At 41.6% G+C, this 72,089-nt stretch overlaps 1 pseudogene; it reads left to right on the forward strand.

Annotated features, from left to right (window-relative positions):
• The first annotated feature begins 29,396 nt into the window (after positions 1-29,396).
• Positions 29,397-31,173, forward strand: LOC139023899 (putative nuclease HARBI1; annotated as a pseudogene).
• The last annotated feature ends 40,916 nt before the right edge of the window (positions 31,174-72,089 follow it).

Raw genomic sequence — 72,089 nt, forward strand, 5'->3', positions numbered from 1 at the left:
GCAATGACGAACGACGAAAAGAGAGCTCACTTCGTGTCCTTGGCCTTTTATAAGTCTTGAGAACTACGTAGACACTCCATTCACTTCTCATTGGTTACTGACATCCAGGGAAGGCGGGTGCAGTTCATGTCGACCCATAGGATACATACAGAGCTTTAAACTGATCTGAGAACAGAGCCTCGTTTTCAGACCTTCGCAGTTCCTGTCATGGATTTCGCTGCAGAAAGAGTTCTGGTTCACCCACAGACATAATTCAAACGGTTTTAGAAACTAGAGATTGTTTTCTATCCAATAGTAATAATAATATGCATATTGTACGAGCAAGAATTGAGTACGAGGCAGTTTAATTTGGGAACGATAAATGTCCAAGTTGAAACAGCACCCCCTGTAGTGTCAAGTTAACCAAATTAAACGAAAAACAATCATTCTGTTTTTTAAATTGACAACAATATTTCTTAATAGGATCGGGTCAGAAGCATGAAATCATAAATTACATTTCTCATTCCATGAGCATAAGGCAGTGTGTGTGCACGCAGGGCTCAGCAGGAGGCATGGATGTTTGTCCTATCCATACACACATTGCAGTCACATTTCGAAAATGCCCTGCATGTTCGATCCATGGATATTTGGACATTGCCAAACGTTATAATATTAGTCAATCATCGCTGTTGATATGGCCTGTTAGTGACAAACGAACAGGCAGATAGCCTAGGCTACAGGTGGACACCAAGGACAGCGATCGGAATTCCCGCGATTTGACAGTTAGGTCTAACAGATGAAAGTGGAAGATGCACATTTTTTTTACAAAATGGTAAATGAAAAACAATAAGCAGTATATTGTAATAACAGACTTTCATTCAATGGGCATCACACATTGGGCTTATGAGTCCAAACTTTTCACAGAAGCTGCATGGACAAAGAAAGAAACTGTTGACTGTTTTGCTGCTCGTGATATTTTTATAAAAAACATTGGTTAAATGCTACTGATTAGGCTACCATGCGCCTCCCCTGGCAAAATCGATGCCATAAACAATTGCATTGGGACAGGACAGGACCGCCCCCACTCCTAAAAACCAATGAGGAGATGGGAGACTTGGTTCAAAGATTGCAGGACATGGTTCAAAGATTGAACCAAGTTCTGTTTTAGCGCCTGGCTACGCAGAAGCTCGCGAGCAGTGTGGATGAAATTATTGAATAGCGTGTAAATTTACGCGGGCAGTGTGGTCAGCATGTACTGTAACATGCTGACCACACTGCTCGTGTTGCAAAACAAATGTACACATACATGTTTTACATTCATTGCGTGCCACAGCGAGCATCTGCATGGCCAGGTGCTAAAATAGAAATAGGTTCTATTTGTGACGCTCAAGTCACAATTGGTTTTTAGGAGCATATACCCACGTGGGTGATTGAAAGATGAACTGACGTCCACACTCCAGTCGGTTGTAGTAATGCACCGTAAAGTTGGTTGCCAACCACCATATAAAGTCCAAAGAAGTAAAAAAGAAGCCTGAGGAAGGAGCAGAGATATCTGTGGACTAATTGTCGGAGTAGAGGACCTTGTGCATTTCAGGTAAAATAACAACCCAATGTGTATATCCCAGGACAAATTAGCTAGCAACAGCAAGCTAGCTAGCTAAATTGCCATACTTGTGTAATGCTTTTCGACCTGTCCCCAAATTAATATAATTGGTTCAGTTTGTTTTGATATTTCAACCTGCGTGTCCTGATCGTGTCTGGTGTTGGGGTACAAAATCAACATGCACGCGATGGCGCACACGCAGGCGCACGTATGGTTTGGTCAGCATGTTAGACAGGTATAGCAGAGCGCTGGCTTTTACAAGTTGAAATTGCCAAAGAGCGTGCTTTTGACACTAGTGCCGCCTTAACGCCAGCCAAAAATAAGACCTTATGTTTCAAAGTGCAGAGGATTTTGTCTGGACAGAGATGGAAGTGAGGCTGAGGTTTAGCTGGGCAACATGCCACATTGCCTTAAAAGCATTGTCATCAGAAGCGCCAGTGCCCTCCTAGAATCAATATTTGAAATGTAAGGTTATCCATTATTCAAGAAATGAAGGCTGGTCAATTTCAGGGATCCTTATGACTGTACTCAAAGAGAATACATTTTTCTAATTGAATAGTGTCTTTAAATTATAGCTTGAATTTCAAATATTGCATGTCTGGTTGAGAATTGGACAGGACCAAATGATCTTCAATACATAAATTGTGTGGAACATGGATTTCATACCTCACCTGTGTGCAGCATGGATATACAGTACCAGTTAAAGGTTGACACACCTACTCATTCAAGGCTTTTTCTTTATTTTTACTAGTTTCCACATTGTAGAATAATAGTGAAGACTTAAAAACTATGAAATAACACATATGGTATCACGTAGTAACCAAAAAATATATTTTATATTTGAGATTATTCAATGTAGCTACCCTTTGCCTTGATGACAGCTTTACACACTCTTGGCATTGGTTACTCCTCCACCAAACTTTACAGTTGGCTCTACTCATCGTTGGACTGCCAGATGGTGAAGCGTGATTCATCACTCCAGAGTATGCGTTTCCACTGTTCCAGAGTCCAATGTCGGCGGGCTTTACACCACTCCAGCCGACGCTTGGCATTGTGCATGGTGATCTTAGGGTTGTGTGCGGCTGCTCGGCCAAGGAAACACATTTCATGAAGATCCCGACGAACAGTTATTGTGCCGATGTTGCTTCCAGAGGCACTTTAGAACTCGGTGGTGAGTGTAACAACCGAGAACAGACAATTTTACACGCTACGTGCTTCAGCACTTGGCGGTCTCGTTATGTGAGCTTGTGTGGCCAACCATTTCGCGGATGACCCGTTGTTGCTCCTAGACGTTTCCACTTCACAGCACTTACAGTTGACCTGTGCAGCTCTAGCAGTGCAGAAATTTAAGGAACTGACTTGTTGCAAAGGTGGAATCCTATGACGGTGCCACGTTGAAAGTCACTGATCTCTTCAGTATGGCCATTCTATGTGCCAATGTTTGTCTATGGAGATTGCATGGCTGTGTGCTCGATTTTATACACCTGTCAATAACGGGTGTGGCTGAAATAGCCGATATCCACACATTTGAAGGGGTGTCCATATACTTTTGTATTCATAGTGTATGTACAGTATATTGTGCATATAAAGAATTAGATATTTCGCCATAATACAGTATTTAGCCATTTATTAAAAAGCCCGGCTCAAGACCACTTTGCTTAACATTTCCTTGTAGCGAGTCATCATAACATCCTATTTACAACTGGATAATTGTGCTTTGATGGATTCGGACTTCAACCGGTGATAAAATAATTGTCATAGAAAGTGGAATCTAGTTACATTTGTAAAACATGTATTGATTGATTTTGGAACGAGACCAAAGAAAAACAGCATTGTCATTTTATCACTACCGACAGTGGAGATGATATTGTATCCCTTAGTTTTAAATAAGAATTGTGCAGGAGATTGATTAGCATCAACCACATCCATATTAATAATAAACATGCACAAAATTCGGCTTTGACAGAGAAATTCCTCTCTTGCAAACCTCTAATCAATAATTGAAAATAGTTTGGAGTGGACCTTACATCACCAGCTACAATCTAGCTTATTGTGTCATTAGTTTTATAGAAAATGTCACATTATAGCTAAATTAAATTACTGCTGCTCCCACGAGAGCCTCTTGTGAACAGTAGACACACACTTTCAATATAAAGTTTGGTGATCAGGAGGTGGTCTAATCCAATCAAATGTTGGCAAACCAGCAGGGCTGATTGGTATTCCCCTTGTCATGTTCTTTAGGAAATTAGTATGATTGGGTAGTGAATGAAAGCAGGGGTAGTTGCTGATACTCTCACTAACTGATCCAGGAACAGCTGATTTATAACCCACCACCTGGGCCATGTTTAGCACGGTACAACCATAGAGATTAAATTAATATTGTAACCTGATCGGACTTTATATACAGTGCATTCCTTTTCCACATTTTGTTACCTTACAGCCTTATTCTAAAATTAATTAAATAGTTTTTCCCTCATCAATCTGCGCGAAATTCAAAGATATTTTTTAGAAATATGTAACTTTCACACATTCCCAAGTGCAATACACCAAATGAAAGATAAACTTCTTGTTAATCTACCCATCGTGTCCGATTTCAAAAAGGCTTTACAGCGAAAGCACAAAATATGATTGTTAGGTCAGAGCCTAGTCACAAACACACACACAGCCATTTTCCAGCCAAAGAGAGGAGTCACAAAAAGCAGAAATATAGATAAAATGATTTACTAACCTTTGATGATCTTCATCAGATGACACTCATAGTACTTCATGTTACACAATACATGTATGTTTTCTTCGATAAAGTGCATATTTATATCCCAAAATCTCAGTTTACATTGGCGCGTTACATTCAGTAATGTTTTTGCTTCAAAAAAATCCGGTGATTTTGCAGAGAGCCACATCAATTTACAGAAATAATCATAATAAACATTGATAAAAGATACAAGTGTTATTCACAGAATTAGAGATATACAGTACTTATCCTTAACTTCTTTGGGGTACCCCCCCTTCTTCTCAATTTCCGCCTAAAGACATACCCTAATCTAACTGCCCGTAGCTCAGGCCCAGAAGCAAGGATATGATATTGGTATCATTTCAATTTTGTGGAAATGTGAATTGAATGTAGGAAAATATAACACAATAGATCTGGTAGAAGAAAATACAAGGAAATAAACATACGTTTTCTGTTTTTTATTGTTGCTGCATCATCTTTCAAATGACCAAGAACAGCCAAACATACAGATAGGATGCTGTGGATGATTTGAATGAAGAACATAAAAGATGGCAACAATAGCTGAGCAAAGTTTTAGACAGATAACTTCAGAAATGAGCGAGCTACATGACATTGAGCATGAAGTTACCCAGGTGTCCCACACAAATGTACCCAAATGTACCCAAGTGGCCGAATTGGTACAGTGATACATTTTGAAGGAAAGAACTATATACAAAATACATACATGCTATTCCAACACACCCCCAAAAAATAAATAAATATATATATATGAAAAAAATATTAAAAAAATAATAATAATAAACAAACAAATAAAAAGGGTAACTATTTACACATGTTCTATTTACAGTATTGTGAAGACCCTCAGTCCTCTACACAATATTGTGCTGCTGGTGCCATGGCCCATAGCAGTCTCTTTCTGCTGTAAAGCAGAGGCTTACTGAACAGGTGGTGCAGGTGATGGGGCATTTCCTGTGACAAAGCACACAATGACACCTCCCTACTGTGCCCTTTTTGCCCTGAGGCACATTCATGCCTGCAGAGATGAATCTGGGKAGGTGAACACCACTGGTTGACGGAGCAGAAGGTGCTGCAGTGAACTTGCTGTAGCTAGCAAGCTCCTGGATGAGCAGCTCCCTGAAGGCTAGCTGTGAGATGGGGGGCTGTCTCTATCAATTTCCTCTATAATTTGGGTTAAATCTGTATACCTAGACTTTGTTTTAGCTTCTCCTGATTTATTCGCCATTATTTAAATATATAAACTTGTTGAAYATGCTATTGAATATGTACTGCTATGCGTAACACTCGTGGCTCCGTCAAGTAGGATTTGCAATGGCGAATGAACCTCTTTTACGCCAGAGTTTACGACAAAAGCTGGTCTTCAAACGTATAACCATTACATATTGCTGTTTACCTCAGATCATTGACTATCTTCCAAGCTAGATTTCAAGATGATCAGTGGTCATTGGGCGAAAATACAGTCAATCAACGATAGACTCGTCCTACCATTGGTGCGCAATGAGGTCATTGATTGGTGTCTTCAAATCGGTTTGTTTCGGTCAATACGTCCCGGGAAAAGTGCCATCATGTATGGTTGTGTTAGTAACAACCAGAGGATTGCAATGAAACCAACCATGACTGGATAAACGTTTGTTTAGTGTGTATAATTACCACGAACGCTTCGTCCAAAGTTGAATGAGACGGAAATCACGACGCAACCGGTTTACAAATGTTTCGTGTTAGGCTCTAAAAATGGATTTTATCAAACAAAACGAACATTCACTGTGTAGTTAGTAGGACACTTGGCATTGCCACCTTCAATGGTAAGCAATTTATTTTATTGTTATTTCTGACTTTCGTGATGCTAATGCTTGGTTGGAAAATGCTAGTAATACTTGTGTGTGTGGGGCGCCGTCCTCAGAAAATCCCATGTTTGCTTTTGCAGTAAACCTTTTTGAAATCTGACACAGCGGCTGGATTAATAAGACGTTCATCTTTTAAATGATGTAAGATACATGTATTGAATGTGTATAAATGTTTAATACAACGAATGGTGTATTTAAAATGTTAGCTCTCTGCAGTTTCACCGGATGTTGGCCTGGTGGGACGTTAACGTCTCACCTACCCTAGAGAAGTTAATGCAACCGCTGTGTCAGATTTAAAAAAAACTTCACGGAAAGAGCAAACCATGCAATAATCTGAGTACGGCGCTCAGACGACAAAAGCAAAGCCAAACACATTTCCGCCATGTTGGAGTCAACAGAAGTCAGAAATAGCATTATAAATATTCACTTACCTTTGATGATCTTCATCCGAATGCACTCCCAGGAATCCCAGTTCCACAATAAATGTTTCATTTGTTCGATAAAGTTCATAATTTATGTCCAAATAACTCCTTGTTGTTAGCGCGTTCAGCCCAGTAATCGAAATTCATGACGCACGAGCAGACGAAAAGTCAAAAAGTTCCGTTACAGGCCGTAGAAACATGTCAAACGAAGTATAGAATCAATCTTTAGGATGTTTTTAACATAAATCTTCAATAATGTTCCAACCGGAGAATTCCTTTTGTCTTCAGAAATGCAATGGAACTCATGCTAACTCTCACGTGAACGTGCATGGCCAGCGCATGGTCAGCTCATGGCAGACCTCACTCAATCCCCTCTCATTCGCCCCCACTTCACAGTAGAAGCATCAAACAAGGTTCTAAAGACTGTTGACACCTAGTGGAAGCCTTAGGAAGTGCAATTTGACCCCATAGACACTGTGTATTCGATAGGCCAAGAGTTGAAAAACTACAAACCTCAGATTTCCCACTTCCTGGTTGGATTTTTCTCAGGTTTTCGCCTGCCATATGAGTTCTGTTATACTCACAGACATCTTTCAAACAGTTTTAGAAACGTCAGAGTGTTTTCTATCCACATCTACTAATAATATGCATATATTAGTAACTGGGACTGAGTAGCAATCAGTTTACTCTGGGCACGCTTTTCATCCAAATGTGAAAATGCTGCCCCCTAGCCCAAACAGGTTCTAACAAGGAAAACAAACAATACTACAGTGTTAGATGACAATAAATGACAAGTAATCAAGGTAGTAATGAAGTCCAGGTGTGACTAATAATGGGGCGTACAGTAGGTGTGTGTAATAATGGTTGCCAGGTGTGAGTAGTGATGGGTTGCCAGGACATGTGGCCAGCCAAGGGGTGAGGAGCGGGCCAGTCCGGACGGCAAAGGTGGAAATCTCAGTATCTCAGTATTTATCAGAAAGGGATTGGATGGTGAATACCTTGGTGTCCAGCGGCGAGGGATGTGTGCCCAGGTCAACAGCCAATCTTTCACCTCTGTGGGGACGTAGATGCACCCTGGAGGGCAGGTGGCAGGAGCGGGTTCCCTCTACAGAGCCTGGTGCATGTCCACATCTACATCCCACAACACGGGGCCAACGATACAGGAGGACTGATTGACTGGCTGAAGGATACTCACAGGACCCTCCACCAACGTGGAACCATAGGGTGTGGGATAGCAGGTCCTCCGACATCCTGGTTCCCAGGCAGTGATTCTCATCTCAGACCAGGAGATGGTGGGGTTATGAAGTTGAAGCCACGGGAGGCCGAGGATGTCGGGAAGGCTTTCCTGGTGCTAAGGTCCTATGGTGAGGGTGAGTGGTGCTGTGAAATGCGCAATAGTGCCGGGTCCCAATGGTCGTTTATTCAGGGCTTGGACCGAACAAGGAGAGGAGAGCGGATACGCAGTGATGTTGAGGGAGGAGACAAGGGCCTGGTCGATGAAATTCCCCACGGCACCGGAGTCCACTTTGACCATCCACTAGAGGCTGCCACGGTCCGGAAGGTGAGGGCATACTCCGCAGCGGTCTGGGCACCCTGCTAATCGCTCACCTCCCTCTGGTGGATGGTCAAAGACTGTCCTGAACAGAGTCATGAACCCTTCGTAGAATGCCAAGAGTGTGCAAAGCTGTCAGAGGCAAAGGGTGGCTACTTTGAAGAATATAAAATATATTTTGATTTGTTTAACACTTTATTGGTAACTACATGATTCCATATGTGTTATTTCATAGTTTCAATATCTTCACTATTATTTTACAATGTAGAAAATAGTAAAAATAAAGAAAAACCCTTGAATGAGTAGGCGTGTCCAAACTTTTGACTGTTACTGTAAGTATTCACACCCTTGAGTCAATACTGTGTAAAAGCACCTTTGGCAGCGATTACAGCTGTGAGTCTCTAAGAGCTGTCCACACCTGGATTGTGCAACATTTTGCTCAGAATTCTTTTCAAAATTCTTCAAACTCTATGAAATTGTTGTTGATCATTGCTAGACAACCATTTTCAGGTCTTGCCTGAAATGTTTTGTAGATTTAAGTAAAAACTGTAACTCAGTAAAAAATTCACTGTCTTCTTGGTAAGCAACTCCAGTGTAGATTTTGCCTTGTGTTTTAGGTTACTGTCCTGCTGAAAGATGAATTCATCCACCAGTGTCTGGTGGAAAGCAGACTGAATCAGGTTTTCCTCTAGGATTTTGCCAGTGTTTAGCTCCATTCAGGTTCTTTTTTGTCATGAAAGTCTCCCCAGTCCTTAACGATTACAAGAATAACATGATGCAGCCACCGTTACGCTTGAAAATATGGAGAATGGTACTCAGTAATGTGTTCTATTAGATTTGCCCCAAACATAACACTTTGTATTCAGGACAAAAAGTGAATTGCTTTGCCACATCTTTTTCAGTTTTACTTTACTGCCTTATTGCGAACAGGTTACATGTAATGGAATATTTTTTATTATGTACAGTCTTCCTTCTTTTCACTCTGTCAATTAGGTTAGTATTGTGGAGTAACTACAATGTTGATGATCCATCCTCAGTTTTCTCCTATCACAGCCATTAAACGGTTTCCTTCCTCTCAGGCAACTGAATTAGGACGGACGGCTGTATTTTTGTAGTGACTGGGTGTATTGATACACCATCCAAAGTGTAAGTAATAACTTCACCATGCTGAAAGGGATATTAAATGTCTGCTTTTTACATTTTTACCCATCTACCAATAGGTACCCTTCTTTGCGAGGCATTTGAAAACCTCCCTGGTGTTTGTGGTTGAATCTTTGTTTGAAATTAACCGCTCGACTAAGGGACCGTACAGATAATTGTAACAGCAACAAAAAGGGTTTAATACTTATTGGCACAAGACATTTCAGGTTTGATTTTTTTTTTTACATTATGGGTCATTGTGTTAAGGCCAGTAATAATAATAAAAAAATCTCAATTTATTCCACAACAAAATGTGGAAGAAGTCAAGGGGTGTGAATACTTTCTGAATGTACTGCACATCAAATCGTTTTTACCCATCATCTATTAGATAAAATAATAATATATGTTTTATTATAAATGTCACTAGGTATGGTGAGCGATACATTTTTGACAACCTCTCTGTCCAACCTCTCTGCCTTTTCCAAACAGGACCCAAGGTGTGGGCAATAAATAATCCTCGTCCACCTGGCTGATGGCTCTCCACTAAGGCCATTGCCATGGTTCAGTCCCCCTCCTGCCAAGTGGCTGCCTTGTCAGCGTTCCTCAAGGGCCACCACTGTCACATGCTGACACATTGAGAAGCCATCTCCCTGATTAAGAGGCTTGCTATATGACATTTAAATGGGAACATTTATCCGACAACCTCTGACTGAGGAAATATCTCACTCTCTCCCGGACAGATTTACCAACTAGCATATACATTACTTATAGTATTGAAGGAATGTATTGGGCATGCATTCTAAGTGGTGTGCTAGTATGGATATTGGAACGTGGCCTTTGAGTCAATTGTTTTCTTCTTGCAGTTGATTGTTTGAGCATCGATGGATCATCCATAGGGGACTTGTCACGGCCATTAAAAGAAGAGGACCCAGGTGCAGCGTGGTAGGCATACATTTTCTCTTTGTTTGGAAAGAAAGACGCTGAACAAACACTACAAAAACAAACCGTGAAGCTAAAGGCTATGTGCCCTAAACAAAAGTCAACTTCCCACCAAGACAGGTGGAAAAAAGGGCTACCTAAGTATGGTTCTCAATCAGAGACAACGATAGACAGCTGCCTCTGATTGAGAACCACACCCGACCAAACACAAAGAATTAGAAGACATAGAAATAAAGAAACTAGAATGCCCACCCTAGTCACACCCTGGCCTAACCAAAATAGAGAATAAAAGCCTCTCTATGACCAGGGCGTGACAGGACTGTCCAAATATACTTTAAAGTTTTCTTCTGTATACTTTTACTTAGAGAGGTGCAACATTGGCAGCTGTGCAAAAGTTTAATAAATCTATGTCTAGGAATTGACATATTAATTACGATAAAGTATGTGACATGACATGTTGCAAATGAGCAGTCTTGCATACAATCATGTCACAGACAGATGTATCTGATTTTACATTTTAAATGCAGCTCTTGCAGAAAACTTAAGTCACGTTATTAAATGACCTCATATTGAGTAATCAATATACATTATTGCCGGAAAACTTTGACTGATTACAATCTATGCCTTAGGCATTGTTTTCCAGATTGTCAACTCAAATGATTTATGCTACTTAGACGTATATGAAATGCAATAAAATCATTAAGGGTTTATACTATCATGTTGGTCTCAATAGCAAAGGAAGAAACAATTATCTTTCCCACTACTCTCTTCAGGAGTGGAAGTTATCTGAAACATCCATTCAGGGAAACATTGAAGTTGGCTTGACAGCATTGGCTCCCTTGTCATGGAAACATTGTAGTGTCTTTCCTTTCTTTCTAATGTACCAGGTGGCAGTCTCAGTCAACTAGGTTGCTTCACAAATTACAAACTATTCTCTATATAGTGCACGCCAGGGCCCATAGGACTCTGGTCAACAGCACAAGTACAGTGAAATACTTAACTTGCAAGCTCTACCCAACAGTGCTGTAATCAATGTCAAAAATAATATTACTAATAATAAAAAAATATATAAAAAATAAAACAAGATATAAAAGAGGACGCTATAGTGCCAATACCACATTTACAATGAGCAGGGATACTGGAGTATTTTGGGTATATACTGTATGTACATACAATTAAGTTATATTTTAGCGCCTGGCTATGCAGACACTTATTGACACGTGCGTACTGTGGGTGCAATGATTGATTAACATGTACGTGTAAATGTATTTTGCGACGTGAGCGGTGTGGTCAGCATGTAAGCGTGATAGGCAGATATACACGTTAACAGGAGTAATACTGACCAGTATTTAGTTGTAGACACGATCTGGTTACCTGTAACTACAAACATAGTTGTGTTTTAGCATTTTTACATATTTATTAACTTATTTCCGGATATCTTCGGAACTACCCACAATGCACTATTTATCAACATAATATGGAAAACCAGTGCTACCTAGCTAGCTTCCAGGTGGCTAACGTTAACTACTAGCCATTCTAGCATGTAATTACATTCTAAACCACGTGTTGGCACTGGTGAGCTACTATGTACATCCACAAAGAAACCATATAAAGTAATGCGAAAAACGTAATCTTAACTGCTGTTTGTAACGGTATTCCTCTTCCTCGTCATCCGAAGAGGAGGAGCAGGGATTGAACCAAAACGCAGCGTTGCTAGTAGACATAATATTTATTAAACAAGACGAAAACGAACACGAAAAATATACTTGAATAATTACCAAACAACAAACGACGTAGACTGACCTGAACGTAAGAACTTACATGAAACACGAAGAACGCACGAACAGGAAAAATGACTACATAAAAACGAACGAACAAACAAACAAACAAAACCGAAACAGTCCCGTGTGGCGTAACATACACAGACACTGACACTGGAGACAACCACCCACAAACAAACAATGTGACACCACCTACCTTAATATGATTCTCAATCAGAGGAGATGAAAACCACCTGCCTCTAATTGAGAACCATATTAGGTACCCATTAAACCAACATAGAAACACAAAACATAGACTGCCCACCCACACTCACGTCCTGACCAACTAACACATACAAAAACTAACAGAAAACAGATCAGGAACGTGACACTGTTGCAGTAGTTTTCCATCATTCGTAGCTTGTGCAGTAATACCCACATAGTGGAGTAATATCCACAAGGAAGGGCATGGACTCATTTATGGCCCAAAAATGAGAAGCTAGCTTTGAAGTGGGACCAGTTTGTCCGGTTGAAGCGAGCGGATTTGGAGTATGGGAACTGTGCGCATGTCACCCTGGAGGATTTGATGGCTTAGTATAACCAGTGGAAGGCAGCATTTGGAATGAGACTCTGACTGAAACCAGGTGCTGTGCCTAGAGTGAATGTGAAGTCTGCAACCTCTATTTCCTACTGACCTACTGGTACATCGTGAGTGTCAGCTGTGATGGAGGTAAACCGTGTAAATTCAATGTGGGTTTACCTAACTATATCGCTATTGGAGCAGTTGACACTCCCTCTGAAAGCCTCTTTGGCACTTCTTTGACTTTGGTAACTATCGGTATGTCTCTGCTCTATGTACGTTATATCTGCTGGCTTTTTTGTTGTTGTTGTGTTCTGTGGGTTCCTGCCTGTGCTAGAGTAGTTGTTCTCTGGCTTACTACTAAGCTATGTCGACTGTGGTGGTTGGCTAGTTAGCTGGCTAGGTTAGCTAGCAGGCTAAAATAACTTTAGCTGGCTGGCTTTCTGGCTAAGATAACTACATATACCGGTTATTTGATAACTGGTTAGATGGCATTATGTATTTCCAAAACGTTGTTTTACTTTAATGTAGCTGTAAGCTAGGTGTTGATAGCAACTGACTGACTCATGCAGTGCTAACGTAACGTTAGAAGACTAGTAGGGATAACGTTTGCAGGCACGTCGGCTAGCAACCTTGCTGATTTGTAGCAATAAATTCATAAAGTATTTGCTTGTAAGTTGGCAGAAAATGTAATTGAAACCAGTAGTCATGAGTGCCAACAGTTTGGTTAAATTTGAAGTTATATATTTGAAGTTATTTCTGTTGGAGTTTACATTACAGGGAATAGGCTGGCTTGCCGGGTCAACCATATTACGTCACACCCCGCAAATGTTGGCATGACTTCGGTATTCTGATCAGTTTTATGTAATAATTAGAAAAATAGAAAAGTAAGGTGTAACTTTGCATTGGGACTTTTAATGTGTATTCTAACACAAATCCATATGTTGCATATTGTTACATTTATGCTACCTACCCTTTAACCACCTTCAACAATAACACACTCCTATGTTAGAAGTAGGTTATTTGAATTCCCTCAAATTCAAAATCATGATTGCGTGAGCACATTACTCGGATAATAGCTCCCGGGTATCTCCCGGGTGGCGCAGTGGTCTAGGGCACTGCATCGCAGTGCTAGCTGCGCCACCAGAGTCTCTGGGTTCGCGCCCAGGCTGGGCTGGGTTCGCGCCCAGGCTCTGTCGCAGCCGGCCGCAACCGGGAGATCTGTGGGGCGACGCACAATTGGCATAGCGTTGTCCGGGTTAGGGAGGGTTTGGCCAGTAGGGAGGGTTTGGCCGGTAGGGATATCCTTGTCTCAGTATGTAAAAAAAAAAAAATGTAATAAAATGTATGCACTCTACTGTAAGTCGCTCTGGATAAGAGCGTCTGCTCTTGGCCGGTAGGGATATCCTTGTCTCAGTATGTAAAAATGTAATAAAAAATGTATGCACTCTACTGTAAGTCGCTCTGGATAAGAGCGTCTGCTAAATGACTAAAATGTAAATGTAAATAATATGCATTTGTTTGGAATGACATTTAAATACACTATCGTGGATTTATTTGAAAGCAAGCTAATTTTCTCTCTAAATTTGTCCCTTTTCAGTGCAAATCATTTTGTCCTCTCCGAAGAATTCTATTCATCTGACTACAAAAGGAAAATGGGAATCGCTTTTGCTGATGTAGGAAGGCAAACTATGTTGATATGCACATTTTCACATTTTTTCTGAATCGTAGTTGGGGTTGTCCTTCAGCCGCAGTCAAAGTGAACAAATGCCAGGGAGGCAGTAATGATTAATATAGCATGAGAGCTGACTAATGGAGCAAAGCTCAGTTAGCGATTGTTTGCAATTGAGATGAGTTTTACGAGCTCCGTGGGCCCGCTATGACCCAATCTGATCAGGGAGTCGTGGACATGACTAGGGTTTTAAACATTAGAAAAGGATGACAGGCTACAAGGGTGCTTAATAATATAAGGCCTGTTCTGATTATGCCTTTTTATTTCAGCAGCATAACTGCATTGATTGACTAGTGTAGCTCAATACACTGTCACTAACTCAAAGATTATGTTGACAGTCTTCATGTTGGTTTGGCATAGGGATCGAATTGAAAGAGCAAATACAATTCAGAAACTATGTTTTTCAACACAAGAGAAAGAGGAAAAAGCTGATACTGGCTCATGATCCTCAAATTAAGTGCCGCCGCCTCCTCAGAAAAGTGATGAGTAAGGGCCTGGACAAGAGATGGAGCACGAACACAAAGCGTGCCTATCCCTGCTCCACCCTCCCGTGCTGACCTAGGGTAACCTGAACCTTCAATAGGTTCTTGGGGTGTAGAGTTCTCTCACTTCTATTTGTCCTTCCTCCCGAATAGCGGTGAATCAGGATTTCTGTTGGAACCTATAGACCAAAGTCAGAGCCTTTCTTTGCAGACAGTGCTTTGTCACGTTTGTCTTCACTGAGCAGGATTGAACGTTTTCAAGCAGAAGCACTACTCCCTGGTCAAGTAAATGTACCCAAAGGTTTCAGAAGGTCTTAGTACTATTTGGTCAGCTAATGAACAAGACCCCAGTTTGCTTTTGGCCTGGCAAAAAAACTAAACTGGAGAGGTTGGTAATTTATGCCATCCCACCCACTTTACTTCCTTTAGTGTGATGCACAGTCAACAGAGCTGAACGCATGGACGCACTTGTGATTTTTTTCACCATAAAGTCTGACACAAGAGGGTGTGGCTCTTCACTTGGGTGGATGAGGATTAGCAATGGAAGTCCAGCTCTCGTGTCGACATTACATTCGTACCGTATTTCCGGAGGGTAAAAACAGAAACAAGGGGCTATTAGCTACTTTGCTTTTATTACTTTTGTTTTTACTACTGTAGTTGCACAATTGAATTCAGGACGATTTTCGAGGAGTGGGACATTGGGAGGTACGAGCAGTTGACAACGCTTTGATAAGGTTGAGAATATTGAAAACGGCTGACACGAAATAAACAGCTGATGCAAGATTGCACAAAATGTGATCTCCATTTCAATATGTTCGTGCTCTCAAAAAAGATGAAGACGAAGAGTACAGATCTAGAGCAACAGTTCCCTGTGCCTCATAGCCATGTTGGTCCTCCTATTGACCTCTCAATTCTTTTTAAAGAACAACAAAAAAACGAAAGGTTAACCAATCTGAAAAAGGAGGTGAGGTGAGAGCAGCCGTCTGTAAAATGTAATGACACAGTGTTTCGCCAGACCGCTTGAAGTCCTTCACTCCCCAGTGAGTTTCTCAGTTCAGGTGAGCAGCGGCATTAAAAATGTAAGCTCCAAACTTCAGCTGTATCTCATAATTTTGTTTGTCACTTTCGACGGCTGTGTGAAGTGAATTGAGGATTTAACACCGTTGATTCCTTTCCCAATTTTTGGGGGGGAAAAACATCATGGTGTATTGAGCTGGGTCTATTTTCCAATAAAGAGTTATATCAACAGGAGGAGGTGCAGACCTAACCAATACCTAATTCAATTAAGATTTACACTGAAGTGGTGGAAGAAAACAAGTTAAACTGTAGTGGACACAGTCTTGTATGTGCGACTATCATTTTCACATGCAAATTCAGCCACTTGTTACAAATGTTCTTCAATAAAATGAATTCGTATGATTGTACTATATGTATACTATTGCAATACAAGGAATAGGTGTACAAATGCCACTTCAGTGTGGGAAAAGGGATCACACCATGCCTAAAGTTTCATTCATAATAAGGTCTTCACGAAATATTTGTCGTCCCATGTCATAACAGCATTATGAATATTCCAATGACTTAATGTCATGCTCCTTGACATAAGGGTGACTATGAATATAGTTATGTAATATGTTATGTAAAATCAAGACCTGCCACTTGACAAATGGACACTAAATGTGATAGAATAATTCTATAGAAAAACAGGTCAAGCGAAACAAAATGCAGCTAGTTTGTTGTCTTTCCAGCTAAAGTCTATGATCAGCTCCTTTGTTTTGTTGACCTTGAGTGACAGGTTATTACCCTGGCACCACTCTCCCAGGGTCCTCACCTCCTCCCTGTAGGACGTCTCGTCATTGTTGGTAATCAGGCCTACTGCTGTTGTGTCGTCTGCAGACTTGATGATTCAGTTGGAGGTGTGCGTGGTCACGCAGTCATGGGTGAACAGGGAGTACAGGAGGGGGCTGAGCACGCACCCTTGTGGGGCCTCTGTGTGGAGGTGTTGTTTCCTACCTTCACCACCTAGGGAACGGCCCATCATGTAGTCCAGGACCCAGTTGCACAGGCCTGGGTTCAGACCCAGGGCCCGAGCTTAATGATAAGCTTGGATGATGAGCTTGGATGGTACTATGGTGTTGAATGCTGATAAACAGCATTCTTACATAGGTATTCCTCTTGTCCAGATGGGATAGGGCAGTGTGCAGTGCAAATTTAAGTGGGTCTAGGGTGTCAGGTAATATGATCCTTAACTAGCCTCTCAAAGCACTTCATGATGACAGAAATGAGGGCTACGGGGCGATAGTCATTTAGTTCAGTTACCTTTGCTTTCTTGGGTACAGGAACAATGGTGGACATCTTGAAGCAAGTGGGGACAACAGACAGGGATAGGGAGAAATTGAATATGTCCGTAAAACACTCCAGCCAGCTGGTCTGCGCATGCTCTGAGGACGCGGCTAGGGATGCCGTCTAGGCCGGCAGCCTTGAGGGTTAACACGCTGAAATGTCTTACTCACGTCGGCCACAGAGAAGGAAAGCCCACAGTCCTTGGTAGCGGGCCGCGTCGGTGGCACTGTTTTATACTCAAAGAGGGCTAAGAATGTGTTTAGCTTGTCCGGAAGCAAGACGTCGGTGTCCGCGACATAGCTGGTTTTCCCTTTTGTATTCCATGATTTCTGTAGACCGTGCCACATACGTCTCGTATCTGAGCCGTTGAATTGTGACTCCACTCTGTCTCTGTACTGATGTGTTTACTGTTTGATTGCCTTATGGATGGAATAACTACACTGTTTGTAATATGCCATAATCCCAGTCAGTTTGCCATGGTTAAAATGCAGTGGTTCAAGCTTCCAGTTTTGCACGAATGCTGCAATCTATCCACAGTTTCTGGTTGGGTAGGTTTTAATAGTCACAGTGGGTACAACTTCTCTTATACACTTCCTGATGAACTCAGTCACTGTATCCGTGTATTCATCGATATTATTCTCAGAGGCTAACCGGAACAAATCCCAGTCAGCGTGATCAAAACAGTCTTGAAGCATTGATTTCCGATTGGTCAGATCAGCGTTGAATAGACCTTAGCATGGGTGCTTGCTTTTAAAGTTTCTGCCTATAAGTAGGGAGGAGCAAAATGGAGTCGTGATCAGATTTGCCGAAGGGAGGGCAGGGGAGGGCCTTGTAGGCATTTCGAAAAGTTGAGTAGCAGTGGTCCAATGTTTTTCAATGTGTTGGTAGAACTTCGGTACCGTTTTCCTCAAAATGTCTTTGTTAAAATCCCCAGCTACAGTGGTTCCTTTAAAAGTTGCGTCGTACTGCCGCAAAGTTTTTTAAGTGTCAGTTAGTTAGTGCTAGTAGTTAGTGCTAGTTTTCCTAACAGATGGTATCTTTGAGAAGCTAAGTTATTGAAATGACATGGAGCTGTAGGCCTAAGAGTCAAAGGGAGCCTTGAATAGAACAGACTATTTGGGATTGATTTTTAGAAATGTATCTTAATTAATTTGATGAATATTATGGTTTTTCTATTCCAAGAAATCAAAAATGCATGTTACTGTAGCTGTTTTAGCGTAACTTACTTAATGGCATAAAGGCCTACTTAAATATACAGTACATCAAGCAATCGCTCATTAATTTGTGCATGTAATCACACAGCATACACATCATCCATGTCTTTAAATACAGTCAAGCATTTTAGTTATAAAACTAAATAACAAAGGGAGCCTTGATTAATTTTACATTCACGGCTAAATCGATTTAATTAAGGGTTTCAGTTAGGAAAATATGGCGCTGTACAACGTGACCGTTCGGGAGTAGGCCTAGGCTACTAAGTGACTGTGAGTGAAGAGCAAAATAATGCTTACATTTCCACATAGAAATCTGATTGAATTATAAAGACCAGTCCCCATGCTCTGTCATTCAGTGATATTTATTCCAATAGTATTTCGTTATGGATCCATCCAGATGTGTTTAGATAACTGTGCATTTGGTGGGCTATGCAAAAGGTATGGGAGAAGTGACATGCCTAGCAAACATCCATTAATACTGTACATTTAAAGTCCCTAAACTTGGCAAGAGTCTATTGTTCTGCAGTCAGCCCATCAAGGGTGGATGGATTCTAGCCCATCAAGGACACAATGTTTTCCGAGTTCATAAACAGGAGGTGGAGTTCCAGAGCTCACGGGTGTGCCTGGCATGGATTGTGACTCCATCTCGTTCCTCGGCCTCTTCATCGCGTGACTCTCTGCCAATGCCGTCTGACTCTCCGCCAATAACGCCTGGCTCTCAGTCAATGCATCAGCTGTCGCCCGTATCTCTGCCCTCAGAGAATGTTTATATAAGGAATCAAGGTAAGACCCAGATGCAGACTGTCGAAGTAACAATGTTTATTGTGGCAACAGGGGCAGGCAAAGACAGGTCAAGGCAGGCAGGGGTCAGAAATCCAAGGTAAGGCAAATGTACAAGATGGCAGGTGGACTCAGGGTCAGGGACAGGCAGAGTTCAGGAATCCAGAGGTGGAGCAAAGGTACAGGATGTCAGGCAGGCTCAGGGTCAGGCAGAGAGGGCAGGCGGGCGGGTACAGGGTCAGGACAGGCAAAAACCAGGAGGACAAGGAAAGAGAGGCTGGGAAATGATAGGAGCCGACAGGAAAAACTCTGGTTAGCTTGAACGAACAAGACGAACTGGCAACAAACAGACAGAGAACACAGGTATAAATACACAGGGGATAATAGGGGAGATGGGTGACACCTGGAGGGGGGTGGAGACAAGCACAAGGACAGGTGAAACAGATCAGGGTGTGACAGTTTCTTTCTGTAGCTTAATCTTTAAACCTATGTAAAATATGTTTTGTTTTCTGAATATTTATAATGAGTATTTCTGTATTTGAATTTGGCGCCCAGCAGTTTCACTGGCTGTTGAAGAGGTGGGACGCTAACGTCTCACGTACCCAAGAGAGGTTAATTCATTTGATTAATATTATTGTGTTTCTATTCCATGAAAACTAAAATGCGTTTCTTACTGTATCCGATGTAGGCCTAAGTGTTTCCATTAGAAAAATGTGCCGACTGCGATTGAAAAGCAGAATAATCCTAACATTTCCAAATAAAAATCTGATTGATTTATCAAGACCAGTCCCCATGCTCTGTCATTCAGTGATGTGTATTCCCTATTGTCCTGCTGATAGTTGAAATAAACATCTGCATTTTGAAATAGTATTTTTATTATTATTTAATTAACGAAAGCATAAAGATGTTGATGAACAAATACTGTACAGTATATGCTTGAGCTGACATTTTGCCGTTGCATGAGGTTTGGAGTTAGAAATGTAACATTTTAAGAGTACTTAATACATTGCAAATTGGGGGGATTATTTTTCACACCTACAGTAGCCGAGCTATTAGACTATCCTTTTGTAAAGGTTAAAGAGTCTATTGTCCTAGCCCATCATAGAAACATTGTTTGCAGAATTCACAGCCTGCTACGCTTGTGAAAAACAAAATGCCTCCAGCTGTCCATCACTACTGGGAATAAAAACACAGCGTCTACAGTGCTACAAATATATTATTGAATTCTATAAAATGTCCCTGTAGATGTTGTTAAATTTAGAGGATTGGAGGATTCTAAATTAATAACTAAGGGGCATTTTGTGTTATGGAATAACTGGTCTGTGATATTGATTTAGAAATGTAAAACCTTACAGAGAATATCCAAGGAGCCTTTATATAATTACAATGCTCCCCCTGCCCTCCTTTCCTACCCTCCTTCTTGGCAAGAGTCTATTGTCCTACTAATAGCCCATCACGGGTGGATGGCTTTTTGTATTTCAATGTATTGAATGAATGTATACAGTCATTTACCATTCTCGGAGTGGAAATTTTGTTTGCAGAGTTCACAATCTCATTTTAAAGTTCTCTGGTGGTTACAATCCTAACCCTGGAACGGGTAGCACCATAGAAAGAAGCTGGCTTGATGTAAACAATGTCAATGTCCTTTTTTTTTTTTTTAGATAATACAGTTTCCATTCAAAAACGAACTGTTAAGGGTGGAGAGTGAGAGATGGGGTGAGTAGTACTGGAAAGGTGTGACTCCAGGTAACAATAGGCCATAAGTATACCATGACCAGGATCTCTATTCGTTTACGTGAGCAGATTAGGGTTTAGTGACGGAAAATTGCGTGTCCATTCATAAACCATGTGCCATGGAATGCAATCTATATGGTACAGCTGTATATTTTTTGTGGTCCTTAAATGAAACTGGTATATATTTTTATTTATCACAATTTTCTTTAACCAATTTTGGTCTTTAATGCAGGGCCGACAGACAAGTTCCTTACTTTTCCCCCCTTCCACTTGATAAAGGTTCCAAATGATAACGTTTTTTTAATCAAATAGTATATTTGAGTTTAACCACAATATTTGTTGTATTATTTGTTCTATCTTTTCTGGTGGATTAAACTGAAATTACAACCAACTTTCTCTGGCTTGTTAAAAAAAAGATATCTTCACATCAGCAAAGAAGGATTTACAGTGGTTTGCGAAAGTATTCACCCCTCTTTGGCATTTTTCCTATTTTGTTGCCTTACAACCTGGAATTAAAATAGATTTTTGGGGAGTTTGTATCATTTTGATATTCACAACATGCCTACCACTTTGAAGATGCAAAATATTCTTTTGTGAAACAAGCAAGAAATATGACAAAAAAACAGAACTTGAGCATGCATAACTATTCACCCCCCCAAGTCAATACTTTGAAGAGCCATCTTTTGCAGCAATTAGCAACGTCTCTTGGGGTATGTCTCTATAAGCTTGGCACATCTAGCCACTGGGATTTTTGCCCATTGTTCAAGGCAAAACTGCTCCAGCTCCTTCAAGTTGGATGAGTCCCGCTGGTGTACAGCAATCTTTAAGTCATACCACAGATTCTCAATTGGATTGAGGTCTGGGCTTTGACTAGGCCATTCCAAGAGATTTAAATGTTTCCCCTTAAACCACTTGAATGTTGCTTTAGCAGTATGCTTAGGATCATTGTCTCGTTGGAAGGTGAACCTCCGTCCCAGTCTCAAATCTCTGGAAGACTGAAACAGGTTTCCCTCAAGAATTTCCCTGTATTTAGCGCCATCCATCATTCCTTCCAATCTGACCAGTTTCCCAATTCTGACCAAAAACATGGTGTTCTCGGATGGTGTTCTCGGGTTGATGAGAGGTGTTGAAATTGCGCCAGACATAGCGTTTATCTTGATGGCCAAAAAGCTCAATTGTAGTCTCATCTGGCCAAAGTACCTTCTTCCATATGTTTGGGGAGTCTCCCACATGCGTTTTGGTGAACACTTTAAGCAATGGCTTTTTTTCTGGCCACTCTTCTGTAAAGCCCAGCTCTGTGGAGTGTACAGCTTAAAGTAGTCCTATGGACAGAAACTCCCATCTCCACTGGGTTATTCAGGGTTATTTTGGGTCTCTTTGTTTCCTCTCTGATTAATGCTCTCCTTGCCTGGTCTGTGAGTTTTGGTGGGCGGCCCTCTTTTGGCAAGCTTGTTGTGGTGCCATATTCTTTCAATTTTTTTATAATGGATTTAATGGTGCTCTGTGGGATGTTCAAAGTTTCTGATATTTTTTTAGAACCCAACACTGTGGTAAATAAAGCCAGTTTGTTATTTCGAATGATTCATATCTGTTTTTAGAGGGAGAGAAACCAAAAGTCCACATGCATATTTTTCGAAAATCATCAGTCCACATGTCAAGTGTAATTTTCCCATTGTATTTACCCAAGTTCTCTCTTAACTCCAGGACCACCAACATTTGTTTTTGTTGTTGCCTGATGCAGGACTCTAGTGCCAGAGAAGAGACTCTCAGACTGAAAACACCTCCATAAATTTAAGAAAATATAGTCAATTTGTGCCACAGTTTAGATTACCGATAGATCAGCGTTCTAACTCCCCCTTGTGATAGTGTGGTGCAATGACAGAATGCCACCATCTACCACTAACGGTCGCGGCATAAGCTCAAAACTTTTAAAGGAAGAACCACTGTACAATAAATGTGGCCTCAGGATATGTAGTTTCCAGTTTGCATAAAGTCCAGTGTAGTTATTTTTTGAGGGCCGTCGTGGTATCAGCGTGAGGGGGAATATACACGGCTGTGACTATAACTGAAGAGATTTCTCTTAGGAGGTAATACGGTCAGCATTTCTAGGTATTCTAGGTCGGGTGAACAAAAGGACTTGAGTTTCTGTATGTTATCACAATCACACCATGAGTAGTTAATCATGAAACATACACCCCCGCCTTTCTTCTTACCGGAGAGTTCTTTATTCCTGTCTGCGCGATGTACTGAGAACCCAGCTAGCTGTATGGACGGGGACAGTATATCCCGAGAGAGCCATGTTTCCGTGAAAGTTTCCGTGAAAGAGTAAGTTACCGTGAAAGAGTAAGTTACAGTCCCTGATGTCTCTCTGGAAGGAGATTCTCGCCCTGAGCTCATCTACTTTATTATCCAGAGACTGAACATTAGCGAGTAATATACTCGGAAGCGGTGGATGGTGTGCACGCCTCCTGAGTCGGACTAGAAGTCCACTCCGAATACCTCTTCTCCGCCGGCGTTGTTTTGGAGCAGCCTCTGGAATAAATTCAATTGTCCTCAGGGCTTTAACTCTACTGCCTCAGAAACCCGGATCCGGGAGCACCCCCCACCCCCCACACACTGATTAGCATAGCTAGCATAGCTTCACAAGTAGATTAGTAGCATCTAAATATCATTAAATCACAAGTCCAAAGACACCAGATGAAAGATACAGATCTTGTGAATAAGCACCATTTCAGATTTTTAAAATGTTTTACAGGGAAGACAAAATATGTAAATCTATTAGCTAAACACGTTAGCAAAATACACCACTATTCTAACTCCATCAGTTTTCTTACTCCTTCAGGTGCTATCACCAATTCGGCTCAACTAATATTGATAGCCACTAACCAGAAAAAACCTCTTCAGATGACAGTCTGATCAACATATTCATGGTATAAGGATAGTTTTTGTTTAGAAAAAAGTGCATATTTCAGGTAGAAATCACAGTTTACAATTGCACCGACCATCACAAAATCGACTAGAATTACTAGATAGAGCAACGTGTATGACCAATTTAACTCATCATAAAACATTTCATAAAAATAGACAAGCATAGCAATGGAAAGACCCAGTTCTTGTGATTTCAGACCATATTTCAGATTTTCTAAGCGTTTTTTCAGCGAATACACAATAAATCGATAGTTTGCATACCACAATGTGCAAACGTTACCAAGAGCATGATTCCAGCCAAAGAGCGCTATAACGTAATCACCGCCAAAATATATTAATTTTTTCACTAACCTTCTCAGAATTCTTCCGATGACACTCCTGTAACATCATTTTACACATACATATACAGTTTGTTCGAAAAGGTGCAATATTTAGGCCATAACAAAACCGTTGTTATACAATGGAAATAGTCACAACTCAAGCCTCAAAATGAGGAACGTCAGCTTCAAGAGTGATCTAGTTTAATCGAAAGCTAATCATATACTTGACTAAAAAATACAGGGTTGACAGGAATCGAAAGACAAATTAGTTCTTAATGCAACCGCTGATTTACATTTTTTTAATTATCCTTACTTTTCAATACAGGGTTCGCCAAGTGAAGCTATACCAAACAAAATGGCGAAATATGCGTTTAAAATATTTCGACAGAAAAACGATTTATCATATTAAATATTGCTTACTTTGAGCTGTTCTTCCATCAGATTCTTGGGCAATGTATCCTTTCTATGTTATAAACGTCTTTGGTCGATAGATGTCCTCTGTCCTTCGAAATATCCACTAACGATCGAACGGGACCCAAAAACGTGTCCAAAGTTTCAGAGTGCACGACAAAGAAATTCCTCAAAATCGCACTAAACGGATATAAATTGCTATAAAACGGTTCAAATTAACTACATTATGATGTTTTTAACAACTATACGACTGAAACATGACCGGAAGAAATATTGCTGGTTAGACAACGATTTGGAACGAGGAAGTCCGATGTCCTTCACGCTTCAGGCGCGCGACGAGAAAGGGAGTCCCTATACATTTTTGGTCTTTATAAATGGCTGTGATTGTCCAATCGATTCCATTCAAAACGTGATGACGTACAGACACCCAGAGGAAGACGTAGGCAGTGTCGGTTTCTTCATAGCATTCACTGTCGCCTTAAAAACGACTCCAGATCAGGGGTAAAAATTTCTGAAATCTGAACCCTGTCATGAAAAAGTGCTGTAGATATTGTTTCTGTACCAATCAGAGACAAAATTCAACTTCTATAGAAACTAGAAGGTGTTTTCTAATCCAATAATAACAATAATATGCATATTGTACGATCAAGAATTTAGCACGAGGCAGTTTAATTTGGAGACCCAAATATGCTAATGCAGAACAGCACCCCCTATAGTTCCAAGAAGTTAAGAAAAATGGATCCAATTCAGGAAATTCGTATTCCTGGTCGTAATTCTGGTGATATCCAAAAGTTATTTCCGTCTGTATGTAATAAAACACCTGAGCAGGCGCACACCCAGAAAAATGTTTTTGTGTGGAGGTGCTGACTCACGGCGAATAAACTATAAACTATCAAAATAAAGAAAGTCGCACACAGAGTTCACAAATGGAGAGTGGTTAATATGGCATACGAACACAGAGTTTACACTTAAACAGATTAGCCTACTGGCTAGTTTTATTTATTTACCATTTATAAACTCCCAGCAATTGAATGGTTGTGCGACTTCCTTTATTTTGACGGCTGTATGTAATAACACCCCAAAATATCTGGGCTAATAATATAAGAAATAATACACAAAAAACAAACACTGCAAAGTTGTTTAGGAGATAGAAGCAGAGCTGCCATATCTGTTGGCGACATCTGCTCTAAGGTGCAGGGTAGAGTACTTGGAGGTAGCCGGTTAGTAACAAATGAGTAAGTTCAGGGCAGGGTACGGAAGTGGCCGGCTTGGGGTGACTATTTAACAGTCTGATGGCCTGGAGATACAGTGTCTTCAGAAAGTATTCACACAACAAAATGTGGAATAAGTCAAGGGGTATGAATACTTTCTGAAGGCACTGTAGAAGCTGTTTTTCAGTCTCTCTGTCCCAGCTTTGATGCACCTGTACTGTTTACACCTTTTAGATGGTAGCGGGGTGAACAAGCCGTGGCTCAGGTGACTGAGGTCCCGGTGATGCGTTGGGCTGACCGCACCACTCTCTGGATAGCCCTGCGGTTGCAGACGGTTAAATTGCCATACCAGGCGCTGATACAAACCGACAGGATACTTTCAATGCTGCATCTGCCTCCTGATGTTGAAGAGGCACTGTTGTACTTTCTTCACCACACAGTTTGAGTGGATGGCTCATTTCAGGTTGTCAGTGATGTGCACACCGAAGAGCTTTTCACAGAGGAGACTCTGCGGCCCGTCAAGTCATGTGGGCGGATAGACCTCATCACCCATAAAATATCAGGAGCTTAAGTCTTAAATAAGACCAAAACAGTGCTTTGCCCATTTCTGTCCAACGAGATAATTGCGGTCCATTTAGGGGACCACTTTTGGCTCAAGAGCACCCTCCGAGGCATAGTCCTGTACAGCTTCGTTAATTGAGGACCAAAACGGTTGTCACTGTCCAATTGAATTGGCAAACAGATACCGATCACTGAGAGTCAGTCAGTTCATCTCAAGGACAACCTGGCACAAATACTACTGACTGATAAGTAGGAATTTGGTCTGTTTAAACTCATACTCTGTTATGACCAATGAATTCTGTCTATTGTCAAGGAATGTATCTACTGGACAATTGAGATTGGGGGTTGTTTTCAGAAAAACTGGGTGCTTTGTGGTTTTTAGCTGGGCAGTTAAATCTATAGAGTGGTTATAATAGGCTGGGGAATGTGTCAAGGTCCCTCTGTCATCTATCTGATAAAGTTGCTCTCTCCTGTGCATATTGATATGAGTCTTCACTCTGCTTCATTGCCTGCTGTCCTCCCAATAACCATCTCCTCCTCCTGTAATAAAAGCACACCCCGTGAAAAACTGAATCCATTTACACAAATGAAACTATCCAACCGGAAGAAGATGGAAAATGGTCCCTTGGACGCAAAGGGTCATCCTCCCTATTGGGACTCTATAATCACAAATGTTGTTATTCATCTCTTCAGATACAATCGCAATAGAGTTAGAGATGGATAATGCTGAAATAACAATACATTTACTCAGACTTGTCTTGTAGTGAGGAATTTCTTTGGGAATAGAAGACAGTTAGATCAGGCTACAATAGCTTCTGATTCCATTAATTCAAAGACTGCCGTAGTTCCCGTTCACTCCAGACCAAAAACGACCATTCTAGAAGACTTAATAAATAAACATGTGCATAAAACCCAGCTTTCATAAAACACTATTGTGCTATTGCTTTGACTAAATAACCACATCATGTCCAGACAGTCTTATTTATAGCAAATGCAAATGTATATCACTGCTTAAATCGCTTTGAGAAAAAACATTTGCAGACAAATATGCAAAGCAATGTGCTATTTGGACTGTCCATTTTAAGTATGGCGACTGCAATTTAGTAATACAATTAACCATTGGTTTGGTTAATTCCGGGATGTTTATAAGATAATAATTGAAAGGTATTCACCAGTCTGTGAATTTAGACCAGGGGCCTGTTGCACAAAAGTAGAATTAAGACATCCGGGATAAATGACTCAGCTGAGCTCAATGAAGCCAAAACATGTGCGTCCAGGCTTAATTGGTTGCACAAAGACCAAGCCAGGATGAGCAGACACGGATTCATTAAGCCAGGTGAAACCAATCCTGGATAGGTGCGCGCTCACGGCTCACTCAAATAGACCCCGCCACAGATCACAGATTAACTGATTTACCATGGCAACTAGAGCCGCGTACTTTTCCCCGTCGGAAGCACAAATCTCATGGAGGCATACGAGGAGGTAAAAGATATAATTAAGAAGAAAGGCAACACCGCCACAGTGATAAAGCAAGAGAAAAAGCGTGGCAAAGTATTGCAGACCGCCTGATGCGTAAGTAGTGCACAATTACACACTCACCGCTCCGCTGAAACATCACAATTACAATTCAAATATTTAATTCACATTCCAAAATGCAGTTGTACTGTAATTATGAAACGGTTAAATTTTTAATTGAAATGCACTGCAGATATGAGTGAAATTGTGTAAAGTAACTCCATCACACTGTATAAAGCTATGATAATTTTTTTGATATTTTTACTGAAAACAAGACAAAAATACCAAGTAATTTTTGCAGTGTGACTCCATTAAATGTGTGTGTGTGTGTGTGTGTGTGTGTGTAGATTAAACATGAACGGGCCAAAACGGACATGGCAGCAGGTCAAAATCAAATACAAGAACATTCTGCAGAATGGTATGGTCCCTGACTAATATTTAACAAAGCACAAGCATATATTGTACCCAGAAGGTGCCTGCTCACACATTGTCTGTACTGTTTTAGCAGTGAAAAAGAATACCCACAGACGGCACGGGTGGTGGGTCACCCCAGCAGAGGACATGGCCTTGAGAGCTAAATAAAGGCAGGCCCGTCTTAGAGGGGATCCCTGGGGGAAAGAGACGAGCATAGGTTCCTCCCAAGATGCCACCGCTTCATTCAAGGTATGTCCTTCCATCTCTCACTGGGATACAACCACATTCATATTGAATCAATTTGGACTGTCTGACTTTGGTTTACCTATTGCCTGGCAGTGTCTGGCAGCACTGTGTTCCTGTTAGAGCCACCAGCACAAGCACCAGACGATGCTGATCCAGTGAGTACTCCATCAAAGGCATACTGTAGGCCTGGCATGTCTTGTCTACTAGCTTCAATATGAATCCGATTAAATGTGATAGGGTGAAGGCCCCGAGTGCAGCAGCAACAGCCAATGATGGAGACGATGTGAGGAGGAGACCATCTCTCTGGATTCCGAAGGCATGAGGTATCATGTTAAGACTGTGAAAGTACTATTTACTTCTACAATGGTGAGGAGTCCTCATCAAAATCAAAAAATCAAATTTCTTTTACAGGACCCAGATGCTTATACAGTGGGAAAACCAGCCTGGCAACATAGTGCGTATTAATAAAAGGCCACCACATCCTGCCAAATTCCAGCTGCGCTAATTGTATTGTGTTCACAGAGCTCACAAGCTATCAGAAAGTTGTATGGCAACCACCTCCGGCGCCAAATGAACTGGCAGACATAGACATTCAGTAGCAAAGAAAAAGATGGAAAATCTTGCACTGGAGTCCGAAATAAAAAAGAGGACAATTAGGAAACTGGACCTTGAAATAAAAAAACTTGAGAGGGAGGTGAGATATGCCTTCAATGTACACTGTATGTACTGTAACCAAAATGTATTAATCATTATTTTTCTTTCCTCCCCCAGCTCCAAGAAGATGACACAGCTCAAAATAAAATTAGGTATATTCTCGTAAAGTCAAGTGAGCCATGACATATGAGCTCTTATTGTGAGCACACAGGACGGTGGCATCTTTCTAAGTTTTTTTTTATTTCCCAGCAATCAGTACAACCAAGTCATCGTTATAAGGCATCGCCCTCTTTTGCCCACCCCCCAGCACCAGGTGTGGCCACTAGCCTATATGAAGGCCCAAAATTGTGTGTTCCTTTCTGCTCTGACAATGGCATGCCCATTCGTGCGAGATGTGGTGGATGAAGAAGCACTTGTGCTGAGGAGAGCCTTCAGGCGAGAAAGGGTCTTCAGGGACGGGTTGGACCCACTGGCCTTCCCTGATGACCATCTATATGAAAGATACAGGTTTTCTGGAGATGGCATCAGGTATCTATGCAGACTACTGGGTCCCAGGATTAAGCACCGCACTGCACGGAGCCATGCACTGAGTGTGGAGCAAATGGTTTGTGTGGCCTTGCGCTTTTTTGCTAGTGGAGCCTTCCTGTACTCAGTGGGGGATGCAGAACAGCTGAACAAGGCCACAATTTGCCGCACAATAAGGAGTGTGTGTCTGGCTATCAAAGCATTAGCAGATGTCTTCATCTCCTTCCCTGGCCACAGAAGACTCTGTGACATCAAAGAGGAGTTCTATAGGATTGCAGGTAAGAGGATCTACAAATTACAGGACAACTGTTAACACATAGTAGGATACTCATTACTTTGTGTGACAGGTTTCCCCAATGTCATTGGTGCAGTGGACTGCACACACTAAGGATAAAAGCCCCCTCAGGTGCCCATGAGGCCGATTTTGTGAATAGGAAATCCTTTCACAGCATTAATGTTCAGGTGAACATAACTTTTTGATATTGTCCATTGACGACACACTCTGCATTGCCAGTGATGTGCATTGATTGGTGTAATATTCCTCATCTTATGATTTCAGATGGTCTGCAATGCTGACTGTGTGATCAGCAATGTTGTGGCAAAATGGCCTGGCTCAGTCCATGACTCCAGAATCTTTCGGGCCTCTGAAAGCTATCAGTGCCTATCACAAGGTAAGCCACACAACCCTATTTTAACCATCATGGCTGTGTCAAGAATATCACTGTGTTTATGAGGTAGTAATGATGAGATTTTGTGTTGACAGGTGAATTCTCTGGTGTGTTGCTGGGAGACAGGGGGTATGGCTGCCAGCCTTTTCTCCTGACACCTTTCACAGACCCCCAGGAAGCACAGCAGGCCTACAACCATGCCCATGCCAGGACCAGGGCCAGAGTTGAAATGACCTTTGGCCTCCTGAAGGCACGCTTTCACTGCCTTCACAAATTAAGGGTCAGCCCTGTTAGGGCATGTGATATTACTGTGGCTTGTGCTGTCCTCCACAATGTGGCCTGCCTGAGGAAGGAGAGGGCCCCCAGAGTGCCACCAGCCATGGACTGGGACAATCCGGCAATCTTTCCTGATGACGACAGTGGTCGGCTGCTGAGGGACCAATATGTGTTGAATTATTTTAGTTAGTATGTGTGCTTTCAATTTTGGTTAAATATGTCCTGCGGTGGCAGAGGAATTTGGGTTTTTTTGGGTTCGTTTTTTGACGAATTTGGCCTCTTATGATGTTTGTGCGGTATACTGTGTGTAATACAAGGCTGCAGGGAGGCTACTGCATCCATTCATTTGTCTGTTCAGTTGATGTGTATGGATTTGTCCTGCTTTATTTTAGTGTGCAGACATGCAGGGTGTGTTATATACAGACCTTTGAATGTGTATGTATCATTTTGTATAATATGCTTGGATTCTGTGCTTTCCATCTTGTAGAGTCACTGTGACTTCAGTTTCGAAAGGAGCTGATGGTTTACCTGCTTTGTTTTGTCCTTATTCAATAAAGGAACATAATGTTACACATTGTGTTTTTATATTCATATGGAATGTGTATTTGTTTATATGACAGAGTACTAGGGCCACACTGAAGAAAAAGGATAAAGTCATAAATTTATGAGGCTGGTTCTTTCTGCAGAAAAGCTACATATTGTTTTTACAGTTTTGATACTTATGACATGTGATACTTAATATTCTGGCACATCAGCATGTCTTTGTTTATGAAACCATACTGAAGTACAATTTCACGAAATGCCCCACATCTGTCATTTTAACAACTGTCCTCCTTTAAAACAACTGGTTACAATATTATGACTTGTGTTTTTTCCCCTCTGTGGCCCTAATATTCTATCATTTTATATATAGCCTTATAGTCTATGGGAAACTGTAAATTATCTAATGATAGCAACATCATTCTAAAAATCATTTTTTTTATCCAAAATCATTGAAATTAATGATCACAAACGTTTAAATAATAACAGTGGGTCTAGTTATATGTGATAACAATGTATAGTGAGCAGTGAAATAACTATTGGTTTCCATTTGTGGTGACTGCTGACTGACATTAGGGATGAGATTAAATAGATCCTGGAATTTAGCCTGGTCTGGAGCAGGCTAGCTCCACAGAATAAATCTCCATGGTAATTTATACCATAACATATCCTCCTGCCCCCTATCCATCTTTAGTGCAACCGGATTACGGATCAATTGAGCCAGGATCACCAAGATATCCTGGCTTAATCCCTTATCCTAGTTTTGTGCAACAGGCCCCAGATGCTGATTATGTTAAGATTCACAATAGCTTTTCTCGAATAAAGGGGCAATATACTTTTGCTACATACATTTTTGGACTTTTAGATTAATTATATGTACCCATTGATTCTTGAAAAATATGACTTATAAATGTTTTACCCCAAAGAGAAACCCAGAATATAAGCTTGTTTTACTCCTTTGTTTGTAAACAATGCAATTGTAAATAAACAACAGTATAACCTCTAAACATGGTTAAAACTAGAATTTTGATCTCATGGATGGTCAGTCCTTGCATCTTTAGCTCTGTTTATTAATTTGAGAGTGGTTTCATTTCTCCAGCCCTATCCTTCAAATATTTACCAAATCAGTGGTGGGGTGGCTGCTTTGTTATTGTTTGAACTGCAGATTGCCCCTTTCAGGGAACAATGTATTCAGTCCAATGTCAATGCTCTAGGTCAGCATCTGGAGTCTGTGTTTCAGCCCAACGGCAGCCCCACCACTTAGTTTGGTACAGAACAAGCTACATAATTTCGCTTTCATATTTCGCACTTGTCTGCCCTGAGGATTGAGCCCCCCACAACCCCCCTCTTCCCTGAGTCTGAATTGGTCCCTATGTGCCAACACAATAGGAAATTATTTAAAAGATGTGACTAGGGCTGTGGAGGTCATGTCATTTTGACAGCCGGTTATTGTCATGTAAAAGACTGCCAATCTCACAGTATTTGCCTATTGATATAAACAGGTGTAGCATCTCCAGGCCTCCATGGAGCCCACGCATACAAGCTGCATACAAGCTGCATACAAGCTGCATACAAGCTGCTGATGCGTGGCTTTGGAACATCTACGTTTTAAAAAGTCCAATAAATCAAATGTAATAAACACCATCACAATACATCCAATATTTATTTTAGTCAGGTGTAAAGAAACATTATGATATGAAGAAAATGTGCACTACCGGTCAAAGGTTTTAGAACACCTGGTCATTCAAGGGTTTTTCTTTATTTTCTACATTGTAGAAAAGTAGTGAAGACATTAAAACTATGAAATAACACATATGGAATCATGTAGTAACCAAAAAAGTGTTAAACAAATCAAAATATATTTTATATTTGAGATTCTTCAAATAGCCACCCTTTGCCTTGATGACAGCTTTGCACACGTTTGGCATTCTCTCAACCAGCTTCTTAAGGTAGTCACCTGGAAAGCATTTCAATTAACAGGTGTGCATTATTAAAAGTTAATTTGTTGAATTTCTTTCCTTCTTAATGCTATTGAGCAAATCAGTTGTGTTGTGACAGGGTAGGGGTGGTATACCGAAGATAGACCTATTTGGTAAAAGACCAAGTCCATAATATGGCAAGAACAGCTCAAACCGGTCCGGCCGACGCCACTGCTACTGGTCCGTCCGACGCCGCCGCAACTTTGGCAGCGGCAACTGGCCCGTCCGACGACGACGCAACTTTGACAGCTGCATCGGGTCCTGATCGACCCACACTGCGTTCCTGTGATTGTCCTCGAGGCCAGTGTCGTTGCGCTGCTAGTGCAGTGCGTCGGAGGGTACTGTCACAGATCCCTCCGGAACTTTCATCACGCACACCTGTCCCCTATTCCCACTGATTAGTACTTGTAGAAGTGTGCCCTTTGGTTTACGTTGTCTGTCGATTATTGTTACTATGTCTGTTGGTGCGTGTGAGTACCTGTGCTCTGTGTTTTGGGATTTTGTGCCCTTGTGGATTGAGCAGATGATTACGGGTCTCGTCCCGTGTGTTAATCATCGTGCGCTTGTGTTATTTATTTGAGGTACACCTCGCTCTTTTGTTTGGGTTTCAACCCTGTGTTTTTGTTACGTGTTTGTTTGGTCTTTGTCCCCATGCCCTTACACAGCATGCTGTAATTTGGGATGAATAAAAAACCCTATTCCGCATTCCTGCGCCTGTCTCCCGAATCATATATACCCGCGTGACATTCGGATTGGTCTGCCTTATTGAACGCTGCTGTCTATTTGAGCTCGTCAGTCTGTGTTGGTAATCCTGTCGAACATGGCTTTTAAAATGTTTTATTGTGTAGTGGAGCTGCATATGTATTGCTCTCCACTTTCTGGAGGATCAAGTTTTGAAATCAGTGGAATTAAGAGTATGATAGCTAAAGAGATGGAGAAAACATCAGTCCGGATTACATCTTCAAACTAAGGGCAGCCGTGGTATGGCATTCCTGACAGGGAGACGCGTCCATTATGCATGATGATGTATACAGGTAAGATAGTCTAGCGTTAGCTAGCTACATTTTCAGATATTACACGTTTCTAATTTTGACAGAAAGGTGTTTCATTTCAAGCTAAAGTGTACTGTTAGCTAGCTAGCTAACGTTAGCTGTCTGGCTCCCTAGTGGACGTTATTATTTGTTTCCCAGAGCCATTTGCTTTTCTAGTTAGAGCCTAATGTTAGCTTGCTAACATTGGACCTGGTTGGTTAGCTCCCAGCACTGTGGCATTGTTGGCACTATWTATGTCTTAAGCTAAAGTGTACTGTTAGCTAGCTAGCTAACGTTAGCTGTCTGGCTCCCTAGTGGACGTTATTATTTGTTTCCCAGCACTGTTTGCTTTTCTAGTTAGAGCCTAATGTTAGCTTGCTAACATTGGACCTGGTTGGTTAGCTCCCAGCACTGTGGCATTGTTGGCACTATATATGTCTTAAGCTAAAGTGTACTGTTAGCTAGCTAGCTAACGTTAGCTGTCTGGCTCCCTAGTGGACGTTATTATTTGTTTCCCAGCACTGTTTGCTTTTCTAGTTAGAGCCTAATGTTAGCTAGCTAACATTGGACCTGGTTGGTTAGCTCCCAGCACTGTGGCATTGTTGGCACTATATATGTCTTAAGCTAAAGTGTACCGTTAGCTAGCTAACTCCCCTTCTTGGCTTCCATGGAACCTTTCCCCTGTAGAATCTTTCCCCCACAGGAACCACACCTGTTGGCATTCTCACAAACAATCGCAACATTGTTTCAATAATATACAGAACTTTTCTCGCAGCTCTGGTATATAAAGTTGTTTTGAGGCCTTGCTCACAATTCATTCTGTGGCAGCACAATGACCAAACGATATACTGTATGTGAGGCTCTTGATAATATCTTTGATCATATCCTCATGACACTGGTGAGGAGGAGAGTCCTTGTTAAACTTTGACACAAAGTAGTGTGTTATAAACAGGACAATATGTTTCATCTGAGTATTTGTTATAATCAAAATAATCCATTTAGCATTTTTTTACTCAAAAACGAGTTGTATGAGCTCAGGTCAATGAGGCCTACAGGCCATACATAGAAAATACATGTTCAAGACTTGTAATTTTCACAAGAACTTAAGTTGATAAAAATATCTAACACAACATTAGGTGATAATATATGTATTATTATGGATTTATAATCAGTTATAATGGGGCGGTCATTTTGGACCGGGAAGACAGAATTAATTAACATGAAACGAACACAACAGGAGGGTTAACTAGCTAACGTTAGCTAGGGTGTGGGTGTGAACGATGCTGAATGGGTGTAGACAAAAAAGAGCTCTTCACGAGATACCAAAACATTCAAAGGTGATTTTCTCAAACGTGACTTTAAAGTTGATCAACTTTCAAAAGCAGAATTTCTTTCCCATTGTTCCTCAAATGCAGTGTATGATATATCATTTACTAGCTCTGTGTTTCTACTTTTATCCAATGTAAAAAAAAAAACACAATTTCACATTTTGTCAAATATGTGTTATTTCATAGTTTTGATGTCATCACTATTATTCTACAATGTAAAAAAAATACAAATAAAGGAAAACCCTTGAATGAGTAGGTGTTCTAAAACTTTTGACCGGTAGCGTATTTCAGAAGAACAGTAGTTGGCCTACTGTATGTTATCTGGCTATGCTCCATGCCAGAGGCTTGTTCATTTAGCTAACAAGATATGCTTATAAATCCTGTGCCATTATTTTATATGATTTTAAAGTAAGAAGAATATAATTGAATTCAGCTGAATAAAATAGAAAGGATATGTCTCCCATTCCGGAGTGAGTGTGCATATGAAGTGGCTATGTTGAGCGTAAAAAGGGATCATTTGAAACAGGTCCTATACACTAGATGTCGAGTTATTTGGCAACTTTGTGAATGATACAAACCTTAGAAATCAAAAAGTATATGGGCTGCATGATGCGACTATAGGCTATTGATGGTTTGAGAAAGCTTGCTTTCTGTTCCTTGCCTCAGGCTGCACAGCTGTTCTCTCATCAAGTGATCATATTTTCACCCATCAGACTATTATCAATTTAATCTGGTCTTTACTAATACGTCAACTTAGTTTCGATTTAATAATGGGCAGGAACAGGGGCAGGGGACAAAATGTCATCCGTATGCACTCGAAGGCGCATGCTATGATTCTTGGTTTGCTTCTTCGGTTTTACAGCTGAACTGTGTTTAATATGAGCAGCAGAGAAATAAATATAAGAACACTTATTTTACCCCAGACATCAAACACTGTTTGAGAAGCATGCTCTCACTGTGCGACAAGTGATATTCCCCTCAAACTCTGTAGGCCATGGGCTCTCCAACCAAGTTCCTGTAGCTACCCAGTGCTTAATTTAGGAAACCATGTTAAATCTGTTCGGGAACATTGATAGTAACATGTTTTTGCAGTGAAACATATTTCACTAAACTGTTGACAGCCCCTCTGCACTCGAGAACGGAATAAAGGCGAAAGAGGAGGAGATGGAAATGTATGGTGGTGAGATATTCTGTATAGCTAAAGGTTGTGCCACCCAATTAATTATGGAAATATTTAAAAAAAATCCTATTACTAGGCTAATCAAAATCAAATACAAATTCACTATAATTATATGCTAACTGTAAGCCGCCCTGCACAATCAATGAACCAACAGTATTGTCTAGGGTATCAGGTATTGTCACGTTCCTGACCTGTTTTCTGTTGTTTTGTATGTGTGTGATGGTCAGGGCGTGAGTTTTGGGTGGGCAGTCTATGTTTGCTGTTTCTATGTTGGTTTTGGGTTGCCTGGTATGGCTCTTAATTAGAGGCAGGTGTTTTGCGTTTTCCTCTAATTGAGAGTCATATTAAGGTAGGTTGTTCTCACTGTTTGTTTGTGGGTGATTGTCTCCTGTGTCAGTGTCTGTATGTTACGCCACACGGGACTGTTCCGGTTTTTGTTTGTTAGTTCGTTCGTTTTATGGAGTCTGTTTTCCTGGTTCATGCGTTCTTCACGTTGTATGTAAGTTCGTGTCCAGGTCTGTCTACATTCGTTTATTTGTTTTGTAATTATTCAAGTGTTTGTCGTGTTTTTCCGTTTTGTCTATTAAATCAATATGTATTCACAACCTGCTGCATTTTGGTCAAAGTCCCTGCTAACTCTCTTCGGATGAGGAGAAGGAGGAAGCCCGTTACAGAATCACCCACCAAACCCAGATCAAAAGCAGCGGGTAACGGACAGCCACGACAGCAGCAGTGGGAAAAGGAGGATTGGACATGGGAAGAGATCCTGGACGGTAAAGGACCCTGGGCAGAGCCAGTGGAGTGTCGCTGCCCCAAAGCGGAGAGGCGACGTTATGAGGAGGCAGCACGGAAGCAGGCTGGAGGCCCGTGAGTAACACCCAAAAATTTATTGGGGGGGGCTAAAGGGAGTTGGCGAAGCCGGGTTGGATACCTGAGCCAACTCCCCGGGCTTGCCGTGGAGTAAGAGGGCGTCGTACCTGGTCAGACACCGTGTTATGCGGTAAAGCGCACGGTGTCCCCAGTACGCGTGCTTCAGCCCAGTGCGGGCTATTCCACCTTGCCGCACTGGGAGGGCTAGGTTGGGCATCGAGCCGAGTGCCATGAAGCCGGCCCAACGTATCTGGTCTCCAGTACGTCTCCTCGGGCCGGCGTACATGGCACCAGCCTTACAGGTGGTGTCCCCGCGTTCGCCTGCATAGCCAGTGCGGGCTATTCCACCTCGCCGCACTGGCAGGGCTACGGGGACCATTCAACCTGGTAAGGTTGGGGAGGCTCGGTGCTCAAGAACACGTGTCCTCCTTCACGGTCCGGTATATCCGGCGCCACCTTCCCGCCCCAGCCTAGTACCACCAGTGCCGACACCACGCACCAGGCTTCCAGTGCATCTCCAGAGCCCTGTTCTCCTCCACGCACTCTCCCTATGGTGCGTGTCTCCAGCCCAGTGCCTCCAGTTCCGGTACCGCGCACCAGGCTGTCTCTCCGTCTCCTCCCTACAGAAACTGCCCGTCTGCCAGCGGCGCCTGACTGCCCGTCTGCCCAGCGGCGCCTGAACTGCCCGTCTGCCCAGCGGCGCCTGAACTGCCCGTCTGCCCAGCGGCGCCTGAACTGCCCGTCTGCCCAACGCGCCTGAACTGCCCGTCTGCCATGAGCCTGCAAAGCTGGCCCGTCTGCCATGAGCCTGCAAAGCCGCGCCGTCTGCCAAGAGCCTACAGAGCCTTCCGCCAGACCGGATCAGCCAGAGAGCTTCCGCCAGACCGCGATCAGCCAGAGCCTTCCGCCAGACCGGATCAGCCAGAGCCTTCCCCAGACCGGATCAGCCAGAGCCTTCCGCCAGACCGCGATCAGCCAGAGCCTTCCGCCAGACCGGATCAGCCAGAGCCTCCGCCAACCAGGACCAGCCAGAGCCGTCCAGCCAGGACCAGCCAGAGCCCGTCCAACCAGGACCAGCCAGAGCCGTCCCAGCCAGACCAGCCAGAGCCGTCCAGCCAGGACCTGCCAGAGCCGTCCAGCCAGACTGCCAGAGCCGTCCAGCAGGACCTGCCAGAGCCGTCCACCAGACTGCCGGAGTCCCTCAGCCCGGACCTGCCAGAGTCCCTCAGCCCGGACCTGCCAGAGTCCCTCAGCCCGGACCTGCCAGAGTCCCTCAGCCCGGACCTGCCAGAGTCCCTCAGCCCGACCTGCCAGAGTCCCTCAGCCCGGACCTGCCAGAGTCCCTCAGCCCGGACCTGCCAGAGTCCCTCAGCCCGGACCTGCCAGAGTCCCTCAGCCCGGACCTGCCAGAGTCCCTCAGCCCGGACCTGCCAGAGTCCCTCAGCCCGGACCTGCCAGAGTCCCTCAGCCCGGAGCTGCTGCCCCTATCCCGGAGCTGCTGCCCCTTATCCCGATGCTGCCCCTCTCATCTAGGTGGGTTTAGTTGGAGGGGTGGTCATTGGGGGGGGATACAGAAGCGGGGAGTGACTATGGTGGTGTGGGGACAGCGTCCGGAGCTGAGCCACCCACCGTGGTCAGATGCCCACCCAGGACCCTCCCCTGGACTTTGTGCTGGTGCGCCCGGCGTTCGCACCTTGAGGGGGGGGGTTCTGTCACGTTCCTGACCTGTTTCTTGTTGTTTGTATGTGTGTATGGTCAGGGCGTGAGTTTTGGGTGGGCAGTCTATGTTTGCTGTTTCTATGTTGGTTTTGGGTTGCCTGGTATGGCTCTTAATTAGAGGCAGGGTGTTTGCGTTTTCCTCTAATTGAGAGTCATATTAAGGTAGGTTGTTCTCACTGTTTGTTTGTGGGTGATTGTCTCCTGTGTCAGTGTCTGTATGTTACGCCACACGGGACTGTTCCGGTTTTTGTTAGTTCGTTCGTTTTATGGAGTCTGTTTTCCTGGTTCATGCGTTCTTCACGTTGTATGTAAGTTCAGTGTCCAGGTCTGTCTACATTCGTTTATTTGTTTTGTAATTATTCAAGTGTTTGTCGTGTTTTTCCGTTTTGTCTATTAAATCAATATGTATTCACAACCCGCTGCATTTTGGTCAAATCCCTGCTACTCCTCTTCGGATGAGGAGAAGGAGGAAGCCCGTTACAGGTATGAAGGTAAGACCCAGATGCAGACACGTTGAATTAACAATGGTTTAATAATCCAACAGGGGCAGGCAATAGACAGGTCAAGACAGGCGGGGGTCAATAATCCAGAGGGGGGGCAAAGGTACAGGTCGGCAGGCAGGCTCAGGGTCAGGCAGAGTGGTCAGGCAGGCGGGCTCAGAGTAAGGACAGGCAAGGGTCAAAACTGGGAAACTGGGAAAGAGACTGGGAAAGCAGGAGCAGGTTGACAAAAACGCTGGTTGACTTGACAAACAAGACGAACTGGCAACAGAGAAACAGAGAACACAGGTATAAATACACAGGGGAAGATGGGCGACACCTGGAGGGGGGTGGAGACATTCACAAAAACAGTTTAAACAGATCAGGGTGTGACATAGAGCTATAGTTCTCTCCCAGACTCATGGATAGACATTTCGGAGCATAAGGTATCCGGTCCATCCAGTATGCATAATAATACAGTCCACACTCAAAGGCGATTACTAGAGTTTGTTTAATTTTAGAGTATAGGCTAGACCAATTATGTACCAAAGACATCTTAAATCAGTTTTGTTTTATGTTTTACTGCCATGCATAATATGCAGTAAGCTATGTATTGTATAACAGCACAATCATAATTTTTCAAGCTTGGGGTCATAAGCCTATGCGTATACACAAACTCTAATATGCGTATGGGGGTTTTGAATTAATCATCACCTTAGAAAGCACTGTCCATTTTGTTGTGTTCGGCTTTGAAACAACATCCACAACGACCATGTTTTACACTCACTTTCAACCTGCTGTCCAACGTCTTTCTTCAAATTGATAATCACAGTGAGGTGCGTTTTAAAATAATGATACTGTTTTGATGATAAGTGTTTGACGTGATTTTCGATTGCATTTGCATTGATGTCAGAGTGGTTAGAGGGACAGTAGAGCCCTGAGTACCAGGCCATTAGGACCTGATGGTCGTTAGCAAAGGTCTGTACTACCAAATCATGTCCAGAGTGCATAAAAGGAGATTACCGTTACTCAACGGTCACGTGGAATTTTACTGTGGTCATGACTCATGACCGCCGGTGTGGCGGTAATACGGTCACCGCAACAGCCCTAGATGTAACAGTAGATTAAACTGTTACAGTAGGTCATTTTGTGTTTATCACAATTCAATATTTCTTCCAACGACAGGATAGATGTATTTATTGTAAGCTTAAATCATGGGTGGCTGCAGTTGACAGTGCATTAAAGGGATTTTACAGTGAGTAGTACAAGATTTGACAAAGTTCGGTTGCCCCCCCCAGAAAATAGAATTAGTGACAAACATGATTAATTTCTAGACGATTCTGGGCTTCCAACATTGTGGCAACAGTTTCAGCATGACAGTGCCCCGTTGCACAAAGCGAGGTCCATACAGAAAGGGTTTGTCGAGATCAGTGTAGAAGAACTTCACTGGCCTGCACAGAGCCCTGACCTCAACTCCATCGAACACCTTTGGGATGAATTGGAACGCCGACTGCTCGCCAGGCCTAATCGCCCAACATCAGTGCTCGACCTCACTAACGCTCTTGTGGCTGAATGGAAGCAAGTCTTCCCAGAAGAGTGGAGGCTGTTGGCTCACCTTACCCCAAGGCAAATATTTTGACTATTTTAGCCCACACAGCTACAAGAATGCACTTTCATGCTCGGTTTAGGACATCCTATTGTAGCTTATAACGACCCCAACTGATGTATAAAACAATCTTAAAAATATCTACTTTGGTTTAGATACAAGCATCATGAAACCTATAACACCATACATTAATTTGACTTTATGAAAATCTGTTTTTGGACCTAACTTGCTTACCACTTTTTCCATGTGGTTTCTTTCTTTACAGAATCCATGAAATGACAACCTCTCCCTATATATTAGGTCACATGATTATTAATTTTGTGTATGGTTTCCTAGAAACAAGGGGTTGCTCAACTAACACATTTGTTCAAATTACCCCACTCTTTCCTATGGACGTACATGCACATACACACACTGGTGATAGCTAGTGATTTTCAGTGTAGGCTCACACTTCGATCATGAAGCACTCTAAGGGGTGAGAACCAGTACTTCTGAAATCCTTTCATAGTTTGACTTTCTACAACATACCCTGTTTGGGAAACCTTTATTTAAGGAATAGCCTGACTAAAAAATGCATTAACATTTTTGGTTTTAGGTCAGGGACAGGCCACCTTAACAATTTACATTGTCCCTCAAAAGTACAAAGTGTGTTCAATAATGCAGGAGGCTGGTTTAAATGCACACTCACCACTGCTACTGATTTCAAGGACTCCATCCTCTTCACAGCACATAGATAAGACAACCATCGACCAACTCAAGGTCCCCTCAAGATCATCAAATTATCTGATATGATCACAAACAGGGTTGAATTTTTATCACAGCTTCTAGGCTGTGTCCGTATACATTTTTGCACCTGGGAGTCTGAATGTCAGCATTTGAGTATGTGCTCAAAAAGCTAAAATAATTAAATGACCAAAATGTATGTAAATATTTGTAATATCTCTGACCTGAAATGAATGTGTAGATTAGCACATTTGTATTGTTCCACACTAATCACTTTGTTTTTAGTTAGGTGCCAAATTCCCATCATTCCAGAGGTAGGCTATTTCGAAGACCATAAAAGTTAATAAAAGGAATCACACGTGATATAATTAACATAAAATACATTAAATGGCACTGCGGGTCCCTGATGTTCCATTCACAATGTCAGTTGAATTAGCCTCGATGGCAGTGCTAGACATCTGAGAAGCCCATCCAGTGCTGTCTCAGCGATAGCCTCAGCCTGGGAAAGGCTTATCCTGAACGTACTGTACCAGGGCATCTGCCTGTCTCATTTGTCATTAAGATTAAAAAGACAATGAAAGGCTGATAAAAACATGTTTTAACTGAGAGTATGGTGAGACTCCACACGCTGATGGATGTTTCTTCAGAAGGAGATTCACTGTCAGACACCTCGTTGTTCCACCAACTGCTTACGGATGTGAACATTAGTTTCAGAACATTAATTTCTCTGGCATGTCTCACAAAAAAGCAACAATCTTGGCAAAGTAAACTAAGGGAGAAAGGGATGACAACAAATGTTTACCGCAATATGTGGGCCTATCTTTTGTGTCACTAATCCTTTGTAAAGTTGGAAACAATTCGGTGGAAAATCCAATTGGTTGTTAATGAAGTTATTAGATGTAATTGAGGTTTGAGTGGAAATGCCTCTGCTCAAATCTATTAATTGGCAGTATACTGTATACAAACCAGAACTACTATACCTGTTCCCCCTGTGCAATTTCATTACTTTGTGCTAACTGTCAATTGAAAGACCCGACTTGGCAAAGAGAGCCGAACTGCACATCAATATCTGACCACAACCTCCAACCTGCAAGCCCCACATAGTCGCCTCACCTCAGTGGCCAATAAGGTTTACCACCTAGATGTCATGATCGGCCACTTCTCTTTTTGGGCAGGTTCAGTTGGAACTACCCTTCAATCCACCTTGAGTGTCCATTATCCTTGAAGACAAAGTGGTAATGGGGGATATCATATGCTGGCCTGATATACAGTATTTGTTACTCTATTTGGGATCCTCTATGCTCTTCACTTGAAATACCCATACTCAAATATGGTAAACACATTTTAGTTTTTTTCAAAAAGTGCTGCTCAAAATGGATGGTGAGAAACTAAAACCGAAGCTGCAAACTTTTTAGAAACTAACTGTACATTTTCTTCAAGTGAAGAAATTATTCAGTTCATCCTTGAAAACGGTTACAGTAATCCTGTTCATATTCTGCCATCTCCATTGTTAACTTTCAAAAAGCATTTCCTGTGTCCTCCTACCTATCTGCCCCTGGGAAGCTGTGTGTGGGTAGGACAGGTGGCTCCAGACGCCCCCGGGCAGACAGCAGGGGCCCTCAGCCTGGGACTGAACCCACCTCCTGCAGCTGGAGCACCAGCGGGACCGGCTCAGGGCCTACTATTCCCGTCTGTGAGAGGAATTTCCTCTTCATGGACAATGAAGTGTGGAATAGCTTTAAGAGATACCAGTCATCAGATGGCCATAATTTAGCAACCCGCATGCCCGACCCAGCTGAGGATCTGTCTTTTTCAGCTATCTATTTCCTGTATTTGAGGGGTGCAAAATCCACTTGTCCCTTAAATCTCGCTGGATTGATTGCTTTCATTGGACTCCTGCGACTCTTTCATACTCTTGCTTGTGCCTGTCATTTCCCCCTGTTAACGTTACCATTGCGGAAATGTTTGTAATGACCTGTCAAACACACCCCGGTAATGGCTGATATGGTCTCAATGGCATACATTGTCTTTCCGTTGAATCTATAAGAATGCAAAATATTCTTAGGGGATTTTAACCCACCGTCTCAAACACTTACATTACAAGAAAGAGAAGATAGATTTTGATGGGTGTTCAAGTCATAATTTACACTGACCAAAAATATAAACACAACATGTAAAGTGTTGGTCCCATGTTTCATGAGCTGAAATAAAATATTCCTAAAATTTTCCATACACACAAAAAGCTTATTTCTCTAAAATGTTGTGCACACATTTGTTTCCATCCCTGTTAGTGAGCATTTCTCCTTTACCAAGATAATCCATCCACCTGACAGGTGTGGCATATCAAGAAGCTGATTAAACAGCACGATCATTACACAGGTGCACCTTATCCTGGGGACAATGAAAGGCCACTCTAAAATGTGCAGTTTTGTCACATAGCACAATACTACAGATGTCTCAGGTTTTGAGGGAGAGTGCAATTGACATGCTGACTGCAGGAATGTTCACCAGAGATGTTACCAGAGAATTGAATGTTAATTTATCTACCATAAGCCGTCTCCAACATAGTTTTAGAGAATTGGGCAGTATGTCCAACCGGCCTCACAACAGCAGACCACGTGTAACCACCCCAGCCCAGGACCTCCACATCCGGATTCTTCACCTGCGGGATCATCTGAGTCCAGCCACCCAGACAGCTGATGAAACTGTGGGTTTGCACAACTGAAGAATTTCTGCACAAACTGTTTCAGGAAAGCTCTTCTGCGTGTTCGTCGTCCTCACCAGGGTCTTTCAGTGTACTTTAAGTGCTGCCCGTCTTCCCAGTAGCCTACTTGGTGTGTGAACTGCTGACTGCTCATAACTTGCAGATGATAGTTGACATCTCAACCAGGATTAAGGGTCTGGACATTTTGTGACTTGTTTTGGTAATCAGTGTTTTCTCCTAGGACTGTGGCGGTCATGAAATTTTGTCAGCCGGTGATGGTCAAGCGAATAACTTCCGGTCTCATGGTAACCGTTAACCGTTATTAACAATTTGGGGGAGTGTGGACATGCGGCTAATCTGTGTATTTAGTTATTTTTTTACCCATTTTTCTCTCCAATTTCATGGTATCCAATTACAATCTTGGTATCCAATTACAATTACAATCATTACAATCTTGTCCAATTGCTGCAACTCCCATACGGACTTGGGAGAGACGAAGGTTGAGAGCAATGTGTCCTCCGAAACACAACCCAGCCGAAACACAACTTGACACAACGCCCGCTTAACCCAGAAGCAAGCCGCACCAAAGTGTCAGAGGAAACACGAGCACCTGGCAACTATGTCAGCGTGCACTGCACCAGCCCTCGACAGGAGTCGCTAGTGCGTGATGGGACAAGAACATCCCTGCCAGCCAAACCCTCCCCTAACCCAAACGACACTGGGCCGATTGTGTGCTGCCCCATGGGTCTCCCGAGCATGGACTTGAACCAGGATCTCTAGTGACACAGCGACACTGCGAAGTGGCTTAGACCACTGCATCACTTGGGAGGCCAAGCTATTCTGTGTTGAGCGGTTAACCTGTTTGGGATAGGGGGCAGCATTTTCACGTTTGGATGAAAAGCGTGGACAGAGTAAACTGCGTGCTACTCAGTCCCAGTTGCTAATATATGCATATTATTAGTATATTTGGATAGAAAACACTCTGAAGTTTCTAAAACTGTTTGAATGATGTCTGTGAGTATAACAGAACTCATATGGCAGGCAAAAACCTGAGAAAAATCCAACCAGGAAGTGGGAAATCTGAGGTTTGTAGTTTTCCAACTCTTGGCCTATCGAATACACAGTGTCTATGGGGTCATATTGCACTTCCTAAGGCTTACACTAGATGTCAACAGTCGTTAGAACCTTGTTTGATGCTTCTACTGGGAAGTGGGGGCGAATGAGAGGGGATTGAGTAAGGTCTCTCCCACAGTGCCATGAGCTGACCATGCGTGTTCACGTGAAAGTTAGCTTGAGTTCTATTGCATTTCTGAAGACAAAGGAATTCTCCGGTTGGAACATTATTGAAGATTTATGTTAAAAACATCCTAAAGATGGATTATATACTTTGTTTGACATGTTTCTACGGCCTGTAACATAACTTTTTGACTTTTCGTCTGCACCTAGTGATAGCAAGTCATGAATTGTGATTACTGTTCTAAACGCGCTAACGAAAAGGAGGTATTTGGCCATAAAGATGAACTTTATTGAACAAATCAAACATTTATTGTGGAACTGGGATTCCTGGGAGTGCATTCTGATGAAGATCATCAAAGTTAAGTGAATATTTATAATGCTATTTCTGACTTCTGTTGACTCCAACATGGCGGATATCTGTTTGGCTTGATTTGTTATCTGAGCACCGTACTCAGATTATTGCATGGTGTGCTTCCGTAAAGTTTTTTTAAAATCTGACACAACGGTTGCATTAAGGAGGAGTATATCTTTAATTCTGTGAACAACACTTGTATCTTTTATCAATGTTTATTATGAGTATTTCTGTAAATTGATGTCATTTCTGTAAATCCATGCCATTTGCGGCCATTTGCGGCCAATCCATGCCATTTGCGGCCATTGTGCCCTTGGGCTGAATATAATAATAATGATTCCCTTCTCTCGGCTGCGTGCCGAAACACTCTCATTCACATGGCTCTCCGTCACGTGATCGGGTCTTTCTCACAGGCTATTAGTGAAGACGGACATATCAGGACGCAACTGCGCGAGTCCTTATCCAATTCCGAGGTGCATAGTGAAGATATTGGAAAACTGTCAACATTTACTTTTTGTCAGCCAACAAGATGAGTATGCTTACCGAACAGCAAAAGCACTAGACTATGTCATTCTACTATCCCCCATTGTACAAAAGTTGACATATTCTGTGCGAGAAATAAATATTCCAAACATAGTCTGGGACAGTTGTGGGATGCGATAGATCCCAAATTAATACAACCACTAGCATCGTTTTTTTTTTTTTTTTTTTTGCCTGACGCAACAGATAAGAACGTTTAGCTTAACATGTTGATAAACTATTAGGCTATTTCTTCACATTATAAGTGCAGGAAAACACCATTCTGAAAACTGACCACAAATGCGATTATGCATGTATTGCTGTTATTATTAGGTGCATTTTTATGGTGAAAATGATCTTCCCCAAACTCAAGCGCTGCGTATGTATGCCAGTTAGGCTCTACACTCATTGAACTTCTTAACCTCTTTCAGCAAGGGGGCAGAATTTTTACGTTTGGAAAAATAACATTCCCAAGGTAAACGGACTATTTCTCAGGTGCAGATGCTAGAATATGCATATAATTGACAGATTAGGATAGAAAACACTCTAAAGTTTCCAAAACGGTCAAAATATTGTCTGTGAGTATAACAGAACTGATTTTGCAGGCGAAAACCTGAGGAAATCCAACCCGGAAGTGCCTTTTATTTGGAAAAATCCCTGTTCCATTGCTTGCCCATCCTCCATTTAAAGGGGTATCAACCAGAGTCCTTTTCCAATGGCTTCTTCAGGCTGTGACCAGGCTTTAGACATAGTTTCAAGCTTTTATTTAGAAAAATGAGCGAGATTTATCAAAACGTGTCAAGTGTCCTTTGATTAGTTAATGCGCCCGAGAGTTGTAGCTCGACATTTTCTTTCTCTGTAGTATTGAATGGTTTACTGTCCGGTTGAAATATTATCGATTATAAAAAACGTTTGACATGTTTCTACGAACATTACGGATACTTTTTGGAATTTTCGTCTGCCCTTCAGGACCGGCACGAGCCTGTGGTTTTCTGAACATAACGCGCAAACCAAATGGAGGTTTTTGGTTATAAAAATAATCTTTATCGAACAAAAAGAACATCTATTGTGTAACTGGGAGTCTCGTGAGTGAAAACATCCGAAGATCATCAAAGGTAAGCGATTAATTTTATTGCTTTTCTGACTTTCGTGACCAAGCTAATTTGCGGCTAGCTGTTCTTACTGTTTTGTCTAGTGATTGATAAACTCACAAACGCTTGGATTGCTTTCGCTGTAAAGCATATTTTCAAAATCTGGCACGATAGGTGGATTAACAACAAGCTAAGCTGTGTTTTGGTATATTTTACTTGTGATTTCATGATTATAAATATTTTTGTATTTTTTTTTAATTTGGCGCTCTGCAATTCAGCGGTTGTTTATGAAAATGATCCCGCTAAAGGGATCCGTGCGTCAAGAAGTTCAGCACTCCCAGTTAGACACTGCCCATATGTTGGCCCAACTCCAAAAGTTCACAGAACTATCAGAGCCAAGGTGAGAAAAACGATTCGTTGGGGTGCTACTCTTGCTCTAGGTACCTCTACCGTCAACGCAGTCAGTCTAGCCACAGTCCAAAAAAATGTTAGGGAGATTACTGAAGAGATGCCACTTATCCAGCAACAGATGAAATCACAGGCACTCAGGTTGCAGCATCTGGGAAAGACTCTCCAGGACACTATTCTGGTGGTAAACACACACGCTACTCTCCTGAACAAAACTCTCCTGTCGGTAGGAAAGCTAGTAGAGGTCATGAACCATGACTGTGCTCATGTCCAATTTGTTTGATTGTTGTTGGAGGATTTTCTCTGTGAAGGTAGCTCTTCTATGGGCCACTTGGCCATGAATAGAATCCCCTCATATAAAGTGCCCCTCAATGGTGCACAACATATTGACCTTGGCTACCACAACCACGATAAAGCCATTACAGTCACATTTGACCTATAGTCTGGGGTCGGCAATTCCAATACACGTTGATGTTAATTGTAATGAAGTGGGATTTTTACTGACACTGCCGGTTGTTGAACTGGAGAATATCAATAGATAAAAAATGGTTCTAAAATAGGATCAAGTAGGATCGCGCTAGATATGACATTAGAGACAATGCCATGATAGAGTCATTTAGCCAAGTCATTTAGTCAATTATATGATTAAGGTGTGGTAGCTATATTTTGTATATCTTTTGTTGGTGTTTTTATTCATTTTTTTTTCATTTGCTTTGACACTTAGGAAGTGATAGAGCCACAAACCAGTTGCCAACGTCTGCCTAAGTTACTGCCTAGATCCACTAGCCTGGACAACTGGACGACGGGTCCGGAATGGCGAGCCACAGCCCAGACCTCCCCTCCATTCTGGTGGTGGTCTGCTTGCAGAAATCCTACCAGGTTAAACCACCAGAGGGGGACTGCTAAGATGATCCACAAACCAGGACTTCCGATGGTCATTCTTATGGTGGGTTGCAACTTGCAGTATCCTTCCAAGGTTGAACCCACCAGAGGGGGACTGTCATGACTCTCCTGTGAGGATCCAAAGATCAGGTTACAGTGGATCAGCGTCTACAGAGCCCTCTCACCCACAGAGGAGGGATTGATGTGGGGGTTTTATGACACCTCACGTCGACCATAAATTGTAGGCAGCAGACGACTCCTTTTGGTCTCTAGTATTGGTGAACAGAATGTCGCTTTTGTTACTGAAGATTTTGCCGCCCAAAATCATCAACATTCAACAATGAACACTGGGACGATATATTTCAACATCGAATGTTGGGAATGATGAGAGATGGAATTTGGAAAACTCATGTCTGTTTTGTGATGTCATTAAAAATTGTATAAAGACGTTATAACAAAAACATTGTAACTTGAAGAGCTGGTACACTGTGTATATCAGGTTTACATCCTTTACTTTGTGTAGGAAATATAGGATGAAGAGAATGTTTTTGTGCCAATAGGATTGTGATTTTAGTTCTCTAACGAGATCATAGTGATGATGAAATTTTGCCTCGTAACTTGCCACGCCCCAGGGAGCCCAGAGAGCATGTCAGCATGACGAAAATACCACTTTTTACCTGAGGGTATTTACCTGCTCTCATCATGACTCTGGAGATCATCGACGCGGCTGATTAGCCATCCTCAGAAGACCACTCTTCCAGAACGAGTGCAAGTAAACACAGACAACTAAGAAGAAGGACATTGTGACCTCTTGTGGACAATCAGAGCCTTACACCTGAGAACGAAGGAGAAGGCCCATCCGAAGGAGAAGGCCAATCGAACCCTTTTCACAAAGGCCTGGGTCCAACAGAGATACACGACGAAGACCTTCAACACTTAAATACATGCATTACTTCTTACCCAAAAGGGTGACAGTTCAGGGCAAGGTATTAGGATTACTGTAAGCATAATTCCCAAATGTAGTTTTGCTTCTCTTTCTCTCTCTTTTTAACTCTCCATCTTTTGTAACAAGTGTCATATTGTGTTAGCCTGTTGGGGACAAGGGGTGATATTTTCACTTTTGGTGAAAATCGTATGATTTTTAAACGGCCTCGTACTCAATTCTTGCTAGTACAATATGCATATTTTTAGTACCATTGGATAGAAAACAACCTCTAGTTTCTAAAAACGTTTGAATTTTTTCTCTGAGTGGAACACAAGTCATTTGGCAGCACTTTCCCTGAGCAGGAAGTAGAATGCAAGATGTCTATGCTCGCTTCAACGCTCTGCCTATACATGGTCATGCCACCTATGACCCGAAACACACCTCATACGCCTTCCTCTGGGTGTCAAGAGGACGTCAGAGGAGAAATTTTGTGTTTATCTTGTTCTGACGTGAAATAAGACCTATTTCTTTGACGTGACCGTCCATTTCCGGAAGTCTGAAGTGCGCGACTTTGAAGAGAGATTGTGTTTTGTTTTGCTGCCGTTTCGGATGTCAACTATCTCCGGCTCGGATTTGATTTGATAAATGAGACCATATCATCGTAATGTATGTTTTTTCAATATAGTTTAATCAGATTATTTGAATTTTTTCGGGAGTTTTGCCGTGTTCCGTCGTGTGACTTTGTTTACTTGGAGAGATCCGTGCCACGCGACTAGTACCTATGCTAAATGAAGTGGGAAAGGTACCATTCTGAATGCAATGAACGACTCATCTGGACTAAGGACATCTTGATCAACATTCTGATGAAATTTCAGCAAAAGTAAGATCCAATTTATAATGCTATTTCATATATCGGTCGTGCATGTGAACTGGTCGTGGGCGCCCAGCTGGTTCTGGCTGGCGTGGCTATGCTAATTTAGCGCTACATTTTGTTTTCGCTATAAAACATTTAATAAATCTGAAATATTGTCTGGAATCACAAGAATCCTGTCTTTCAATTGCTGCACAGTATGTATTTCTCAGATATGTTTTATGATGAGTAATTAGTTATTTGACGTTGGTGTCTGTAAATGTTATGGCTGCTTTCGGTGCAATTTCTGATTGTAGCTGAAATGTAATTTATGATTTATACCATAAATATGCACATTTTTCAAAAAAAACATATGCTATACAATAAATATGTTATCAGACTGTCATCTTATGAAGTTGTTTCTTGGTTAGTGGCTATATATATATCTTTATTTGGTCGAATTAGTGATAGCTGGTGATGGAGTAAAACACTGATGGAGGTAGAAAAGTGGTGTAATAGATTTACATATTTTGTCTTCCCTGTAAAACATTTTAAAAATCGGACATGTTGGCTTGATTCACAAGATGTGTACCTTTCATATGCCGTATTGGACTTGTTAATGTGTGAAAGTTAAATATTTAAAAAAAATGTTTTTTTTTAATTTGCCGCTCTGCCTTTTCAGTGGAATGTGGGAGGAGTGCCGCTAGCGGCACCCGTGGCCTAGACAGGTTAATCCACTATGACCTTGTCATTGTATTACGTTTCTAATCAATAACTTATACCTGTTCTATCATTAAGTTTGTTAGTAAATAAATAAATAATCAAATACATTTGTGTGGTGTGGAATGATCAGTAAGACAAGGGTTTGTGCAGATTCAAGAAGTCTGCGACATTCAGAATGAGACTGATATGATGTAATGATTAATAAGTGACTTATCGATATATATATTATTGAGTTAATTCGGGAGATGGTAACTCATTAAACAACTTCTCCCGTGGTGCCCCAAATACCTAATGAGTTAATTGTTATATGATTAATTTAGTAACAATTGAACATACGTAGGTAATTATTCAATAAATAACAGTCATCACATAAATGAGTCACGACAATGGGAAGGAGAGGAAATTGACATGGTCTTATCAGTAAGGTATACCAGTATAAATACATGTATTCTCGTTGGAAATGTGGTACTTGTTGAGGCAAATCATGCATTCCTAATCCTTATAAAAATACATTAAAACTGAGGCGCTGAGGATAGGTGGAGTTGACTCCGTACGTCTCCTATTTTAACATCTCACTGGCATCCCAGCCATTAGACCAGGGCTCTCCAACCCTGTTCCTGGAACGCTACCCTCCTGTTTAACTAACCTAATTCAGTTTATCAACAAGCTAATTATTAGAATCATGTGCGCTAGATTAGGGTTGGAGCCAAAACCTACAGGACCGTAGATCTCCAGGAACAGGGTTGGAGAGTCCTACATTAGACTAAAGGCCAAATTGATCTCCTTACCGCATCGCCGTGTGCTTCCCAAATTTTGTAACAATGTGGAGGGCTCTGTATACGTAGCTCCGCATTGACATTATTGGTTGATGGCACAGTAGGTCTCAGGACTAAGCCCTCTCTGTTGCCATCTCCTCTCTCCCACCGCGAAAGCACTCTGCTCCTAGTTGTGAATGCATCCATCCACACACTGAGAAACAGGAGACATAAATGTAATTAAACCATACACTAACACTATCTACAAACAATTAACAAACCAATCAGTAATTAGAAATTGATGATTCGTCATAATGAGATGGTAATTGAGTACTGAATGATAGTTATACTGTGGAGCATGAGGTCATACAAACAGATGAAGACATTTTCACCTCTATGGTGCCTTACTGTGCCTCTACCTCTTTTATTCAACTTTTTGCTTTTATTTTCTGGTGCCCACTCCTGAAAGAGAGATTTCATTCGACTCCATTGAACAACAAGGCAGACCGGTCCAGTATATTACCCTCCAGACGCGACTAATAATAGTGACATTGTTGGACCATACACTACTGTTATACAGTCTGCTACATTAGCTTGTGACACTGCTCCCTACATTAGACTAACTGACAATAACAAAGGGGCTGAAGTCTACATCATTCATTATTACAGTGCACTCCATTAAGCCCCATTAACTTCCAATAGCCGCTACGTGTGTGTGTTGTTATACACAGTCTTCACACTGGGAGAGAAAAGGATAGAGAGAAAGATAGAAAGGGAATGGAGAGAGAGGAGGAATGACATATGAAATACGTACGTTAATTAGCTAGCCAGCTAGTTATTCTACTCATCAAGGAAGTCAACTCAGCTGTTTAGAGCTAGCGTTAGACAACTAGCTAGAATTCGTAACTAAGACCTGAATGTCTCTCTGGTTGAAAATGTTAACTATGTAGGTAAAAGCAATGTATAGCCAAATATGAGTATTTCTGGTGTGGTTATAAATAGCTATCTAGCCGGCTAAATAACTGGCTAGTTAGCTAACGTTATAACTTTTAGGACCTTGATGTGTTCACTGACAGGAAAAACTATTATTGGCTACTAGCACTAGCTAGTTGTTAATGTCACACCCTGATTTGTTTCACCTGTCTTGTGCTTTTCTTCACCCACCACCAGATGTCTTCTATTTTCCCCATTATCCCCTGTGTATTATTACCTGTATCTTTTCCAAAACCCTGCCCCCGTGCACCCTGCGCCTGTGTATCGTGGCCTCAATGTTAAGAATCTTTAAACAAGAATCCTTAAACACGGCTAGCGGACATTACGAGTACTTGGTTATGCCTGGAACACTCCGATATTACGATGTTCAGAATGAGATTGAGGTAAATCATAATTAATGGATGACTGGTATAACGATATATTTAAATTCAGCACAAAAAGAAACGTCCCTTTTTCAGGACCCTGTCTTGCAAAGATAATTCGTAAAAATCCAAATAACTTCACAGATCTTCATTGAAAAGGTTTAAATAATTTTCCTCATGCTTGTTGAGACATAAACAATTAATGAACATGCACCTATGGAACGGTCGTTAAGACACTAACAGCTTACAGACGCTAAGCAATTAAGGTCACAGTTATGAAAACGTAGGACACTAAAGAGGCCTTTCTACTGACTCTGAAAAACACCAAAAGAAAGATGCCCAGGGTCCCTGCTCATTTGTGTGAACATGCCTTAGGCATGCTTCAAGGAGGCATGAAGACTGCAGATGTGGCTAGGGCAATTAATTGCAATGTCCGTACTGTGAGACGCCTAAGACAGCGCTACAGGGAGACAGGACGGACAGCTGATTGTCCTCGTAGTGGCAGACCACGTGTAACAACACCTGCACAGGATCGGTACATCCGAACATCACACCTGCAGGACAGGTACAGGATGGCAAACAACAACTGCCCGAGTTACACCAGGAACTCACAATCCCTCAATCAGTGCTCAGACTGTCCGCAATAGGCTGAGAGAGGCTGGACTGAGGGCTTGTAGGCCTGTTGTAAGGCAGGTCCTCACCAGACATCACTGGCAACAATGTCGCCTATGGGCACAAACCCACCGTCGCTGGACCAGACAGGACTGGCAAAAAGTGCTCTTCACTGACGAGTCGTGGTTTTGTCTCACCAGAGATGATGGTCGGATTCGCGTTTATCGTCGAAGGAATGAGCGTTATATAAACTCAGCAATAAAAGAAATGTCCTCTCACTGTCAACTGTGTTTATTTTCAGCAAACTTAACATGTGTAAATATTTGTATGAACATAACAAGATTCAACAACTGAGACATAAACTGAACAAGTTCCACAGACATACAAGTGATGTCTTATCTTTTCATTCGGGGGAAAAAAAGTATTTGTTGGATTTGAATCGAGCTAGCTAGGCCTCTCCAGTTTGTGAATGCAAATCCAAGGTTCACTTCCATTTTTGCCCGGACTTTAAGGTTATAGTTTTTATTTTTTCCCTGTTGGCTTTCCTAAGTTCCCAATTTCTTTGTGTCTTTTTTTGGGGGGGTGGGGGGGGGGTTGATTGCAGAGCTGCCATAACTGTAAGCTATATGGTGGCGAAAGCAAAGACTCCCTTTGGCCCAAATACATGAAACTGTCACGCTTGCTCCCGCTGCCCCTATCTGGCGCTTGAGGGTGCCAGGCTGCTCATCATTACACACACCTCATTATGCGCCTCAGCCCTTCATTGGACTCCCCTGGACTCCTTCACTTTATTGATTGCCTCCTCTATATCTGTCTATTCCTCAGTTTGATCCCTGTGTCTGCATTAATGTTATGTTTTCCCTGTCCAGACGCTGTCCGTGTTTTGTTTCATGTCTGTTAGTTATTAATATTCACTCCCTGTACTTGCTTCTCATCTCCCAGCATCTGTCCTCACAGAAACTGAGTTAGCGGAGTTAGGAGCAGAACTCATCCTTCATTACATCATTCAGTATGCACAGTACTAAATCTGTCAGGAAAATCTGACCCAACATTGAATTTGGAATTACTGCTATTAGCTAATAGAAACGCCTTGAATAACAGATATTAACTACATTGAACAACAGATAGTCCCCCAATTTTTTTTAAAGAAAGTTTGTTCTGATGTGTCTGTCCTATATCTGAGACATAAGAAAGATCAGGAAATTCTTATTATAATTTTCTTTACATGTATTTATCCCCTTATTTTAGACACTAAACTATCTACATATATAATTCCATTCATTGTTAAACAGGTACCGGGGACATTCAGACAAGTCTTGCGAAGCTTGTGGGCTCCGAGAGCAAAACCACTACAGACGTTTTTTGGGGATATCTCGTGGTCTGACAAACACAGCTCTAGTTCTTCCACCTTTCACCGCTGATGCGGAAGGGCGATATCGGCGGATACATTGGATTGAGACGCAGCCCATGCAAAAAAACACATACAGTATCTCTAGCTTATAGAGACATATTTTTGTATTATGTTAATTCGATTTTCCGGGGGACGCGGAAATTGTAGGCCAAGGGTTAAACAACCAACCCTTCTATATCCTGAGCTTTCCTCATCCTTGTGAACCAATATTCAGCCCAACCACATTACAACTCAACTCCTGGCATAGGTACAGCCACTAGATGGCAGTATTGCACAGTTTCACAACTACAATAACATTGCCAAATGTGAAAAACCCCAGTGATGACATTCCAATTTTTACTTTGTGTGTCTTGGGGGAAAATAGCAAGAGCCACTACTCAGTATGCACTTATCAATCAATAGCCCAAGTCATAGCTCCAACTTTTGATTTGACGTCATGTAATGCTCTCTCCTCCATCATTGTTCGTCTGGTTTTCATTTGTGAATGTAACCATTGTTGCAAATTCCACACAGTGACGTACATTGGGGTATTTAATGAAGCTGCCAGTTGAGGACTTGTGGGGCGTCTGTTTCTCAAACTAGACACTCTAATGTACTTGTCCTTTAGCTCAGTTGTGCACCGGGGCCTCCCACTCCTCTTTCTATTCTGGTTAGGGCCAGTTTGCGCTGTTCTGTGACGAGTTTCTTACATGGAATAGCCTTCATTTCTCAGAGCAAGAATAGACTGACGAGTTTCAGAAGAAAGTTATTTGTTTCTGGCCATTTTGAGCCTGTAATCGAACCCACAAATGCTGACGCTCCAGATACTGTTACCAGATATTGTTGAATAATAGTGAAGACATTAAAACTATGAAATGACACATAGGGAATCATGTAGTAACCATAGAATGTTAAACAAGTCAAAATACATTTTATATTTGAGATTCTTCAAAGTAGCCACCCTTTGCCTTGATGACAACTTTGCATTATCTCAACCAGCTTCACCTGGAATGCTTTTCCAACAGTCTTGAAGGAGTTCCCACATATGCTGAGCACTTGTTGGCTGCTTTTCCTTCACTCTGCGGTCCAACTCATCCCAAGACAGGTCATCTGATGTAGCACTCCATCGCTCTCATTCTTGGTCAATTAGCCCTTACACAGCCTGGAGGTGTGTTGTCTCATTGTCCAGTTGAAAAACAAATGATAGTCCCACTAATCCCAAACCAGATGGGATGGCGTATCGCTGCCATGCTGGTTAAGTGTGTCTTGAATTCTAAATAAATCACAGACAGTGTCACCAGCAAAACACCCCCACACCCTCACACCTCCTCCTCCATGCTTCACGCCACACAGGCGGAGATAATCTGTTCACCTACTCTGCGTCAAATCTCAAATTTGGACTCATCAGACCAAAGCACAGATTTACACCGGTCTATTGTCCATTACTCATGTTTCTTGGCCCAAGCAAGTTTCTTCTTATTATTGGTGTCCTTTTAGTAGTGGTTTCTTTTTAGCAATTCGACCATGAAGGCCAGTCTCCTCTGAACAGTTGATGTTGAGATGTGTCTGTTAGTTGAACTCTTTGATGCATTTATTTGGTCTGCAATCTGAGGTGTAGTTAACACTAATGAACCTATCCTCTGCAGCAGAGGTAACTCTGGGTCTTCCTTTCTTGTGGCGGTTTCGTGTTGAAATGTTTCGTATTGACTGACCTTCATGTCTTAAAGTAATGATGGACTGTGTTTTCTCTTTGCTTATTTGAGCTGTTCTTGCCATAATATGGACTTGGTCTTTTACCAAATAGGGCTATCTTCTGTATACCACCCCTACCTTGTCACAACACAACTGATTGGCTCAAACGCGTTAAGAAGGTAAGAAATTCCACAAATGAACTTTGAACAAGGCACACCTGTTAAATGAAATGCATTCCAGGTGACTTCCTCATGAAGCTGGTTGAGATAATGCCAAGAGTGTGCAAAAGCTGTCATCAAGGCAATGGGTGGCTACTTTGAAGAATATCAAATATAAAATCTATTTTGGTTTGTTTAACACTTTTTTGGGTTAATACATGATTCCATGTGTTATTTCATAGTTTTGATGTCTTCACTATTATTTTACAATGTAGAAAATATTAAAAATAAATTAAACCCTGGAATGAGTAGGTGTGTCCAAACTTTTGTCTGGTACTGTATGTAAAGGCGAATGTGTAATGGTAAAATCATTTGTAAGATCATCTTGATCAAGTATATCCATAACCCAACTTCAATCTATTGAAAAAATTAATAATCTGCTATGATTAAATATAAGAAGTTAAAGCCACTGTATTTTCCCATTAGTCACAAAAGTGACTGCTAATAGATCACGAGCATCATGGATTTAATGTATTGGGGAAAAAGGCACATACTGTATATAAACTAGACCCTTTAAACAATATATTTAAAACATCTAATATTTATAATTTCATCAATGTAACTGTTTTTAAAGCTGTTGAGTACAGACTTCTGGTGACAAATTCCTCTGTAAAAGTACACCTTGGAGATTTATGCTTGTGGTCTTGTGACCATTTTGAGAAATCATATGAAAATTCTTTGAATCATACTAAAGACCTTAATAATGCATAATAAATATATTAATTGTTGAGAAGTACAACTTTAACTTCTCTAGAGCCTGTAAAGTACACACATCCCCCCCCCACACCACTATTGTGACCAATTGGATTAAATGGGTTCATGGTTTTGTATGCCATCATCATGTGCAACAGAGGGAACAATTAAATATGAGAACAAATAAGGAAGGCTAAAGTGACATCAAAGCTGAGGTTAGAATCTTATGAGGACAATGAAAAGCTCAACTCGTGTCATCAGGCTCCGTGCTCTGGTCCATGTAACAAGTTGTCCACTTCCTGCCGTGAGCTGTGCTTGTGTAAACCATGAGTACTTATGAGCGAGGTGTTGGAATGTTTCATTTTTAAGATGTGTCCCTGTGGAGAGTCTGTTTTCTATTCCATTTTGAGCGAATCAAAGACAAAAAACAACAACATTCTTTCAAAGCAAGGAAAGCAGTGTTTTGAAACTTCATCACTGCATCAGAAGCAACAAATTGGCACAGCAAGATGGAAATGACGCAATTTCAGTCATCTGAAACACATGGATGAATTATCTCCTGATAATTACGCACCTTCACTTTGTCCCTATTTTGTAACACTTAGAGCTAACTTGCTTGGTAGAACACAACCTTTCAGAATTGTGATGGCAGTGACTATAGTGGTGTGACGGTTATGACTTGTTACCTTAATTATGTGACAGGAAATACTATTTACATGATGTAACAACTTGATTAGCCATTTCAGTCACACTTCAAAGTGAATGACCACCCAATTCTTTCCAAAACATTACTAGACATAATAGTTATTAGGTTTGACATGTGACGATTACACACTTAATAGTCCACATAAGTCCCTCACACAGGGCACTTGGAAAAGAGGACTAAACGAAAGGATAAATAAGCCCATCTGGTCAGCGCTGTTCCCTCTGCCATGTATTGCCAGCTGCAGGGACCTAGCTTGAGGATGCTTTTTCTTTCCTCCACGGCTCTGCTGGATGCCAGCGGCTGGCTTCTCAGAACTCTGCAAGCTTGTTTTAGGTGTTTTCACTCGGATTTCACTGTGGAAGGCCTATCTTAACGCTGGCAATTCAATCCTGACGGATCCTTTCAGAAAAGTGTACATCTATATTGTTAGTGTGTGTGTGTGTGTGTGTGTCATACGTTTAACCTTCCATTACCACCATCACCACCACTATTCCTACACTTCTACAGCTCACTAGTGTAACAGACGTGATCTTTACTCTCTCTTGCGTTGTGTACCAAAGGAAAGAATGCCCGCCAATGGTCCCAGTTGACGTGGTTTATTCTGATAGCGCGTAAGCTGTGCAGGGCCCGATGCTCTTGATGGCGCTTGCATGGAATTATCAGACTGGGCTATAATAAACAATAGGACTACACACATATGACAAAACACTATGTATAAATACCTGATAACAAAGAGATGGCACATCAGCTGTGCAGGGCTCGATGCTGTTGATGGCTGTAGATAGCAATAGCTCGGTATTAGAAGGGAGCCAATATGACCACCACATCCAGAGCATGCCAGCCAAATCGCTCTTATAGCAACAATACATACAAAAGGCAATTACAGAAAGCTCCCAAAATCTAACAGGTACCGTACAAATTCACACATATATATATATATACACAATTGAAGTCGGAGGTTTACATACACTTAGGTTGGAGTCATTAAACCTCGTTTTTCAACCACTCCACAAATTTCTTGTTATCAAACGATAGTTTTGGCAAGTCGGTTAGGACATCTACTTTGTGCATGACACAAGTAATTTTTTCAACAATTGTTTACATATTATTCCACTTATAATTCACTGTATCACAATTCCAGTGGGTCAGAAGTTTACATACACTAAATTGACTGTGCCTTTAAACAGCTTGGAAAATTCCAGAAAATTATGTCATGGCTTTAGAAGCTTCTGATAGACTAATGGACATCATTTGAGTCAATTGGAGGTGTACCTGTGAATGTATTTCAAGGCTTAACTTCAAACTCAGTGCCTCTTCATTTGACATCATGGGAACATCAAAAGAAATCAGCCAAGACCTCAGAATTTTTTTTGTAGAACTCCACAAGTCTGGTTCATCCTTGAGAGCAATTTCCAAATGCCTGAAGGTATCACGTTCATCTGTAGAACGCAATAGTACGCAAGTATAAACACCATGGGACCATGCAGCCAATCATACCGCTCAGGAAGGAGATTAATTCTGTCTCCTAGAGATGAACGTACTTTGGTGCGAAAAGTGCAAATCAATCCCAGAACAACAGCAAAGGACCTTGTGAAGATGCTGGAGGAAACAGGTACAAAAATATCTATATCCAGAGTAAAACGAGTCCTATATCGACATAACCTGAAAGGCTGCTCTGCAGGGAAGAAGCCACTGCTCCAACATCGCCATAAAAAAGCCAGACTACGGTTTGCAACTGTACATGGGGACAAAGATCGTACTTTTTGGAGAAATGTCCTCTGGTCTGATGAAACAAAAATAGAACTGTTTGGACATAATGACCATCGTTATGTTTGGAGGACAAAGGGGGAGGCTTGCAAGCCGAAGAACACCATCCCAACTTTGAAGCACGGGGGTGGAAGCATCATGTCCCAAAGATTGGAAAGCAGCTGCGGTTATCCCCCTCTTCAAAGGGGGGGACACTCTTGACCCTAACAGCTACAGACCTATATCTATCCTACCCTGCCTTTCTAAGGTCTTCGAAAGCCAAGTCAACAAACAGATTACCGACCATTTCGAATCCCACCATACCTTCTCCGCTATGCAATCTGGTTTCAGAGCTGGTCATGGGTGCACCTCAGCCACGCTCAAGGTCATAAACGATATCTTAACCGCCATCGATAGGAAACAATACTGTGCAGCCGTATTCAATCTGACTGGCCAAGGCTTTTGACTCTGTCAATCACCACATCCTCATCGGCAGACTCGACAGCCTTGGTTTCTCTAATGATTGCCTCGCCTGGTTACCAAACTACTTCTCTGATCGAGTTCAGTGTGTCAAATCGGAGGGTCTGTTGTCCGGGCCTCTGGCAGTCTCCTGGGGGTGCCACAGGGTTCAATTCTTGGACCGACTCTCTTCTCTGTATACATCAATGATGTCGCTCTTGCTGCTGGTGATTCTCTGATCCACCTCTACGCAGACGACACTATTCTGTATACTTCTGGCCCTTCTTTTGACACTGTGTTAACAACCCTCCAGGCGAGCTTCAATGCCATACAACTCTCCTTCCGTGGCCTCCAATTGCTCTTAAATACAAGTAAAACTAAATGCATGCTCTTCAACCGATCGCTGCCTGCACTGCCCGCCTGTCCAACATCACTACTCTGGACGGCTCTGACTTAGAATATGTGGACAACTACAAATACCTAGGTGTCTGGTTAGACTGTAAACTCTCCTTCCAGACTCACATCAAACATCTCCAATCCAAAGTTAAATCTAGAATTGGCTTCCTATTCCGCAACAAAGCATCCTTCACTCATGCTGCCAAACATACCCTTGTAAAACTGACCATCCTACAATCCTCGACTTCGGTGATGTCATTTACAAAATAGCCTCCAAAACCTACTCAATAAATTGGATGCAGTCTATCACAGTGCCATCCGTTTTGTCACCAAAGCCCATATACTACCCACCACTGCGACCTGTACACTCTCGTTGGCTGGCCTCTCGCTTCATACTCGTCGCAAACCCACTGGTTCCAAGTCATCTACAAGACCTGCTAGGTAAAGTCCCCCTTATCTCAGCTCGCTGGTCACCATAGCAACACTACCTGTAGCAGCGCTCCAGCAGGTTTTATCTCTCTGGTCACCCCCAAAACCAATTCTTCCTTTGGCGCCTCTCTTCCAGTTCTCTGCTGCCAATGACTGGAACGAACTACAAAAATCTCTGAACTATGGAAACACTTATCTCCTCACTAGCTTTAGACACCAGCTGTCAGAGCAGCTCATAGATTACTGCACCTGTACATAGCCCATCTATAATTTAGCCCAAACAACTACCTCTTTACCTACTGTATTATTTATTTATTTTGCTCCTTTGCACCCCATTATTTCTGTCTCTACTTTGCGCTTTCTTCCACTGCAAACCAACCATTCCAGTGTTTTTATTTTTTTATTTTACTTGCTGTGTTGTATTTACTTCCGCCACCATGGCCTTTTTATATTTTTATTTATTTATACATATATTTGTTTGCCTTCACCTCCCTTATCTCACCTCACTTGCTCACATTGTATATAGACTTATTTTTTTTTCACTGTATCATTGACTATATGTTTGTTTTACTCCATGTGTAACTATGTGTTGTTGTATGTGTCGAACTGCTTTGCTTTATCTTGGCCAGGTCGCAATTGTAAATGAGAACGTGTTCTCAATTTGCCTACCTGGTTAAATAAAGGTTAAATAAATAAATAAAATAAAAAATGTTGTGGGGGTGCTTTGCTGCAGGATGAAAGAATTGGAGGAAAACAAAATAGCAAATGTAACGTCCCAGAGTATAACAGACGCAAATGCGGCTCTATTCGTTCAAAATGTAGAGTAACTGGAGTCTCCAGTCTCTAGAAGTTTCCTAGGTAATATAAAACAGCAAGTTTTGCCCTGTACAACCGCTGGATACAAGCTTTGATATAAGCATTCATTGCCAGCGTTATTTGGCTAAAGGCTGAGCCACCAAAGCTAGCCTGCTAACTCTGGTTAATAGACTTGATTGCATATGGCCCAATGTCTATGTAGAAATTTGACAGCCATGTTTACTGCAGTTAGCTATACCCCCTGGTTGTTAGTACAATCTGTTTCACTGAAAGTTTGGTTTACTTGTTTAATGGCAGCTATAGTTCAACGAATGAGAACATCTTGCTACTTAGTGTCTTGCGAACTCTTTAATGCTGGGAGAGTGGATTTGGTCTTTTGTGGCAGCTGTGGCTCAGTGGCATCCCTCTGCCCCCTAACTCTCTCTACATCCTGCTCTCTCCCTCTTCCCTGTCACTGCATATCTCTCATCATATCTAGTAAGTACACATTTTTCTCTCGAGACAGCAGAGGGAGCCATGAGTCTACATTTGTCAGGCTGACGCAGGGTAAATAGATTTCCGTTTATGACCAATCTCCCTGATGTTCATACTACTGTACACTTACCAGCAGCAATGTGGGGCATCAGTCACCGGGTCCTTTGCCTTTATGTCCCCCAGTTAAATGTTTAACCAGCCGGTGGTGCTACTCTGCTGTGCAACACTTCACAAGAACACTGTAGCAGACCTATGTTCAAATACTATTTGAAATAATTACGAATACTTTAACTGTGCTTGATTGAGCTTGCCTGGCCTAACAGACCGATAGAATAGTGCCAAAGGCAGGCTAGAGCAAACACAGTCCCAAGTGTTTTAAAGATTTTGAATAGTATTTGATCCCAGGTCTGCATTGTAGCGCTGAGCAAAATCAAATCCAGCTGTACAAAGTAATACGACTTACCAAATGTAAGCAGGGTAAATCTTCCTTGATTAACGATGAAATTTGAAATGAACGATTCCGTGTAGTTCTATCATTTGAACGGTCTTCTATTAATGAAGGTAACTGGCTGATTGCCTAACTGCGTTTGAGTCTGGGTGCTCACTTTCTATTTCACTTTCTATAGGCTGATGGACGAATGACCCTTACGGCCACGAGACATTTCTGGCCACGAGGATTCAACTCAATCTTTAGGCATTTTATGATTCACTGACTGCCCAATGCATTATTTCACTGCAATGTCACTATATATGTCTAAAATCTCACACCAATGTCTTCTTTTGTGTAGAAGTTGTTCCCCAGGGAAACAGTGACTTGGGCCATGTAGATAATCACTCACGTCAATGAAGGACACTATTCCACTGATATTATCAATAATTTCTCATGTCAGCACACCTTGATCATTTACTCTGTTTGGCCCACACAGAATGCATAAAACGTAAGAGTTTTAGAAACATTTTTATTATAAATTTAAAATTGGCCAAATAATATACTGTATATATATTTTTAAAGTACATACCAACGTATATTACGGAATGCATTTAAGATGTATATGTTAAATGCATCAGAAAATGTATTTATTGTAATTCAAAATACATAAATACATTAAAGAATGTATGTTAGAATGTATTTATCGATATATTTGATAAATACATTTCAAATGTATTTGGAAGCTTGCATGAATGTCATGCTGAATATATATATATATATATACACTGCTCAAAAAAATAAAGGGAACACTTAAACAACACAATGTAACTCCAAGTCAATCACACTTCTGTGAAATCAAACTGTCCACTTAGGAAGCAACACTGATTGACAATACATTTCACATGCTGTTGTGCAAATGGAATAGACAAAAGGTGGAAATTATAGGCAATTAGTAAGACACCCCCAAAAAAGGAATGGTTCTGCAGGTGGTGACCACAGACCACTTCTCAGTTCCTATGCTTCCTGGCTGATGTTTTGGTCACTTTTGAATGCTGGCGGTGCTTTCACTCTAGTGGTAGCATGAGACGGAGTCTACAACCCACACAAGTGGCTCAGGTAGTGCAGTTCATCCAGGATGGCACATCAATGCGAGCTGTGGCAAAAAGGTTTGCTGTGTCTGTCAGCGTAGTGTCCAGAGCATGGAGGCGCTACCAGGAGACAGGCCAGTACATCAGGAGACGTGGAGGAGGCCGTAGGAGGGCAACAATCCAGCAGCAGGACCGCTACCTCCGCCTTTGTGCAAGGAGGTGCACTGCCAGAGCCCTGCAAAATGACCTCCAGCAGGCCACAAATGTGCATGTGTCAGCATATGGTCTCACAAGGGGTCTGAGGATCTCATCTCGGTACCTAATGGCAGTCAGGTTACCTCTGGCGAGCACATGGAGGGCTGTGCGGCCCCACAAAGAAATGCCACCCCACACCATGACTGACCCACCGCCAAACCGGTCATGCTGGAGGATGTTGCAGGCAGCAGAACGTTCTCCACGGCGTCTCCAGACTCTGTCACGTCTGTCACATGTGCTCATGTGCTCAGTGTGAACCTGCTTTCATCTGTGAAGAGCACAGGGCGCCAGTGGCGAATTTGCCAATCTTGGTGTTATCTGGCAAATGCCAAACGTCCTGCACGGTGTTGGGCTGTAAGCACAACCCCAACCTGTGGACGTCGGGCCGTCATACCACCCTCATGGAGTCTGTTTCTGACCGTTTGAGCAGACACATGCACATTTGTGGCCTGCTGGAGGTCATTTTGCAGGGCTCTGGCAGTGCTCCTACCGCTCAAAGGCGGAGGTAGCGGTCCTGTTGCTGGGCTGTTGCCCTCCTACGGCCTCCTCCACGCCCTGGCCTGTCTCCTGGTAGCGCCTCCATGCTCTGGACACTACGCTGACAGACACAGCAAACCTTCTTGCCACAGCTCGCATTGATGTGCCATCCTGGATGAGCTGCACTACCTGAGCCACTTGTGTGGGTTGTAGACTCCGTCTCATGCTACTAGAGTGAGAGCACCGCCAGCATTCAAAAGTGACCAAAACATCAGCCAGGAAGCATAGGAACTGAGAAGTGGTCTGTGGTCACCACCTGCAGAATCACTCCTTTATTGGGGGTGTCTTACTAATTGCCTATAATTTCCACCTTTTGTCTATTCCATTTGCACAACAGCATGTGAAATGTATTGTCAATCAGTGTTGCTTCCTAAGTGGACAGTTTGATTTCACAGAAGTGTGATTGACTTGGAGTTACATTGTGTTGTTTAAGTGTTCCCTTTATTTTTTTGAGCAGTGTATGTTCATGTCAATCAACTGCAATACACTCAAAAATAATTACAATTTAGATGCTAACTAGCTACGCTAACCATAAGTTACTGTATCTAGTTAGCATGCAAGCTAGCCTGACTGCTACATCCGAAATAATAGTTTTTGCAAACATAACAATAAGTTTCATCTTAGCGACTGTCTTAAACAACAGTACAAACAACACGCAGGCCTGCTAGAAGAACACAACATTTATGATGACATTTAGAGGCAAATCCTAAAATAGGAATCATAGACTCTCAGCCTGTATATTTGGTGCTAATGTTAGCAATGCTAGCTAGCTAAGTAGCTGAGCTTGCTGTATCTGAAATTTTAAGTATCGACAATAACAGACAAATACAGCCTCAGCGACTGTCCAAGCAACCATCCAACAACATTAGAGGCCTATTGAAACTTTGAAGTTTAAGTAATTCAATATAAAAATCTAGGCAATTTGGAAAGGGTGCAACGGCTGCCAGAGCTGCAACATCAGTCGATGATGGTGGGAGTGGTTTTGCCATATGGAATCATGGGAGTTTAAGCCTTGATCAAGATAAAAAATATTGGAGTAAGCAGACTATAAATATCATTGTAAAAGTTTTTGAGTGTCTATTTAAAATATTTACAAATGTTAATAGGCAAAGTCAACCAGAACCACATATAGCAGCGAGTTCCAGTATGATCAGAACACTAGAAGGATCGCTATAGATCGCTGAAAATGACTGTCCCTAGTTTCTTGTATTAGTCATCTCAGGGATCCTACTTGGAAACGTCACAGAGAAGCAATTTACAATTTTGCCCATCACTAAACAGTTAATAGACATGAAATCATAAAATTACACAAACTGAGTAGGACATCACTAAATACCTCATAATAACAACATTTCTTATTCTAAAATGTCTTATTCCAGTTACTAATAAGCATGCACCCATTAAGAAAATGACTGTAAAAACTGTTAATAAATACCTGTGGATTGATGAGGAATTGAAACATTTTATGGTTGAGAGGGATGAGGCAAAAGGAATGGCAAATAAATCTGGCTGCACAAACGATTGGCAAACGTACTGCAAATTGAGAAGTCATGTGACTAAACTGAATAAAATGAAACTATACTATGAAACAAAGATAAATTACATAAAGAATGGTAGTAAAAAGCTTTGGACCAATTTAAATGACATTTTGGCCAAAAAATTATCGAATGGCTAATTCATCACAAAACCCACTGACTTTGCCAATTACTTTAATAATTTTTTCTTGGCAAGATTATAAATTTTAGGCATGACATGCCAGCAACAAACACTGATGCTACACATCCAAGTATAACTGATCAAATTATGAAAGACAAGCATTGTAATTTTGAATTTCGTAAAGTGAACAAATGATTGTTGTCTATCAATAATGACAAGCCACTGGGGTCTGACAACTTGGATGGAAAATTACTGAGGGTAATAGCGGACAATATTGCTACTTCTATTTGCCATATCTTCAATCTAAGCCTAAAGGAAAGTGTGTGCTGTCAGGCCTGGAGGGAAGCAAAAATAATTCGCCCGCCACCCAAGAATAGTAAAGCCCCCTTTACTGGCTCAAATAGCTGACCAATCATCCTGTTACCAACCCTTAGTAAACTTTTGGAAAAAAATGTGTTTGACCAGATACAATGCTATTTTACTGTAAACACATTGATAAGACTTTCAGCACACTTAAAGGGAAGGACATTCAACAATTACACAAATAACTGATGATTGGCTGAGAGAAATTGATGATAAAAAGATTGTATGAGCTGTTATGTTAGAATTATGTGTTATGGCTTTACACCCACTGCTATATTGTGGATAAAGAGTTAACTGTCTATTTGAACATAGGGTGTTCTTTAATGAAAGCCTCTCCAACATAATCAAGGTAGAATCATGAATTCCTCAGGGCAGCTGTCTAGGCTCCTTACTTTTTTCAATCTTTACTAATGACATGCCAGTGTGTCTATGTATGCGCATGACTTAACACTATACACGTCAGCTATTAAAGCGAGTGAAATCACTGCAACATTTAACAAAGAGCTGCATTTAGTTTCAGAATGGGTGGCAAGGAATAAGTTAGTCCTAAATATTTCAAAATATAAAAGCATTGTATTTGGGACAAATCATTCACTAAACCCTCAACTTAAACTAAATCTTGTAATAAATAATGTGGAAATTGAACAAGTTGAGGTGACTAAACTGCTTGGAGTAACCCTGGATTGTAAACTGTCATGGTCAAAACATGTTGATACAACAGTAGCTAAAATGGGGAGAAGTCTGTCCATAATAAAGTGTTGCTCTGCCTTTTTAACAACACTGTTAAGAAGGCAGGTCATTCAGGCTCTAGTTTTGTCGCACAAAGAGGGACATCGGAAAATTAGTATTGGCTCAGAACAGGGCAATCTCTCATGGCTCAAAGCGGATGAGAGATTTACTTCATCACTACTTGATTTTGTAAGAACTGTTGACATGTTGAATGCACCGAGGTGTCTATTTAAACCACTAGCACTCGGACACCCATGCATACCCCACAAGACATGCCACCAAAGGTCTCTTCACAATCCCCATGTTAAGAACAGATTATGGGAGGCACACAGTACTACATAGAGTCATGGTTACATTCCACATCAGATAACTGATGCAAGCAGTAGAATCAGTAAAAAAAAAAGTTTAAAATACACCTTATGGAACAGCGGGGACTGTGAAGAGACACACACACATGATAAGACATGCACTCTACACACACGTACACATGGATGTTGTATTGTAAATATGTGATAGTGGAGTAGCGGCCTGAGGGAACAGATTAAATGTATTGGGTATAGTGTTATGAAATGTAATGTCAAATAATATTTTAAATTGTATATAACTGCCTTAATTTTGTTGGACCCCAGGAAGAGTAGCTGCTGCCTTGGCAGCGGCCAATGGGGATCTTTAATAAATACAAATGTTAAAAATGTCAGCGTTGTCTATTAACAATTAAACTTTAGTAGGCTCTTTTGTATCATATGCATTTATGTCAGTCTCATTAAAGTCATGTGTACACTACACAATTTTGTCCCTGATTTAGATGTCCCAGACAAGTTTTTGAGATTGGAGACAAAATCCCCATGCCGTTTCCTACTCTGGGTGCGCAGCCATCATTGATGCTCGTGTAATATGATCAGAGACTTAGTCTGAGGGCTACCAATCCCGTCTTTGAGTAGTCCCAGACGTCCCGATATTTTCAAACATGTTTGATTTTATCGATACAAAATCTGCAATGCTCCTGTAGTTTGAGATGTGCATCGACAAGTTTTGAGAACGGTGATCAGCAGTAGCAGCATCAAAACATTTTCAGTCAGTCATTCACGCCTGCCATACGAGGTTGAAATATCTAGCGATTTGACACTGGCTTTGGTTAAAGGCAAGTACAAACTCATACTAYTAGTWGTTWTSSWTRKRSCWSYAMWRMWKYWKTRSWGSYMYAWSSAWAACWACTARTAGTATGAGTTTGTACTTGCCTTTAACCAAAGCCAGTGTCAAATCGCTAGATATTTCAACCTCGTATGGCAGGCGTGAATGACTGACTGAAAATGTTTTGAGGCTGCTTTGAGCCACAGCTCGTTCTAGCTACGTGAACAATCTAATCACATCACATTGTTTTTGTGAGACAGCATGGTATCAAGAATCGTCACAACCAAGTGAAGAACTTTTTAGTGTGTGAACCCCCGTGCACACCACTACATTAACAAGACAAAAAACTACAGGAAAGAGACATTTAATGTAGTATACACCCATCATTTGACTGCAGAAATAGCAGTATACAAGCTTTAATTTTTAATCACAGAACAGAACACATTAACTGGCATAACAAATCCGTCTCATGGAAGGACAAAGCCACACCCCCAAGAAGCCACACCTCCAAGTATTCTAAAAGGCTACCGCCGCAACAATATATTTAGTAAAAATGCATTTTTATTGAATTGACTCCATGTCTTTCATGTGTATATAACAAATAAACAAACAAAATTGACAAGAGCATCGCAACCAATATCCAAAGGGCAGAACTTAACGTGTACTGGGTGGTTACACGAAATGAGTGCTTTTAGCATCCCTTTGATATGTTAAATAGAAATTATTATGATATGTTACAGTGCAATCGGAAAGTATTCAGACCCCTTAACTTTATCCACATTTTGTTACGTTACAGCCTTATTCTAAAATTGATTCAATTTTTTTTTTTTCGTCATCAATCTACACACAATACCCCATAATGACAAAATGGAAATAAAAAAAACAGAAATACCTTGTTTACATAAGTATTCAGACCCTTTGCTATGAGACTTGAAATTGACCTCAGGTGCATCCTGTTTCCATTGATCATCCTTGAGATGTCTCTACAACTTGATTGAAGTCCACCTGTGGTAAATTCAATTGATTGGACATGATTTGGAAAGGCACACACCTGTCTACAGTATATAAGGTCCCACAGTTGACAGTGCATGTCAGAGGAAAAACCAAACCATGAGCTCGAAGGAATTGTCCGTAGAGCTCCGAGACAGGATCGTGTCGATGCACAGATCTGGGGAAGGGTACCAAAAAATGTCTGATTTGAACCCGATTGAACATCTCTGGAGAGACCGGAAAAAAGCTGTGCAGCGACGCTCCTCATCCAACCTGACAGAGCTTGAGAGGATCTGCAGAGAAGAGTGGGAGAAACTCCACAAATACAGTTGTGCCAAGCTTGTACTATGTAGCTTCATACCCAAGAAGACTCGAGGCTGTAATCACTGCCAAAGCTGCTTTAACAAAGTACTGAGTAAAGGGTCTGAATAATTATGTAAATGTGATATTTCCTTATTTTATTTTTTTTACATTTGCAAAAATGTCTAAAAACCTGTTTTAGATTTGTCATGATGGAGTATCGTGTGTGGATTGATGAGGGAATTTTTTTTTTTATCCATTTCAGAATAAGGCTGTAATATAACAAAATGTGGAAAAAGTTAAGGGTTCTGAATACTTTCCGAATGTGCTGTATATGAAATGACGTGCTCTTTTAATATAGACCATATGATTAATTCAATAAATCTGATTTTCAATTGGATGTAAGACTTGCTAAAGTTCCAAAATTCAGCATTTTCATATGTCCCTCTGTGACTTCTAGGAAGATTTTAACCCACTAACATCCAAAAATACAACCAAATTTTCACCATTGTAAAGCCATAATTATTTCATTGCTTTGACAAAGTTATTTCTGAAGATTTTTTTAAATTTTATGTGATTAGTGATTTGTTTACTTCTGTCCCTCATTTTAAGGTCAACCCTTTTACGTAAACTGAACTCTTGTTTTAATATAGTGAAACTATTACTTTTGAAATATTTATTTTAAAAGAAACGTTGAACATCTAATAGTCAAATCATTGTGTGAAAGCAGGTGAGCTGGTTCTACTATTTTTAGCAATTTTCTGGTGTTTTGTGGTGAAAAACAAAGCGGGTCGAGTATAAAACGTCAACCCTGTTACCCATAGATAGACAAGCTAGAAATGTTGTTAAACAAAATTGTGAAGCACACAAGCTTCCATTCCCCCTGTCACAATAGGATTCATGGCTGATTTAACTAGTAAATTACCAGTTCAAGTAAATTTTTCCCAGATGTGGTTACTAACGCACCATAACACTGCTAACCATCCACCGTAGAGCCGTTTAATACCACTCCTTGGAAGCACAAGACCTACAGTAGACCTACACTTTGACATATTGTGAAACATTGTACGATGTATAGTTTTTGTTTAAAATAATAAAATAAACAGCCAATATTTTTTCTCCATTATTTAATTAAGCTGAAA

This window comes from Salvelinus sp. IW2-2015, unplaced genomic scaffold, assembly GCF_002910315.2.
Source record: "Salvelinus sp. IW2-2015 unplaced genomic scaffold, ASM291031v2 Un_scaffold245, whole genome shotgun sequence".
Taxonomy (NCBI): domain Eukaryota; kingdom Metazoa; phylum Chordata; class Actinopteri; order Salmoniformes; family Salmonidae; genus Salvelinus; species Salvelinus sp. IW2-2015.